Raw genomic sequence first — 60,948 nt, 5'->3', positions numbered from 1 at the left:
AATTGACCGAGCTGTCCAATCCGAGTGGATTATGTTCAAGGCATGGCTTCCTTGGCCAAACTTCTTTATGAGGTCGAGGCATGGACTTGGCTTTCAATCCGTGATGTCTGCGCTTCTTTCATGTTGATGTATTTTTCATCTTTTGCAAGTGTCAATCGAAATTTGCGGGAGATTGTTTTACCAATGAGTTGAAAAGATCACGTGGTTGTAAAACTTGAATAAAAGTATTCACAAGTAAATTAGGGGTGTCAGAGGAAACTTCCATCGCCTTAACATTGAATCTGTGAGTGTATGCCCGCAAGATTTATTGTTCCAATTGCTTCATGCTATATAAGCTCAAAGTGGTTAAGGGTTGCCTTTTACTGCTTGCAAATCAACGAGAGAACATCCAAATAAAGTCCTGGAAAGTGCGGATGCTGCCGAACTCGATCGTATTGAACCAAAGCTGAGCCAGTCCTCCTAGATTATTAACGAAAACTCTGCACTTTATGGGATCAGCATATTGATGTAACAAAGAAGCATTCTCGAACCAAGAAAGATACTCTTCCAGATCTCTCTTCCCAATGTGTTTCCCGGTGTTAGGATATATGAAATATTGAGGGAGCTCAGTGGCTAGGAATTCGGGTGAGAAAAGAACAGCTCAGGGTGGAGGGGATAGTGTCACCCGAACTGTCCTCAGTTTCTCCATCTTTTCCCGCAACCTTCAAACCTCCTCGACATGGCCATTTGGTCCTTGTGGAGGTGGAAATGGTGGATTATTTGCATCTCTTTGGGCTATCACTTGTTCCACCGCAGTAGTAACCATGAAAGTTGGTCCTCGGGGAATCCGACCAACCTTTTGTGGCTGAAATTGTTGTTTCTCTGCATTGGGACGTACTTTGGCATAGTGCCCAATCTGACCATAGATATAACAAGACCCCTTAACTCCTATACATTGTGCACTGAAATGTATTCCATCACATCGGTCACAGTACACAACATTGGATAACCCAACTGCACCTCCTCCTGTAGTACTGCCTGAACTGGAGGAGCTAGTTTATATTTCTTTTTAAATTGCTTGTCTTTTCCTTTGAATCTTTGTTGTTTGGGTTGCTGGTATGACTGTAGAGGCTGGTAAGGAGGTAAACCCGCTAGCATCGGCATGTTACTTGAAGATCCCTGAGAAACAGAAACTGGAACTGGTTGTGGTTCTCCCTAAGCAGACTTACCTCTATTTTCTCCGCCTTCTCCACGACCTGAACATAGGTGTTGGAAGATCCAGCCATCAGAATAGTATGAATATTTCTTCGCAGTCCATGTAGAAAAATTGAAATTTTGGACTTATCATTTTTCGCAACATGTGGTACATATGGTAAAAGAACAGAAAACTGAGATGCATATTCAACCATTGATTTATTGCCCTGCACCAGCTGGTTAAACTCATCTTCCTTGGCAGAATAATATGATGGTGATGCACATTCCTGTGCAAAATAAGCACGGAATTCTTCCCAAGTAATTATTTCACCATATTCCTTGAATGCTTCTGTGACGAACCGTGTTTTAAAATACTACTACTTTAACATTTGTGGAAAAATTTAAAAATTTCTTATTAAATAATTTTTTATAAATATAACTCAAAAAATAAAATAACTGTCACTACTCATACAAAAATAACGTTAATATTAAACTTCAACATTTGAAAACCACAACCATAAAAATCCAAGTTTAAAAACATCCATCATAATTTGAAAAATCCAACGTACTATAAAAGGTTCAGCATACTAGTCGCCAAAACCGGTGCAATAAAATCAGAGTAAATAATTTTTAAAATGTGCATAAATAAATCTCGTAAGTTACAAGGTCCTTGGGTTTGCACTGCCACTGGCCCGAGCCTGCTCACTGGTCACCACCTCCCGTCTCCTCAACAACATCATCTGCATCGATCAAGTCTAGTGAGTCATCATGCATAAACCGTGAATAACAAGTAATACATAATAAAACTTCATGCAATTTAAACATAGCTCATACATAGCATAATATAAGTATAAATAAGTATAACGAGACTTTCCGCAAAAACATTTTTATAAAATCATATTTTTGTGCTCATCATAGTAAGCGTAATCGTAATCGTAAATCATTTTGTGTAGAGTTCTGTTCAATGCAAGTGACTCATAACATAAATCGTTTGATCAAACTAACCACAGTACTGGACCGGTAGGTATCACCACAGTCCTTGGACTGGATGTCCACATATTGAATCTTCTAGTATTCCTTCAAACCTGCAAACAATAAATACATAAACACTTAAACATAAGATTATATTTGCAATATGAATGAAATACGAAATTAAAAATCAAATAAATTGTATAAACATAGTTTTTCATATAACTTTACCTATATTTGATCATGGAATTCTAACTTTACCTTTACCTTTACCTTTTTACATGTTCTGATTACGGCGTTGTTGTGATGAGCTTTCTCGCTGGATGCGTTGCTTTTCTCAAGTTGAAGGCTAGTCCATCTTATTTCTGATTCTTGTAGTTTGGTCCCTTCCCTTTCTCCGTCTTTGACGCCTATTTGGGTTGCGGCACAATTCAAATGTCGACGCATCCCAATATTCCTCGTCAGAAATCGGGCGAAATCTTCCCTCGTAGGTGTCTATGTATTCACTCATCTGAAACCAACGTTGTACAAGTTGTGTACGAACTAATCCATACCATTTGGCAGTATATATTGCATGTGAACACAAAATTCCAAAAAATGATATTATCAAATAAAAAACAGAACGAGATGATTTTATACGACAGAGAACATAGAAATACATAAAAATCTACCAGCCCAGAAAACAATGAAATACGACCAATAAAAACAAAAACAAACTGATCGGTTAACATACGATACTTACTAAAACACAGAGAAAAACATACAATCATAATTGTAACATATTGAGTCTTCTAGTTTTTTCTTCAAACCTGCAAACAATAAATACATAAACATTTAAATATAAGATTATATTTGCAATATGAATGAAATACGAAATTAAAAATCAAATAAATTGTATAAACATAGTTTTTCATCTAACTTTACCTATATTTGATCATGGATTTCTAACTTTACCTTTACTTTTTTACATGTTCTGATTACGGTGTTGTGATGATGAGCTTTCTTGCTGGATGTGTTGCTTTTCTCGAGTTGAAGGCTGGTACATCTTATTTCTGATTCTTGTAGTTCGGTCCCTTCCCTTTTTCCGTCTTTGACGCCTATTTGGGTTGCGGCACAATTCAAATGTCGACGCATCCCAATATTCCTCGTCAGAAATCGGGCGAAATCTTCCCTCGTAGGTGTCTATGTATTCACTCATCTGAAACCAACGTTGTACAAGTTGTGTATGAACTAATCCATACCATTTGCCAGTATATATCGCATGTGAAAACTCCAAAAATTGATATTATCAAATAAAAAACAGAACGAGATGATTTTATACAACAGAGAACATAGAAATACATAAAATCTACCAGCCTGCAAAACAATGAAATACAATCAAATAAAAACCAAAACAAACTGATCGGTTAACATACGATACTTACTAAAATATAGAGAAAAACATACAATCATAATTGTAACATATTGAATCTTCTAGTATTCCTTCAAACATGCAAATAATAAATACGTAAACACTTAAATATAAGATTATATTTGCAATATGAATGAAATACGAAATTAAAAATCAAATAAATTGTATAAATATCGTTGTTCATATAACTTTACCTATAGTTGATCATGGATTTCTAACTTTACCTTTACCTTTTTACATGTTCTGATTACGGCGTTGTTGTGATGAGCTTTCTCCCTGGATGCATTGCCTTTCTCGAGTTGAAGGCTGGTCCATCTCATTTCTGATTCTTGTAGTTCGGTCCCTTCCCTTTCTCCATCTTTGACGCCTATTTGGGTTGTGGCACAATTCAAATGTCGGCGCATCCCAATATTCATCGTCAGAAATTGGGCGAAATCTTCCCTCGTAGGTATCTATGTATTCACTCATCTGAAACCAACGTTGTACAAGTTGTGTACGAACTAATCCATACCATTTAGCAGTACATATTTCATGTGAACACAGAATTCCAAAAACGGATATTATCAAATAAAAAACAGAACAAGATGATTTTACACAACAGAGAACATAGAAATACATAAAAATCTATCAGCCCGCAAAACAATGAAATACAATCAAATAAAAACCAAAACAAATTGATCGGTAAACACATGATACTTACTAAAATACAGAGAAAAACATACAATCATAATTGTAACATATTGAATCTCCTAGTATTCCTTCAAACGTTCAAACAATAAATACATAAACACTTAAATATAAGATTATATTTGCAATATGAATGAAATAAGAAATTAAAATCAAATAAATTGTATAAATATAGTTTTTCATATAACTTTACCTATAGTTGATCATAGATTTTTAAATTTACCTTTACCTTTACCTTTTTTCATGTTCTGATTACGACATTGTTGTGATGAGCTTTCTCGCTGGATGCATTGTCTTTCTCGAGTTGAAGGCTGATCCATCTCATTTCTGATTTTTGTAGTTCAGTCTCTTCCCTTTCTCCGTCTTTGACGCCTATTTGGGTTGTGGCACAATTTAAATGTCGGCGCATCCCAATATTCATCGTCAGAAATTGGGCGAAATCTTCCCTCGTAGGTGTCTATGTATTCACTCATCTGAAACCAACGTTGTACAAGTTGTGTACGAACTAATCCATACCATTTAGCAGTACATATTTCATGTGAACACAAAATTCCAAAAATAGTCCATTTTCCGCATAAGCATTCATTTAGACTAAGAGGTCACAACCTAAATGCGTTCACCCCGACCTTGTCGCCAACCCCCTCCCCCCTCGTAACAACAAATGCCGATTGGTCTCTGATCTCAGTAAGAGCAACACTGTGTTCACTAGATCTCACAGAAAATTTCTCATAAAGTCCAAATGCATAATCAGGCCAAGGATAATTGCCCTGAGTCATATGCTAACTTCGTGTGATACGATCGATGAAATACTACACGCAACGATTGAATGTCAACTGAATTAACGCTGATACAGGAAGTCGATGAGCACCATTCAGAACATAATTAAGACACTCAAACATGTTGGTTGTCATAACTCCATCTCGCCATCCCCCATCGTGAGCAAGATTCCACTTGTGTTTAGGAATTGTAGAGAGTTAAACAAAAGCTCTCGAGTCGAGATTTTTAATTTCATCCATGATGGCATCAAATTTGCGTATTTGATGTTGTGTGCCTGCTTTTCAACATAGATCCTTTAAATTCATATTTTTGAAATGTGTTTTGAAATTAGAACATATGTGTCTAAGCCAAAAACGATGTACTCCACGTGGATATCTAAAATCAGGTATCTCTTCAACAACATTAATGATGCCACGATGTCTATCGGAGATAAGACACACACATGTGGATCCTCGAACCACATGCTTGCACAGAAGTTTCAAAAACTATTTCAAGGACTCATATGTTTCCTCATCGATAATTGCAAATGCTAAAGGCAATATTTGGTTATTTGCATCTAAACCCACAGCTATAAGAATCTTGTGCTTATACTTCGTGTACAAATGAGTACCATCAAGACTAATTATTTTTCAACAATGTCGAAACCCATCTATACATGGTCGGAAGGCCCAAAACACGTAGTTTAACATCTTGAATGCATAATTATATGTCGGTAAATGGTTTCACTCTATACTTCACAAGGGCACCCATGTATCTTGGCAAAAGACGTACTGATCTCTCCCATGTACCATATACATTTTCCGTCGCTCGCTTTAAACTATGAAATGCCTTACCATATGAGATTTGATAACTTTATCGATCTTTAACAAGCTGGATGACATATTTAATATCACATGAAATATCACACCGAACAATACCATAAATGCTTTTGCAATCATATTTTTGTCAAGGTTATGGTGGTCTAACCCCACCTGGATAGACATACATGTATGTGGACCACTATATTTCGTCATCATGAAATAGCCCAATTTGGATTTTAAAGATGCACGAAGACCCCACCTATAGTTGACAATTGAATATTTATTCTTACAACGAACTTTGCACAAAGTCTTTGTACTCTCCACAATTTGGTATTCACATCGAGCAACTATAACTGAAAAATCCTTAACTGCTGCAATCAAATTCTTCTTGTCTTTAAAAACAATGTTCAGTGCAAAGTTCTCCTCTATCTGTGTGTAATAACTCATATTCGAAGTATATGGGATTCCAACAAAATCAGGGCATTTCTCATCATATATTGTATTAAATAATTGAAGCACAACATATGAGGATGGACCAACATGTGGGACAGATTGACCAATATCGGAAAATGTCGCATTCTCGTCATCACGCTCATATTCATCTGTTTCACTTGCAGTTGTATCAGGTTCAGTAACTATCTCGATTGTGCCAAGGTGAATATCTAATGACAACTCACGCGATCTTTGTTCTTCAGGCATGAAAGGTGTCAATACATGATTCGATCCACCAGTATGTGCATTCAGTGAACAATCGATACCTGCATGATTTGTGTCAACCGAGTACCATAATCTTGCACCAAAATCCCATCCTCGTGTGGAAATCGGCCAACAAACATTTCTTCTACGGTGCCCATAATATACTGATCACATTCCCCTGTTCAATACTCCGAATTAGAATATTTTCATTTACTGTTCCGAAAAAAACAGCAGTAAAATTATCAGCTTCATCATTAAATCCCATTGAATTGAACCCTTCAGTTATACATGGAATGTATGATTCAAGAACCTCAACATGTACATTATGCTCGATGGAATCCGTTTCAATGTACAATTCAATACACTGCATTTTGTTACTAGAATCCAGCATAAACTGTAAATTTTTGTCATCAATGATGTCAAGATGCACTTCTACACAGCGTGACTTGTTCATGTAAGAATATTTTGTTGACAATTTTAAGTTAAATTTTGAAATCTTAATATTTGTCCGCCGGTACACTATTTCCTTCAATTCACGAAAATTAATATATCGTGATACTCGTGTTTCCCTCAACGCGGTGGTACTATATTTTACATTGTGATGTCCTATCATAACATTATCACTTACGAATAAAAGAACCAACACTGTATCCATTCCTAAATAAAAATTAAATAGATCACAAAAAATAAAATTTTGATAGCAAAATTTTTTAAATTACAATTGCATAACAAAATATGGAATAGAATAAATAATACATATTAAAATTTGTTTACATATACTTTGATTTTTATTCTGATTAATGATAATGATGATAATAATAATAATAATAATAATAATGATGATGATGATGATAAAATTGTCTAACGATGCTACTAATATCAATAATAATAATAATAATAATAATTATTATTATTATTATGGTGATAAATTTCATAAATTAATAATAATAATAATAATTATTATTATTATGGTGATAAATTTCATAAATTAATAATAACAAAAATAATTATGGTGATAAATTTCATACAGGGAAAACAAATTAATAGACTACGTATGTGAAATAAAATAATAATAATAATAATAATAATACTGATTTTTTTATATAGTTTTTGAATAATATAAAATAATAATAATAACAACTTGATTTTGAAATAAACAAAGAAATAAGTGATTATAATAATATATTGAAACGTAATTAACCATTTTAATTATAAATTTGATATGTAATATAATAATTAAATAATAATTTATATTCAAAAACTAAATTAACATAATTTATATTAATACTTATCTCAATCTTCAAAATCAAAATTTTATCTGCAAAAAAATAATCACAAATAAATAAATTGTCGATTTCAATCAAACTTGAAAGACAAACTTAATTTATAACATAACTACTTCATATGTTAAAGTGGAAACTGATATTAAGCTGCTCCAACAAGTAAATATATTCGAACACCGAAAGAAAATGTATCATTTCAATCAGCCAAAATAATTCGAAGAATGATAAAAGCAAACGAATGATATACTTCAAAAATCTTATTAGACCAACGAAGAATAATGATAGTAAATATTCTCTAGACGTTCACCAATTATATAAGCAAATATTCTATCAAAAACACGCTATTTAACAGGGCGTGGTAATTGGTTCGCGTAATTTGTGCTTATCGTGATACATCTCATCATTCTGTCACCAAAATTCTAATTATTAATTTTTAATAATTTACATTTAAAAAAATTTAAAAAAAAAAAATCAAGCCACGTCATCCTAGAAGGCGAGAGTTGTTGATTTTTTTATTAAAATTCAAGTCACGCCATCCTAAAAGGCGTGACTTTTATTTTTTTATATAAAAAAAAATTAACAACTCCCGCCGTCTAGGAGAACGTGAGTTGAATTTTTTTTTAAAAAAAAACTAGCAAGTCACACCGTCTTAAGCGCCGTGACTTTAATATTTTTCCCAAAAAAAAAAAAATTGTATCACGTCCTCTCCATAGATTATTAATTTCTATCCCCATGCGTTACTTATTTAAGTCCTTGTTTTATTCAGGTAAACAGTGAAAAAGCCCACTGAAAATGGGGGTAATGACCATGCTCCAGCTGTAGTTGCTACGATTCCGACCATAAAATTCAATCGGGAAGCATTCAGTTCAGTGGCAGATGCACAGTATGTCTAGTATGAATTTCAGATACAACAGTAATTGTTTTCTACTCCAGAAATTCAGTATCTTTATCCGATGCAGATGTACAATATGTTTCGCAAAATACGAAGAGAAAGAAGTATTGAGAATTATGCCGAAGTGGTCACACTTTTCACCTGTCTTGCATTGACATTTGGTTAAGAAAACAGCTTTCCTGTCCAATATTCCGTCTTTCAGTAGATGAATCTTTCGAAGCAAAACAGGGTCACACATATAGGATGTCTACTGCTGAATATTTTGACAGCTCCGAGATTACAATTGAGCATTCTCGACAATGGCTGCTACCAGCTATTGCTCATGCAGTACGCAACCGAAGCAACCAAAGGAATGCAGATTCTGTTTCCATTGACGTGGACTCGAGGGTCTATGGAGAAGCGACATTGAGGTCATAATATAGACATGCTTGAAATTTTGCTTCAATCTGATTGTTGCATCTGTAAGCTCCCAAGAAACCTATTGGGGAAAATGATAAGCATTTGTGTACTCTCCCTTGGATGCGAAGCATAATTTAGATATGTGTTTGAATTTTTTTTTGGTAAATCATGCTTCACATCTCACAGGATTAGGATTGCATTCAAAATTTCTTGTTAAGGTTTGCATGTCATAACAGTATTCCCTAGAGATTGATACGATTATTGTACGGACAATCTGCTTATGATATTTTATCTGATCTTTTATTATTATTTTAAAAAAAACAGATCATAGTTTGTCATTGAATAATTTATTTTATAAAAATTATATTGATCAGATGATTTATGTGACCTCAAAGAACAATCTCACGCATGAGTGGTAGGAGGATTTTTGTGCTGCATGTGATGGTGAAGCTCCCATGGTCGTGAAAAGGTGAAGTTTTACAAAAAGGGTTGAATCTTGAAAACGGGCAAGTGAGATTCTGATAATACTGATAATAATACCTTTCATATTTCTCTGCTAAATTAGCAAATTGAATATCAACGTTGAAGAATAGTAACATTTATATGTTTGATGGATAAGTACCATCTTGTTTAAAAACTGCATCCTCAAATTCTTGCCAATCCATGTGAGGAAATGTGTTTCCTGACACATCTATCAGGACATCCTCAAATTCTTCTTGCTGCTCCTCTGCCAACGAATTTTGCCCCAAATTTTCATTCTTGGTTGTTTCCCTTGATGGGAAATAAATTTCCTGATCCGGATTTTCATTCCAATGACTCTCCGCAGTCAACGGGCTCAGAAACAGCACCTCATTCTGCGAGTTTTTCGGCTGATCGAAAGACTTCTGCAGAGACACTGATGTTTCAGGATTCTGATCTTCAGTACACAACACAATAGACTTCTCATCACTTGTCAACCTGTATCCCACGAACCTGAAGGTAGGTTTAGAACTCGTAGCACTGTTATCATATGTGGATGAAGTACTTTTTATTGTACTCAGAAGCATGTTCTTCGTCTGATCTCTGTATATTTGGAAGTTGGGACTTAACGGACCATTCTGCAGCCAGTGATCTGTTAACCGTGAAGCTCTAAAATTTGTGTAACGGTTGATCGCACCAAAAAGATCTTTCTTCTGTGTGTCCTTGTTTTGCACGATGAAACTTCTTGTGGATTCTTCAGGATTGTTGAGCATGCTTGATCTCTCGATTTCATTCATGGTGCTCGTGCTAGGTACTGAATCGAGAGAGACTTCTTGAGCTCGTTTCAGGCCATTGCGAAATTTCTGCAGAAAGATTTAATTTCCTGTTTCAATGGATTTCACATGATCATTATTTATGATTTTTTATTGAGAGAGTTATTGGTGTTATACTGTCATTTATTAAAATAATTTGGGAATTTAAATGCTAATGCGATCATATCAGGTAAGCATTCAAAATAAAGATTTCATTGTAGTAGATTCTCATCTTGGAGAACCTGTAAATGACTGGCAACGTTTTCTCTTCGAAGCCCTGGTATCCCCATAACCTCTGCGATTCTCTTTGGAACTGCTCCTGCTTCGAATAATGTATAGAACAATTGTCACCAGAAACAATTCTCAAGAATTTTATGGCCAAGTTTTGGTGCAAAAATAAGAGATGAAACTCACTTTCATATCCTAGAATTTCAATGGCATCCAAGAATTTCTGATGCATCTCTTTTGTCCAAACAACTCTTTGTTTCTTTTCCATTAAAGTAGTTTCATCTGTGCTGCATTCATCAGCTGATAATGGAGTAGTGCTCTGTGATATTTTCTTGAACTTTTCTTCCTCTGATGCAAATTGCCAGAGGTTATTAATGTCATCACTGCTCAAGTTATTCAAAATGTATGCTGAGAAGTTGCTTGGTTGGGTTGTAAACTCCATCTTTGCCTTCTCAGGAGACATCACTGCAAATAACATGCGCATAACCGCTTAGTCGAGGTCGATTTCCGTTCTATACTGGAGTTAGACTCGATCAAGTTATCAAAACTTTGAGCTCAATTTTGAGATGGGCTCAGGTGAAACAAACTGAAATTTGACATGATAAAAACTAACCACTTTTATTAGATCTTTCTTCAAACTATTATTTCTAAGAAAAAACCAAAGGTACACTTAGAAAAAAGAATTCAAAATCATTATACTTCAGTATGTAAAAACAAAAGACCTTATATCAAAATTTTATTAATCCAAAGATTTGAAGAACAAAATGCATGCTTACATGTGACAGGAAGATGAAGCTTCTTCTTAATATGTTTCACAATCTCCATCCCATTTGATCCTAACCTTTGAGCATTTGTCAGGACGAGTTCTATCCTTCCCTTTGTCTCCCATATAGAATTCAAAACATCTAAACCACTTCCAGTAGCCAACACTGACACACACATCACAAAAAATATCAACTAAAAGCCTAAAACACAAGTTTAAAACTTCATCCATATCACAAATTATCAACAATTTTATTTTTGGTAGGAGTTGGGGTATGAATCTTAATAAGCGGGCAAAATCAAAATTTCAGAAATATCATATTAAAAAAAAATCATTTGAAAAATAATGACGGCCTCGACTGGAAAACTTGATCGGTTTTCGGTGTTTGACCTTCATAGCTGGTGTGTTGAAGCATATCGGACACAATTCTAGTGCAAGTGGGATCACCATCAGCAACAAGAAGGCAAATTCCTTTGTTCACCATGTATGACTTGAGATTCGTTGACACTTCAAATGTTTTGAGCACATAGGAATAAAATAATTTTCTTTATTGTTTTTAAAAAAAGAAGAAGAAGCAGTCTTCGGCTAGGGAAGTTTTGGCTTAGACCCAAAAATAGCATATGGTTAAAACAAGTCCATATGATAAGAGAGAGATGCAACAGAAAGACTGAGAGAGCATACAACCATGTTAGTCTTGGATTAAAAGATTATCAATATTCATACAATTATATATTAACTTATATATATATATATACACACGCACATGCACGCACTCATGCGCACATATATATACCATCATACATTTCTTACATCCCATATCAAAATAAATTAATTAATAAACTTATATATGTATACACATATACATATACATATATACATTCAACATATATCATTTCTTACATGCCATATCAAAATAAATTAATTAGCGTCTCATGTGTAATTAATAATGAATGAAGAGCAATCTTTACGCGTGACATGCGATAAAAAATGATGACAAAACCTGGACCGTTGGAAATCACAAGGGAGAAAAAAAAATTTCTAGTTCACCAGACTTGAATCCATAAAAAATTACATTTATTCGTAAATAATAAAGGTCATTTGTGTAAATAAGTAAATCCTTTTACCAATGCACGCCACTTAGATTGCTAACAATAAATAAAAAGATTCGAGCATAGAGGCAGGCATGTATAGAGAACCATTTACTCAAGAAAAGCTGACTAGCTAAAATCATAAAGGATTATTTACACTTTCAAGAGTATTGTCAAAACAAAATCCACAACCATACACGGCTCGCCCGTGGATTTACAGGTAACAACAAACATAATAAAGTGACTTAGCCGAACAAGAGACGGCGCCTGACAGACTTGGAATATCCTGAACCAGGCTCTTTCCGTTTGCCTTCAGTCAAACCATGACCATTCCCTGTGTTTTCCTCGTTCTTGTTTTGGCAAAGAATTTTGGAGGAACTATGGAACTCGGTGATGCTTAGCTGAACACTTCATGATGAGGGTGATTCTGAGTTTACCGGTTGCTGCTTCAGACCCTGACGTGCATTTCTTCTTTCGTGATTTCATTTCCTTCAGTTTCTGTCGCAATAGACTTAACGTCGTAAAACATAAAGAGTTACTCTACTTACCCTTGAGAGGGAGGAGATGGATACTAACCTTTTTTTTGAAAAATTTAGTGGCTTTTTCGGGAAATGCGTTATGAAAAAGCTAGATATCTTCATCCGTGGACGAAAAGCAACAGCCATCTTGAAGGCGAATATGAGGGACGTCTGTCTCTTCAAGAAAATCAATAGATTCATCAACTTCCCAACATTCCTCCTCTAGTTGTATATCCGGCTCTTCAAGAAAATCAATGGATTCATCAACTTCCCCAGATTCGTCCTCTTGTACCAATCCCATTGTTTTTGCTCAAATACATATGGATAATTTCATCAATAGGAAAATCTCTCTCTGAAGCAATCTTTCGGCAGACATTAAATCTCCAAGCCTCATTTTTCTTGTTTTCTTTTTCTTTCCTGCCCTGGCATCAAACACCAAACTCAAATTAAGATCAGAAGAGCAAAAGGTAAATGTATTATCAACAAATGAAGTGTTTAAGACTAATATAGCATTAGAAAAGGACGACAACGCATGAATAAAGGCCTAAAAAGTCACATGATGAACAGACACATTTGAATCCTACTGACCTTCTGCCAGCAACTCTTGCCAGCATTCGAACTGCAATATTCACAAGAAAATTTGAGATGAGCCTTTTGTTGCCCGGATGCCCACAGTGTGAACAATGAGGATAATTAGGCTTTGGTGAATTTTCATTAGAACTTCGTGCAAGTTCACCTCCAGATTCAATATTTCCCTGAATAACCAGTGGATCTCCTTTTGCTATTTTATTCAACCTGAGGAACATGAAAGAGATTTACAAACTTCATTTTGATTTTAACTTCCAATGACTAAAAAATACATACACGGATGTAAAAGATAGAATGCATGTGCACATGTAATTGAACATTAACCTATCCAATATTTCTTCTTCATTAAAACATTTGACAAAACGAAGAGCAGTATCAAGCCCAATTCCCTGGACACCACTTAAATATTGCTCACTTCCAACCAACAGAGAAACAGCGATCAAATGCTTCCTCTTAAGCCCAAGACCAGCTTCAATGTCAGCTACATGGTAGCATTCCAATGGCTCCTGCTCATTATTGGATACAAGTGTTGTGAAATTAAAATTAACACAAAAAGAACAGATACAATAACACCAACAGATTCAGATTTTAAATTACTTTTTAAATTTGTATTCACATGACTATTTTAAGCGCAATTGTGCAAATACAATCTACACAACCTTTAGAGGAAGTAAAAGATCCTTTCTAAATGACATTCAACTCTCCTTCACTTTAGGTCTGTAACAAGAATTTTAGTATGCTTCGTAAATATTTGAGGACAAAAATAAAATCAAGTTCATCTTGAAACAGATCGAATACTGGCTTTTGAGTTTGGGCTGGAACCGCTTGATAACTCATTGGGCCCCATAAAGAAAGGCATCGTTGTTGGCAGTAATACAAACATCAAGATGTCCTACACTATTTAACTGTGCACAGAGTGCTTCAGCTTCCCCTTTCACTTTTAAAACTGGCATTCCCAGGAGTTCCAGCAAATCCTATCAGAAAACATTTACAAACTCTGATAAGTCCCATTTTGTGAACGACTTCTGACATTAGAAGCAGTCAAGCATTAACTCGCTCCATGGATAAAGTGTGCATAATAAAATTCATGTTTTTTTCTCAAAGAAAACATCTTGGACTAAATTATAACTATAATTTATTTCGATTAAATAATAATCTGCTTGGTAATTTTGCGCATGTTGACAAGAAACTTGACAAGTGATGGACAAAATGGCATTTGCATCTATAAGTAGCATTGGGATGGAAGAATTTCAAACTTAGTCATTTCAAATCCATGATTTATATGGATCACATATGTTTGGATGCCTTTCAATTCCGTAAATTTTCAAATCCTTAAAAGATTTGAAGTTGTTGCAGTCAAAATGATTGATTCCAAATCCTTCATCTCAAATCCCAAGTTCAAATCATCTTGCAAAATGCAAAAATTTTCAATCCAATCACAACTTAAGTCACATTTGCAGTAAATTATAACTTTCACAATAAAATCCCACAACTTCACTCACAGCACATTCTTCCACGCATTTCCTAAATGCCCAGTTTCTTTCAACCGAGGCAGCCTCTTCCGCCTCGAGCTGGCTTGATAAATCCAAGCCCGATGCTCTGCAATACCGTGCTATTCTTGCACGGGACTTTAAAGGGGATGGAGTCCCATCAAGATCAAAAACCTGGAAGGCTCCAAACTGCAAATTAATCACATATATATATATCATAAATCAAACCCTAATTACCACCAAATCAATTTCAAACCCCCCCAGACAAACTTACACGCACAAGATTGACAAGGGTGCACACTGAAATCAAAACCGGTAAACTCCACTCAAGTAAGTAAATGCTCCTTCACATATGCCACTAGCCGTGATTAGTTAACATGGATCTTCACTACTTTCTGGGCCTTAAACAAAATGGACTCCTGCAAAGCTGGGCTCTTCAACCAGTTTCTATTTCGTAGAGCAAATTCTTTGCCTCGACTCTTTTTCTTTTCGAGCTAAAAGCTATTTGTAATAATGAAATCTCGAGTTTAATAGCTCTCGTTAAATTTAGAATCTTCGTATCAAATAGATCACAAGTCATTGACGAGTTCTTTAGTTTATTAAATTTTACTTTAAATCATGTTGAAGAATTTAAAAAAATAATAATATAAAGAATTTTGATTGACTCCAAAGCACGTTTTCTAAATGCTATCTTTTAAGAGATGTTTCTCGATCTCTTTCAGGATACAATGGAGAAAACAAGTTTATTCAAGACCCTTTGAATCTGATGATGCACTTCTATTTATAGATAACGTGGAGACAATTCTGAACGGACATGACTCTTAGCCAAACAACACTTCTTTTCTGAAGTGACACATGCATCCGTTCATGAACCAAAGCGTCAACTCGTGAATAGTCATGAGGTTTCTGAAGATTCTGGAAATATGAAAATAAATTTCTGAAAATATTCTAACAATTCCCCCCATTTTCAAAATTTTAGATAGTAAAATAAAAATACATAGGATAAAACTTTGAATTGGCTGCACCACCAAAGTAATTGCCTACGTACCCTTTCAGGATCAAGCCATTGTAGTTAAAACAATGCATCATTAATAATAAATAGCACATAAATGAAAGTAGCTTTTGACTTTGAACTTCCACTTTAGTAAACAACTCAAGGTTTAGTTAAGGTACTATGGTGAACGAGTCTTGAACCAAGGACCCTTATAAAACCAACCGGAGTCATCACACATACTATTATTCATTCAAAATATTTGTCTTATTTTGTTCCAACGCATTACTGGCCATGCGTAATATCCCGATTTCGTGAGTGCTCTAGAGATGGTCTATAAGATCTCATAGAAAACGGCCTGATTTCCACACTCATATAGGTAATTCCCTCAAAGTGATTCTGCGAGTCACTTACTCTCATAGTTGAATTTATTAAGGAACTATATCCAGCCTCTTACATGCAGAATTTCCACATTAGAGATTTTGAGATAGGGGTTTAAATGAATACTCTAATGTCTCTTCTAAGTTATTCTTTAACTTGTTAGTACCCTTTGAACATTGTCTGTATTTCAAAACATAAGTTGGGTTCCTGTTAAGTAACTATAATCACATAGACCTTAACCTCATTCCTTTTGATGTTTTTGTTATCAAATCTCTAGCAAGTCCTTTCGTCAAAGGATCTGCTAAATTTTTGTTCGACTCTACATAGTCAGTTGTAATAACTCCTTGCTTGAGTAAATTATGTATAGACTGATGTCTAAGACTGAGATGTCGCTGCTTACCATTGTAAGTCTTGTTTGCTACCTTATACAAAGTAGCTTTGCTGTCACAATAAATCATCACAGCTGGAGATGGCTTATCCCAAATGGGAACATCTATCTATAGATTTCTCAACCAGTCAGCCTCTTTGCTTGCATCAGCTAAAGCAATAAATTCTGCCAACATGGTTGAATCTGATATACATGATTGTTTCTTAGAACACCATGATATAGTCGCACTTACAATGTAAAAATCCAACCAGTAGTAGATTTTGAATTTGATTCAATGTTATTCCAACTTGCATCACTGTAACCTTCAAGTACAGTTGGATATCCTTGATAATGCAATCTGTAGTTAATAGTTCCCTTCAGATATTTAAGAATTCTTGAAATTGCATCCCAATGTTCTTTACCTGGATTACTAGTAAAACGACATAACAGACCAACTGCATATGCTATATCCGGTCTTGTGCAATGCATGGCATACATAAGACTTCCAATCACACTGGCATATTGCATTTGATCATAACATCGACCAGTATTCTTCATCAACTTAATACTAGGATCTATAGGGGTAGAAACTGCATTATCTTCTAAATGACCATATCTTTTAAGTATTTCTTTGATATAGTGAGATTGAGACAATAATACATTTCATCTTTTCTCATTAGCTTGATTCCTAAAATCACATTAGCTTCTCCCAAATCCTTGATATCAAAATTAGATTCTAGATATTGTTTCGTTTCATTTACGCATTCCATATTAGAACCAAATATGAGCATATCATCAACGTATAAGCAAACCAAAATGCACATGTTATTCGTATATTTTGAATAAATACATTTATCTGCATGGGTGCTTGTTTTAGTCCATACAACGACTTTACTAATTTACAGACTTTCTTTTCTTGCCTAGGTAAAACAAAACCGTCTGGTTGCTCCATATATATCTCTTCTTCTAAATCACCATTTAGGAAAGCCGTTTTTATGTCCATTTGATGAACAACTAATTTGTGAATTGAAGCAAGAGATAATAACACACAGATGGATGATATCCTGGACACGGGAGCATATGTGTCAAAGTAGTCTATACCATGGCGTTGTTTGAAACCTTTAGCTACTAATCTAGCTCGTATTTATTTATAGAGCCGTCTGTATTAAGTTTTCATTTGAAAATCCATTTGCATCCAATTGGTTTGGAACCACGAGGTAGATCAACCAATTTCCATGTTTGATTTATCATAATGGATCTCATTTCATCATTAACTGCTTCTTTCCAAAAAACAGCATCTCTTGAAGTCATAGCTTCTGAAAAAGTTACAGGCTCACTATCATCATTCTGAGAAAACTTAGTTTGGTGTGTAATGTTATTTACATCACCTTCCACTAAGTATGTTACAAAATCAGAACCAAATGATTTTTCTTTCCTTTGCCTTTTATTTTTTTCTAACAGCAGTACTATCCAAGGATTCTTCATGAGCTCTCTTGGATGAGTTATGAGTAGGGTTATTTTCAATTTGAGGTAAAGATGAAGACTTGTATAAATGTTCAAAAAATTCAGCATCTGCGGATTCAAATATGTCATTTGATTCTAGTTTTAGAAATCTATATGCAATACTATTTCTAGAGAATCCAATAAAGACACATTTATAGGTTTTATTTCCTAACTTAGTAATCTTAGGGTTTGGTTTTCTCACAGATGCAAGAAATCCCCATACCTTGAGTCGACTGAGATTTGGTTTTCGATTGAACCATGATTCATATGGAGTATTGCTAATTCTTTTCATAGGAATTCTGTTTAAAATATAGCAGGCACTTAGAAGTGCCTCACCCCACCAATAATCAGGTAATCCGGAACTGATCAACATACAATTTACCATTTCAATTAAAGTCCTATTTTTTCTTTCAGCAACACCATTCGATTTGGGCGAATATGGTGGTGTGAACTCGTGAATTATACCATTTCTTTCACAAAATTTTGCAAGCTCTGTAACTTGATATTCACCTCCTCTATCGGAACGTAGGACTTTAATTTTACGATTCAATTGATTCTCAACTTCTGCTTTATATATTAGAAATTTGCTCAGAACTTCATCTTTGCTTTTAAGTAAGTAAACATAAGCATATTCCGAATAATCATCTATAAAGGTGACAAAATACGTGTTTCCACCACGAGATACTTTACTATGTAAATCAGACACATCAGAATGTATAAGTCCTACTAATTCTGTTGTTCTTAATGAAACAGATTTATGTGGTTTGCAAGTGATTTTTCCTTGAACACAAATATCACACTTTTGAATATTATCCATTTTGCATTTCGATATTATTCCTAAGTTGTGCATGTTCTTAACAGATTTATAATTTACATGTCCTAATCTAGCATGCCACAAAGATAAAGAATCAACAATATAAGCAGAATTATCTTTTAATATATTCATCTTAAACATGCCATTACAAGAGTAGCCCTTTCCTACAAACACATTATTCTTGGATATTACAAGGCTGTCAGACTCAATGACCAACTTAAATCCTCCTTTGTTAAGACGATCTCCAGAAATCAGATTCTTTGTCATTTCGGGCACATGATACACTTCATTCAATGTCAGTGGTTTGCCTGATGTGAACTTTAGAAGTACTGTTCCAATTCCAGTAACTTTGGCACGAACATTGTTCCCCATTTTCACCTCTCTTCCATCAGTGCATTCTTTGTAAGTTTTGAAAATTGACATATCATAACTTACATGAACAGTGGCCCCTGTGTCCAACCACCATCCTTCTTCAAAACCAATTGAGTTGGCTTCCTCTACTACAGCGGTGAAATTCGAATCATCATTTCCAGCAATCATATTAATCTGTTTTCCTCTGAAGTTATCATCCTTGATGAGCTTTCTGCAATCTTTGGCAAAATGATCAGGTTTCTGACAATAGTAACAATTGCCTTTCTGTTTTTTCTGAGGAGGAAATCCATTGGACATCAGATTCTTCCTCTTTTTCCAGTTTTTATGGTTCGTAGATGTTTCTCCTTGAACCATATTAGCTTTTCCAGCCTCCTGATCAAAATTCTCTCGCTTACGAGAGTCCTCCTCAATACGCAGATGACGCATGAGGGATTCCAAAGTATGTTTACTTTCATCATGTTTCAGTTTCTTTTTATAGCCATTCCAGGAATAAGGCAATTTTGTAATTATGGCTCCAACTTGAAAAGGCTCAAGCAGAGTAATCTCAGCATTCTTAAGATTGCTAACAATTAACTGTAAATCATGAACTTGATCAAGAACAGGTTTACTTTCAGACATCTTGAAATCGAAATAGTTACCTATCAGGAACTTCTGATTACTTGCCTCTTCGATACGGTATTTGTTTTCCAGTGCCAACCACAACTCCTTCGCTGTTTCAATTGTTCTGTGCGTGCTGCCAACGCATGAAATTATAACCATTGAAGCGGTCGAGACGAACTAGATCCTGATTCATCACTTGAATGGACTGTGCCACAAAATCATTCAGAATTAAATCCTTGAATGAAGACATCTCTTAAAACTGTTGAAGAATTTTAAAAAAAAAATAATATAAAGGATTTTGATTGACTCCAAGGCACGTTTTCTAAACGCTATCTTTTAAGAGATGTTTCTCGATCTCTTTCAGGATACAATGGAGAAAACAAGTTTATTCAAGACCCTTTGAATCTGATGATGCACTTTTATTTATAGATAACGTGGAGACAATTCTGAACGGACATGACTCTTAGCCAAACAACACTTCTTTTCTGAAGTGACACATGCATCTGTTCATGAACCAAAGCGTCCACTCGTGAATAGTCATGAGGTTTCTGAAGATTCTGGAAATATGAAAATAAATTTCTGAAAATATTATAACTGATCAGTGTTCTAAAAATGATGTCAATAGCCGGAAGGTTGGATCTTGCTTTTGAAGATTGGGTCGGACCTTCGGAATTTGGAAGTACAAACATGAATGTTAGAAGACAGCCGGTAGGTTGTTCCGACGTAGCCCCTCTGACGGTCAAGTCAGAGAATAGAAAACATAGGGAATATTGTGTATGTCTAGAATGAGTACTGAATGTATAATGAATAAACAATTACCGGAATTTGTGACTGGGATTCTTCAATGACTAAACCGACAGAGTCTTGATTCTGTAGGACTCTGGATTCTCAGAATCTTTGATAAGATTGAATTAAATCTCTACGAGATTTGTCTCTACAAGCTACGCACTAATATATATGAGTGGGAGCTCCTTGAGGCATGAGCCCGTCTACTACCCGGATTTCTATTGGAGCTCGGCTCGGGTGGTCGATTGAGACCTTCTCGATCGATGCGATAATGTATTCTGGGAGGTAGGCTCGGGCCATGATGGGAGTCGGCCAAGGAGCTCGTCCACTTCTTGCTAATCTATGAGATAATGATTATATAAGAGCTCGGCTGAGATGAACTCTTGGATGACCTTCAACTGAATCTAGATAAACGGGCTTTGGCCATGAAGACGACTTTCGTAATTCCCTAAATATTGGACCTGAATTCTCATGGGCTCTCGAGAGTGGGCCGAGTCTATCTCCTGATGTATCAAAGAAGAACAAAAAAAATGGATTTAAGCTAGAAGAAAAATATTTGATTCGAGCAAAAGAAAAAGAGGTTAAATCAAAGGTGACCATATTAAGCATGAGTAAGCAGGATTATACGTGAACTTTTAAAATAAAATTTTAAGTTGGAATAATTTTTAATTTTTAGTTTTAAGTTAACTTTAAATTTTTTTTTTTGGTGAAAATTATTTAAAATTTTCAATATTAAATATTTGATAATATATATTTTTTTAAAAAAACATTATACATATACCTAAAGGTTCTTTAATGGTTACTTTTAAAGGTAAAATATTTATAAGATTTATAAATTTATTCTTAAATTTTGTATGTTTATGTGTTCCTTATTGTTTTACTTGATATAACTAAATTATAATAAAAATTAAAAATGTATTTCATGTCTGATCTTGTATTAAATTCATAAAATTTGACTTTTTCTTCGCACTTGTTAGAATCTTGATTTCAATAAAGTTGTAAAAAGTAAATAAAATAAAATAAAAGGTTTATGTTATATATATATATATAACAATACATGTACTTTTTATCCAACGTATGGTTGTATAAATCCTACTCCACAATCCTTGCCGAGTGGTCTATGGTTTTGCCAAAATGCTATTTATATGAATTTTTTGTGAGACAGGTCTCCGACTCGATTCAACTTATGAAAAATATTATTTTTTATGTCATAAATATTATGTTTTTCTCGCATATATAAACTAAGTCGATCCGTGAGACCGTAAGCAACATGAAGAAGAATAAGCTCTTGATGCCTTTGTATTCGTCTAAAGTATTCACTAAAAAAAACAAACCCTTTAAATCAAAATTCCAAAATCAACGAAGAGTAGTAGTATATATTTGTAAAGTGGGAAATTTTAGCGATAAATTTTTAGCAATATGGATTTCATGTGATTTGAAGGAATTTGGCGATTAAAATGCCTTCAAATCTTATATTATACGTTCAAAGCACCCATTAATGTGAGGCCGTCTTCCATATTTTTAACCAATTTTTCTGACGATAATGTACCAATCATAACTCCAAAGAAAAAAAACATTAAAATAACACAAAAATTTCAGTGAGATTGTCTCACGTTAGAACCGTACCTTTTATGAGGTCAATCAAGTGTTGTCTCAGGAACCGGCCCAATAAAAGGCCTTTTATATACATAAATATATATATATATATATATATATATATATGAATGTATATGTTATTTGTTCTTTAACTCACTCAAAATCTCAACCCCGATTTTTGTTCTCATTCAACAAATAAAGTTTACAGTCCCCTAGTTCTATTAAGCTTGAAGGTAAGTAATTTTCTTCATGATTTATGATTTATTTCTATTTCAAATCGTCTTTATAAATACACATTTATATTTATATTTGTAGATTAATCTATCAAAGGATACTCACTGAAAATGAAATTTACTTGCGATATGGGTACTATAATGTGTTTAGAGATCATATTAATTAAATATATAACTAAAGCACACATCACATTATTTAAATTCTTTAATGAGTTATAATTGAATTATGAGTTTTATATAAATTTAATGCGCGACTTGTGTAATTAATAAGTGAATAGTCTAAGGAAATAAAATAAATTGTGAATAGAGTTTGAATGTGTGGACTGTTGAAAGATGAAATTAATTGTTTTTTGGGATTTCTTTGTCATTTTATTTTGTTGTTGTTTCGATTCAAAGAATTCTTTGATTTTGTAGTTTCTACTATCATAGAGACTAAAAGTGTAGTTTATACAAGAATTATCTTCGATCAACAATATCGCAAGATATACTAAATGAGCCAACTATGTTGTCGATTGAGAAAGAAATGGTCTGACAATTGGATTACATAGATTTGATAAATATTTTCGCCTCTAAAAAACTAGACGAGTATTATTTATGTAGTTATTTTAAATATTTATTGAGTTGTTATTGATGTAATATTGATTTTGATATATTTATGTATTTATTAGTATATTTGTTATTTGCAAATTGAATTTTATATTTATTACTGCAACAAGAGGTTATGAGATAAATCTCCGACTTAACTTAACTCACGAGAAATATTTACTTTTTATGTCAAAAGTATTATTTTTCATGATATATATGAATCAGATCGATCCGTCTCATGGATATACGTTCATGATATCGTCTCACAGAGATATACGTTTCAAAATCTTTAAATGATGTGATGCATAACTAAAAAAAGATACGAAACATATTTTTTTTTGGAAAAATGTTTCAAAGTAGGTTTGCATCATCTCATTACTCTACATGTTGCTTTGACTTTTTTTGTTCCGGAAAGTTGTTCGTATAATTGGATCTTAAAAAGTAGACTTCGTCTTAAACTTTATGTATTTTGACTCTTTTTTTATGCATGCAATAAATGAAGACAAAATATCAATTTCCGTCATGTATGTATTGATTTGTCATTTTAGTCTTACATGTTTCATTAAGTCAATTATATTCTTGTAAATGTATTTTTTTAATTTTTAATATCAATTTTAGATTTTTCGTCAAAATCAAGTAACTATATGATTAATATCATTATTAAAATTATAATTACGTTGTCCAACACACATACATATTTCAAGATTATTTTTTAACAACATATATATAAAAATTTAATATTAATATTGGTCATTTAATAACATTGTTTTTGAAATATTAACTAAAATTGTAAAAAAAAAGTACTATAATTAATATAATGAAATATATGTGATTAAAAATATCATATGTCAATACATACATAAATAAAATTGGCATTTTACAGGTCTTCTTGCCTAACTCTTGCTTCCCAAGTGGGGTTTTTTTTAAAAATATTATAAATTAATAAAATCATTTTAAAAATATTGCAAAATGAAAAGTGTTAAAACTAGTACAATCCGGGACTTACTGTCCCGGATTCATATTTTTAATTATTTTTTTTCTGAATCCGTGCTTTCGCGACGGTGTTGGATTAAACCGTCGTCAATAGCGACAATTTAACTAAACATCGTCGCCAATAGCAACGGTTTAACAAAACATCGTTGCTATTAGCGACGGTTTAAACAAAAACCGTCACTAAGACAAGGATTCAAATGTTCCGTGACAGTCTGCTACGGATTCTATATCGTGACCCTTTCTCGTCATGCTCTTCATTTTATCACCCAAGCCGAGCAACTTAGGAGCAAAATTATTTTTTTCGAGCACCGAGCATCGAACATTTGTTCCATCACCGATCTTCAGACTTTTCCATTTAATTATTAGCATAACTCTTCTGCATTTTTCAGAATATTAAGAGGTAATAATATTTTTTTTGTTTAGTATATTTTATATTGTTTGTTCATTATACCAGTTTTAAGTAATAACAATATTTATAATATTAATTCCGTCAAAAAAAAATAGTTATAATATTAATTGTATTATTGGAATTGTAATACTGTAATTTAGGATTTTTGGAATAATAATAACTATACTTAATTTAATTAAAATAATTATATTTACGTGATATAATATTATATCTACAATAATTACAAAATTTAATTAATATACTTAATTTAATTACAATAATTATATTTACTTGATATAATATTATATCTACAATAATTTAAATAATCTTTTACTATTTATTAAAGTTGAGCATACTAGAGTAATTAAATTGTGTCTTGGTCTGTTTTTTAAACTACTTAAAATACCCTTCACCCCCACTTCATCACTCCACGTTCTTAAACGCATCACTTGGATTTTCCCATGTTCAATTTCCCACCCAGATTGTTCAATCTCAGTCTAATATTTTTTTCTTCTCTTCTGTGAAAGATCCTTCTCTTCCGTGAAAATTAAAGCTTCTCAAAACTTGACCGATCTTCAATCCCACTTCAAACCCATCAACTTTTTGAAGGTTTCATTTTTATCTCTTTCTCTACTCTGTAATATTTTTACACCTTATATTTGTTTTCCAATTTTTTTATTCATCGTTTGAATTGGGTAAATTGTTCCTCTTCAGTGCCCATCGACTCTGAGGACTTAGATTCTATCAATGAGTTTATGAAATCTCGGGTACTTTTAATGTTTTGCATTTGTTTAATTTATGCATTCTTTTGACTAGCTTTATTGGGAGAGAAAATGCTTATATTATTCGATTATTTGAAGTCATCAGCTAAAAGGGCTTGCCTAATTTTCGTGCGAATTTTATGCTTTTGAATGCTGATAGTAGCATACAAAGATTAATTGTTTGACTAATTTTCTGTGTAAACTACTTTGCATTTACAATTTGTATTGATAAGATGAGAAATGCAGAAACCATTTACTTGCATTTTGATTTTTCCTTCCCTCTGGGTTCAGTTCCACCGTATTACTAACTATTGTGGTGCGAATGACTGTGGCTTGGAGGAGAAATGTGCAGAAAGGATGAAAACAAGACTACGTTGAATTTGCCGTAGATTTTGTGACTTCCATCTTGCTTGAAGTTGGTTTAGTTAGCTCATGATTTTTTCTGAGTGTTTTATTCGCAAAGAGGGAATGAAAAATCGGTGCGGTGCTCTATATGTATATTAGGGCTTAAGGAGTCCGGAAAAGCTCTTGATTGAGGCGAAGAGAATTGTGGACATCAGAACAGCGATTTTGGACTCCAATCTGGCGAGCTTTGCTAAAAATGTAAACGTAAGTGATGATGTTTCTAAAAAGGGTAAGGGCATGCCTCGAGATAGAAGGCAAGGTCTTGGCCTTGCTCGAAAACGAGCACCATTTTCTTTGAAGACAAGTCTCAGGTAAAGACTGTAGTTTATGAGTTTTAATAACATAAGTTCTGAGAGACTCATTTGATTCATATGTGATTGACTAAATGGTAATTTTTCTACATTAACAGTCAGCCTGTAAGCCTGTAACCATCTCTGGACATCGATAAGCTCCAAGACCCAGATGAATTTTTTGATGCATACGAGAGGCTGGAAGGTAATTTTTTAAATGCTATTTCTCTAATTATTCCCATGTGCCATGCATTTGTTTGGAAATCATGATATCATTATAAATCATTTCAGAGGCAAAAAAAGAAATACAAAAACAGTTGGGTAACAGTATGGACAATGTAAACGAGTTCAAACCATCAGCAAAGCCACGCCTTCGTCGATAAGGAATCTTGGGGTATGCGTAGATTTTGTTACTCATCTTGATTGAGATGTGTTTCATCGTTGATTGAATATCTTAAGGAGACTTTTGACTTCAAAGTTTACAACTGCATGACTGGCAAATGATTCTGTGACAGGAAGTCATATCACTACAGGCACCGCTACCCATCAGTGTCTTTTGAAAATGATATGTTATACTCCCAAGAAGTAGATGAGCAGCATGTGCCAAGTGTACCTAGAGACGAACCAGCAGAAAAGTTAATCACCCTCAATTCTAATCTAAATTTTGATTCAGATGAAATTGAATCAGTTGGTCAGGAAATTTTGTTGTAATAGTCTATTTTTTCATCACCAATTAGTTCCATTCTGGTATTCAAATTCTGGAATTGAACATCATCAAACCTTGGGTTTTTTGATACATGCAAATGCAATAAGCAAATTATTTGTGATAATATATGCAATTGCAATAAGCGAATTGAACATGGTGCTCTAAAGTTTGTACTCATTTCTCATTTATACTTTGACATTGATGCAAAGTTGAGACTTTTAGGTATGACTTCTTAGGTTAATTTACAGTTTTTCATAATTATCATTTTTTCATATCTTTTTCATCATATTTAGTGTATCAAAAAGGTCCTATTTTATTTATTTTTGTCTTTGGCTGTGTTGATGACAACCTTTAGTTTTTTAAAAAACTCATTTCTCATTTATAGTCTGACAATGATGCAAAGTTGAGACTTTTAAGTATGGCTTCTTAGGTTAATTTACAATTTTTCATATCTTTTTCATCAATTTTTCATATTTTTTTCATCATATTCAATGGATCAAAATAGTCCTATTTTATTTATTTTTGTCTTTGGCTGTGTTGATGACAACCTTTAATTTTTTTTTTTAAATTCAGTTTTCACATGTTAATGACAACCTTTAGTTTTAAAAAAATTTCATTACAACGCTTTATAATTGTTTGTTATTGTTTTATGTTAATATTTGAGTTCTGGTGAGACTTTTTATTATCAAATACTCCAATTTATAATGCTTGGAAACATTACAAACGATCAAATAAAAGAAGTTTATCAATTCTACTTTATTTGCCATGTATTTAGCAAAATACTTGCAATTATTTACATTTTTTTCTGTCATATCAATTTTTTATAGCACGTTTTAATATATTGTTCTATTTATTTTGTATGTTTATGTTGTACCATGATATGATTTGATAAAATGAATATTTTTTTATTACGTTAGACCAGAGTTGGTTTAGCTTATGCATAAAATGCTTAAAGATAATTACAACTGTAATTGTTTTTTGTTCTATTTATTAGCTGAATGTGGAAGACAAATTTTAGGTTTTTATATTCAATAAATTTTTGTTTGATGATATTCTCATATTGTTTGGATAATCTTTTGACTATTTGTTTACTTCTTTTACATTGAAGTTTATCATTATTTCACATGAGATGATATTACTGCTTCAAAATATTTATTTAAGTTTTGGGGTCATTTGCCTTTCATGGATCAAGTACAAAATATTTTGGTGTCATAATGTTGTAATATCATGAATGTTTAATATATTAGCCTCATATATTCATGACACATACAACGTGTGTGCCTCGGTGGCTAGTTATATTTAATTTACGTGATATAATATTATATCTACAATAATTACAAAATTTAATTAATATACTTAATTTAATTACAATAATTATATTTACTTGATATAATATTATATCTACAATAATTAAAATAATTATATTTAATTTACGTGATATAATATTATATCTACAATAATTACAATATGTAATAACTATACTTAATTTAATTACAATAATTATATTTACTTGATATAATGTTATATCTACAATAATTACAATAGTTATATTTAATTTACGTGATATAATATTATATATACAATAATTACAATATTTAATAATTATACATAATTTAATTACAATAATTATATTTACTTGATATAATATTATATCTACAATAATTACAATAATTACAAGTTCTGTAATATTATCTCTTTTATCTCTCCCAAATTCTTCTTTGTCTCATCCAAGTTATATTCTATCCCTTACAACTTCTTTATGCGAAAATTTTTGTCTTGTATTGAATCCGTACCATAGCGATGGTTTCTGGTTAATCCATCGCTACCAGCAATCGTTTTTGTTTAAATCGTTGCCATTAGCGACGGTGTATGTTTTAACCGTCGCTATTGGCGACGGTTTAACCACAAACCGTTGCTAAGGCTTTTCTTTTTTTTAAAAAAAATAATTAAAATATGAATCGGGAACAGCAAGTCACGGATTGTACTAGTTTTACAAAACTTTTAATTTTGCAATATTTTAAAAATGATTTTATTAAATTATAATGTTTTTTAAAAAAACCTTCCCAAGTGGTGTGTTCAAGGGTTGAAATCAAGAGGCCTTTAAAAAAAGGCCTGATGGGCTTGTACTTGATGGATTAATATGTGTACCTAACTATCTCCTCTGTCCCCATTTTTTAAAAAGGCATAATGGGCTATTCCCCCTATCTCGATTTTAAAAAAAATAAAAACATATAAAGAGTAAGAAGATATTAAAGCAAACGAATATTTACCATTTTATTAAAAAAAATATAAAATAGAGTAGATCTCTTGTGAGACGGTCTCACGAATCTTTATCTGTGAGACGGGTCAATCCCTACCGATATTCACAATAAAAAGTAAACTTTTAGCATAAAAACTAATATTTTTTCATGGATGAACCAAATAAGAGATTTGTCTCACAAAATATAACCCGTAACTCCGTCTCACACAAGTTTTTGCCTATAAAATATCCTTTAATTACCTATGTGGAAATATTATTTTTTTATTATTTCTTTTTATTAAAATAACATATAGAGAGTAAGAAGATATTACAATTTAAGCAAAATTTCCACTCTTTTTTGTTTATTATTAATAATTTAAGCAAACACATAACATTACTACTAAAAAAAATAATTATTTCTTTTCGTATCATTTACTAGATTAATTAAGATTCTCGGAATGACAAATAAACTATAGTAAAAATAATCACTGATCAACTATTAAAATCTGACAATGGATTTAAAATCCAATTCAAATTCCATATCCTATTTTTTTAATTTATTGACTAAACTTACTGTCAGTTTTTTTAATCTATCCCAAATCTCATCCTGAAAAGTACCATGACCCGCCTTTTTTCCGACTCGTGTTGTCAGGATTTTTCCCATCCCAATCAATGTCAGGAGAAGAATCGAGAAAATTATTAATGTTCGTTGAGAAGTTTAGTACATACTTATTGGCTTTTGGCATAATAAATACAGGGAAACAAGGTTAGTGGCTCATAGATAAACACTGATTGAAAAACAAATGTTATTCATTATTCAATATACCATCATTTTATTCGATTTGTTTTTAATCCTTCACTTGAATCAAACATGAAGAAAGGTCACAATTTTCCTGCAGAGATATCAAACCCTTTTCCCCTTCTACGGTGCCTGTGCCGGTGGTCGTGCACACCTGTTGAGGCACTCACGAGGACAACTAGATCCAGGAAGGGTTCCATCACCGTTGCACATGCGCATACACCTGGTAAAGCAATCAACAGGAAAATGGTGATCTGCATTTGCCACACAAATAAAGAGAACCATCGCCATCACAACACACACAAGTAGCCCCAACCCTCTTCCCTTCATCATCTTTTGTTTGGCTCGAGAAAATTATATTTAGATGTTTTCTTTTATGTGCCGGTGTGTGTATCAAAGTAGGGGTGCGTCGTATTTATAGTTGTTGGAAATTTGAAGTCTTGGAATATTCAGTGCATATAATATTTGATATATTTTGCCTCTTTTTAACTTTATATTAAATTCATTGGAATTGTGTATTGATTATGTAATTCACTCGAGATTTATGCCTTCTTTATCAGGTTCATTGGTTTTTACTAAATATTACGGATACAGTGAATTATATGATGCAATTTTGACGGGGGGATACTTTTGGAGGAATTGTGCAAACACACACTAATGAGAAATTGATATATGATAAAACGTTTGTCGCGTTATTAAATTAAAATTTTTAACTAATGATAATAGGGTAATTATTATAATATTTTTTGAATTCTCATGGGCTCTCGAGAGTGGGCCGAGTCTATCTCTTGAGGTATCAAAAAAGAACAAAAATTGGATTTAAGCTTGAAGAAAAATATTGATTAGAGCAAAAGTGTAGAAAAAGATGTTAATTCAAAGTTGACCATATTAAGCAGGATTATACGACTCGGCAAAAAAAAAGCAGGATTATACGTGAACTTTTAAAAAATTTTAAGTGGAATAATTTTTAGTTTTAAGTTAACTTTAATTTGTTTTTTGGTGAAAATTATTTAAAATTTTCAATTTTGTTATGAATAGTAGAGAATATAGAGAAGAGAAAATGATTTAGGGTACTTTATTCATCATTTGAGACCTCTATTTATAGAGTAGATTTACAGAATTTGAATAGGTAATAATATCAATAATCATCTACAATATCTTTTCTATAATTCTCCCCCTTAGATGATTATCGACTCAACAAATTACTTCTAAGAGATGTGGGAGTTCAAATGCTGCCTCGTTAAAACCTTGTCAGTAAAACCCAATGCAAAAACCTGAACGAAGGAAAAAAGAGTACAACAATAGATACTCCCCCTAATCTCAATCATCTGAGATCCTTCAACTGATGAATCCCTCTCTTCTGCACCAATTTCTTGAATGTTGGAGTTGGCAATGCCTTTGTAAATAAGTCAGCTACATTGTCGCTTGAGCGAATTTGATGGATGTCAATATCACCATTTTCTTGAAGCTCATGTGTGTAGAAAAACTTTGGCGAAATATGCTTTGTTCTATCACCTTTGATATAGCCTCCTTTTAACTGCGCAATGCAAGCAGTATTATCTTCGAATATTACTGTTGGGCTATCTTTGGCTGTTGGGAAACCAACTGATTCTTGAATATGTTGTGTCATAGATCTCAACCACACACACTCCCGACTTGCTTCATGCATTGCAATGATCTCAGAGTGATTTGAAGATGTCGCTGTTAAGGATTGCTTCACCGACTTCCATGATATAGCAGTGTCTCCTCGTGTAAACACATAACCTGTCTGGGATTTAGCTTTATGTGGATCATAAAGATATCATGCATCTGCATATCCAACTAAAGAAGACTTTGATTTTGTCGAATAAAATAATCCCATATCAGTTGTACCCCGAAGGTAACGAAATATGTGTTTTACAGCATTCCAATGTTTTCGGGTTGGACATGAGTTATATCTCGCTAAAAGATTAACAGAGAATGATATATCTGGGCGAGTACAATTTGCGAGATATGACAGTGCACCAATGGCACTTAGATATGGTACTTCTGGACCAACGATTTTTTCTTCATTTTCAGGTGGTCGAAAAGGATCTTTGTTAGTATCAAGTGATCGAACAAACATTGGTGATGCTAATGGGTGTGACTTGTCCATGTAAAAGCGCTTTAATATTTTTTCTGTATATGATGATTGATGAACAAATATTCCCTCTTGCGAATGTTCAATTTGCAATCCGAGGCAAAATTTTGTCTTTCCTAAATTTTTCATCTCAAACTCATTTTCAAGTAATTGGCAGTTTTAGTAAGCTCTTCTGGAGTGCCAATAAGATTTAGATCATCAACATATACTGCCACAATGCAAAACCCTCATCTGTTCTTTTTATAAAAGCGCATGGACAAATATCATTATTTGTGTATCCTTCTTTTAACAAATATTCACTAAGATGATTGTACCACATGCGACCAGATTGCTTTAATCCATATAAGGATTTATGCAGTTTTATTGATAACATAGCCTTGGGCGCTTCACCATTTTCTTTCGATAGTTTGAATCCTTCAGGCACTTTTATATATATATCACTATCAAGTGAACCATAAAGATAAGCAGTTACCACATCCATAAGTCGCATATCAAGAGTTTCTGATACTGTTAAACTGATTAGGAATCGAAAAGTAGTGGCATCTATAACAGGTGAATATGTTTCCTCATAGTCAATTCCAGGTCTCTGCGAAAAACCTTGGGCTACGAGTCGGGCCTTGTATCTTACAATTTCACCATTTTCATTCCTCTTTTGTACAAAAACCCATCTGTATCCTACTGGGATTACATTCTCAGGTGTTCGTACTAGAGGTCCAAACACTTTATGTTTTTCTAGTGAGTCTAATTCAGTTTGTATGACCTTTTTCCACTTTGGCCAATCATCCCTTTGTTGACAATCCTTAATGGATTGTGGTTCTGGGTCTTCATTATGTATGATGTCAAGGGCGACATTTAGGGCAAAGACATTGTCAACAATTGTGTTATTTCGATCCCACAATTTTCGAGATGATATATAATTTATTGAAATCTCATTATTTTCTTGAGAATTTGATTCTTCAGAAATAATATTATCCAAGTTTGGTTCATTGATTTCTCTTACTATATCATCCAAGATTTCTTCTTCGGGAGCTTTTGAATTTTCTTTCTCTTGTACCTTTTCTTTTTCGAGGCACAGTATCCTTGAAACCGATTGGTCGACCACGCTTCTGGCGTATTTTAGATTCATTTGCAAGTTGAATAATAGTTGGTCCTACGGGGACATCAATTTTTACAGGGGTATTCTCTGCATGTATATGTGACTTTGTCACATTCTTTGTATTAACAAAAGCATCAGGCAATTGAATTGCAATTCTTTGCACGTGAATGATTCTTTCAACTTCTTGCTCACATTGATTATTTTGAGGATCATAATGAGATAGTGTTTTCTCATTCCAACAAATCTTTTGTTGTTCTTCGGGACACAACTTTATTTCCCCTAGATTTGGAAATTCCAATTCATCGAAGTGGCAATCTGCAAATCTCGTAGTAAAAAATCTTCTGTTAAAGGTTCCAAATATCTAATAATAGACGGTGAATCATATCCCACATAAATCCCAAGTCTACGTTGTGGGCCCAATTTGGTTAGTTGTGTAGGTGGGAGAGGGACTTGTACTGCACAACCAAATACTCGAAGATGAGAAACATCAGGCTCTCGACCATAAGCAAGTTGTAAGGGTGGGTATTGGTGATAATTAGTTGGTCTTATACGAATCAATGATGCAGCATGTAATATGGCATGGCCCCACACAGATGATGGAAGTTTGGTTCTCATCAGTAATGGTCTAGCAATTGCAAACGCTTAATAAATGATTCTGCTAAGCCATTTTGTGTATGAACATGGGCAACCGAATGCTCAACTGAAATCCCTATTGACATACAATAGTCATTAAATGTCTGCGATTTAAATTCAGCAGCATTATCAAGACGAATTGTCTTGATTGAGTGATCTTGGAATTGAGCTCGTATTTTAATAATTTGCTCAAGTAATCTAGCAAAAGCTATATTTCGAGTTGAAAGCAAACTAACATGTGACCATCTAGTAGATGCATTAATCAATGTCATGAAGTATCGAAATGGTCCACATGGTGGGTGTATAGGCCCACAAATATCCTCATGAATTCTTTCCAAGAAAGTTGGGATTTCAACATCAATCTTTGTAGGGGAAGGTCTTATAATTAGTTTGCCTTGTGAACAAGCTACACATGGATAATCATTGTGTAAAAGAATCTTCTGGTTTTTTAGAGGGTTGTCCATGTTAGTTAATTATTATTCTGCGCATCATTGTTGCCCAGGGTGACCAAGTCGATCATGCCATAATTTGAAGCTCTGTTGGTCAACAAACTTCTGGTTTGTGACAATGTTTGCTTCGACTTTTATTGTTGTAAAATACATTCCAGAAGGGAGTGCACATAATTTTTCTTTTATCTGCTTCTGGCCAGATATAATAGATGTTATGCAAAGATATTCGAAATTATTTTCATTTAATGTTTCGATATAGTATCCATTTCGACGGATATCTTTTAAGCTAAGCAAATTTCTACTGGATTTGCTAGCATATAGGGCATTTTCAATATATAGGCTTGTATTATTTGGTAAAATAATTTTTGTCTTTCCATAACCTTCAATAATTTTTGATGCACCCGATATTGTTGTAACATTATTTTCAGCTAATGTTAACTTCAAAAAATACCTTTTATTTTGAACAATGGTATGTGTTGTACCACTATCCACTAAGCATTCATCCTAACATTTCATTGTTAATCTAAAATACAAATATAATTCAGTAAGCTAAATATGATAAATAATGTGTAAGACTTTCAAAGGAAATATTTTATTGAATAATGAAAACATTTATTGAATAAAAAAATAAACTTCCATGACAAATCCTAAACATGAACTGAACATCAAAATAAAAACGAAACCACTATAACCTAATAAACTGATATAGATGAATTTTACTTGTTTTTCATATCGTGTGATGTCCCGTTGTGATGCATTTATCATTTTGATTTCATGCATTTGTGTTATTTCAGCATAATTTATGTTTTCTTGTTGCTCATGAGTTTAGTTGGTGAAAATGCAGGTGAGTCGTGAATAAACTGAAAATTAAAGGAGAAAATTCGAAAGCCATCCGCCCGGGCGCACATTCATGCCCGCCCGGGCGCATCCAAGGCGTGAGAAAAAGAATTTTTGCGAGAGTCGTCCGCCCGGACGGAAACTTACGTCGGCCCGGGCGCGTCAAAGAAAAATAAAAATTCAAGATTTGCGAAGGTCATCCGCCCGGGCGGAAACTTATGTCCGCCCGGGCGCGCTTGTAATTTTGGAAAAAATAATTGGGCGATTTCTTCCCTAAATTCTGAATGTGGAGGATATGGTAGGGAGGAAAGGCACGAAAAAGGGATTATTCAGACTTCATTGGAGCAGCCGCCACAAGCTTGAAGAGGGTTTTTGCACTTGGATTGAAGATTCGAAGATTTACAGGCATCGCTCTTCGTGCTTTTCGTCGCGCATAGTATTTCTAATCTAGTTTTTATCATTCAAACATTGTTTTGTTTATTTTAAATATGAATTCGAGTAGCTAACTTTATTATTTGTTGGGATTTAAGGGGATCATACCCCGAACTTTGATTTGAATTAATTCACATTTCGATTGTTGCGTTATTCTTGATTATACTATTGTTTTATCGTGTTGTTAAAGAATAGCTAACTTTAACAATGTTTTTATATTGCGAGTGAGTTCGAGAGAATAACTTGTTATAGGAACGAGTAGTATAATCTGTAGATCTACAATTTACATAGATATATGAAATTGGATACGCGCTGATAGTCATAGTTCTAAGGGTCGAAAACTAGGGGATTTCATCGATCGATAAGCGATTCACTCTTGATAAATAATTAAAGACATTTAATTACTTCATTGAGTAGAATTAGTTTGGCATAACTCGAGAGAGTGTGTTCAATTGAATAGAAAATCCTGTCGGGAGCATATAATCATTATCGAACGAATTAATTAATTAACGAGGGGTGGGTGAACCAACATTCCCAACAAATTCATTTCTCATTGAATTTTAAATAAACCATTTTAGATATTATATTTCATTAATCAATTCTTGAATATCTTTACTTGCATATTTATTTGATCATAGTAGTAATAAAACAACCAACCAATTTTCATTGCTAAAGATTTAATAACTGAAAATAATAATTGTCAAACACAGTCTCCAGTGGAACGATACTCTTACTCATGTACATTATACTATTACTTGACGTCGTGCACTTTAATTTTTGAGCAGACAAAATCATATTTTTATTGAGGATTCCACAATTCAAGTTTTGCTCGATCATAAACCATAGAAATTCAAAGTAGGAACAAGACCAATGAAAGTAATTACTTATTATTTTCTAACACACCACCACCAATCAAATTATCTATATTTCCATCTGGATTAGCAAAGAAATCAGAGACGTCCAAGTGAGTTATATCAATTGGATCATCATTGTCCACAAAATTTATCTCCATTTTTCCATTTTCCTTGACTGATTTTTGGTATAGATCCACAAGATGTTTTGTCGTACGATAGGTACGAGACCAATGCTCTTCCATTCCACATCTATAATATTTTTCTTCATATACTTTGGAACTCTTCTCCTTTGCTTCTACATTATTGGAATTCCACTGCTGGTGGAATTTTATCTATAACACTCCCCCTTAGATGATTATCGACTCAACAAATTATTTCTAAGAGATGTTGGGGCTCAAATGTTGCTTCGTTAAAACCTTGTCAGTAAAACCCAATGCAAAAACCTGAACAAAGGAAAAAAGAGTACAACAATAGATACTCCCCCTAATCTCAATCATCTGAGATCCTTCAACTGATGAATCCCTCTCTTCTGCACCAATTTCTTGAATGTTGGAGTTGGCAATGCCTTTGTAAATAAGTCAGCTACATTGTCGCTTGAGCGAATTTGATGGATGTCAATATCACCATTTTCTTGAAGCTCATGTGTGTAGAAAAACTTAATATGCTTTGTTCTATCACCTTTGATATAGCCTCCTTTTAACTGCGCAATGCAAGCAGTATTATCTTCGAATATTACTGTTGGGCTATCTTTGGCTGTTGGGAAACCACATGATTCTTGAATATGTTGTGTCATAGATCTCAACCACACACACTCCCGACTTGCTTCATGCATTGCAATGATCTCAGAGTGATTTGAAAATGTCGCTGTTAAGGATTGCTTCACCGACTTCCATGATATAGAAGTGTCTCCTCGTGTAAACACATAACCTGTCTGGGATTTAGCTTTATGTGGATCAGAATGATATCCTGTGTAATGCCTGGAATTATTATCACTGTAATTTGAGATTAATCAATCGACACCAATCTGATCAATCTGGATTTAACTCAAAATCAACGACATAACGGAACAATCTGAATATCCCCGTCAATACAATCACAACAGATATTAATTACAATCAATAACCAATAACCAATACAATCTATAATCAATCAATAATCCAAATCTGTCCGATATCAATCAATATAATCTGAAAAATCATAACAATTCCATAATCAATCTGTTTCTCAATCTGATTTCGATTCTACGATGTCTAACATGTCAAGAACATCATATATGAATCTTATCTGATTCTGGCAATACCATAATTTCAAATGATATCATAAATGAATAAAACTTACGTCTTGTAGTAACTGTCGACGAGATTGAGCACAATTTGTGGTCAGACACTGCATGAGAATGGAAGCCCAATATGGCAAAAAAATGAAGAGAAAAATTAACTTCGGGGGGGAGTGAAAATGGGTTTTAAACTTTTTTGATGGCTCTGTCTACCGCTATAACACAAAGGAAAAACTTGAAATTGAATTTACCTGTGTATTTAGTAGGAATATTGAAAAAATACATGTTTCCGAGTTTGGCATGAAGATCAATAACCATCTTCTCTTCATATTCTGAAAGAAGCCCCCTTTTCAAGTCGGGCCTAAGATAATTCGTCCATCTCAATCTGCAACTCTTCCCACACCTCTTCAACACTTTTTCAATTACATTATTATTCCCTTAATTGTAGATAAATCAAGTCCCAAGATTTCCTTCTCTGGCCAAAGATTTTCTTCAGGCGTTACATCATGTTCCCTCTAATTATTTTATTAATGGAATCAGTGGCCACCCTTTTCCTTTTTCCCTTATTATTAAAAAAATTGATTAGATTTCTTTTCCTAACTTTAGGTAATGGGATGGCCCATTTTGTTCACTAACCCTATTTGCTTTGATTATTACTGTCACAAACAAACAATAATTCAAACCCTGCTCTACTTGATTATGGAATTGTTATGATTTTTTAGATTATATTGATTGATATCGGACAGATTTGGATTATTGATTGATTATAGATTGTATTGGTTATTGGTTATTGATTGTAATTAATATCTGTTGTGATTGTATTGACGGGGATATTCAGATTGTTCTGTTATGTCGTTGATTTTGAGTTAAATCCAGATTGATCAGATTGGTGTCGATTGATTAATCTCAAATTACAGTGATAATAATTCCAGGCATTGCACAGGATATCATTCTGATCCACATAAAGCTAAATCCCAGACAGGTTATGTGTTTACACGAGGAGACACTTCTATATCATGGAAGTCGGTGAAGCAATCCTTAACAGCGACATCTTCAAATCACTCTGAGATCATTGCAATGCATGAAGCAAGTCGGGAGTGTGTGTGGTTGAGATCTATGACACAACATATTCAAGAATCATGTGGTTTCCCAACAGCCAAAGATAGCCCAACAGTAATATTCGAAGATAATACTGCTTGCATTGCGCAGTTAAAAAGGAGGCTACATCAAAGGTGATAGAACAAAACATATTTCACCAAAGTTTTCTACACACATGAGCTTCAAGACAAGGGTGATATTGACATCCATCAAATTCGCTCAAGCGACAATGTAGCTGACTTATTTACAAAGGCATTGCCAACTTCAACATTCAAGAAATTGGTGCAGAAGACAGGGATGCATCAGTTAAAGGATCTCAGATGATTGAGATCAGAGGGAGTATCTATTGTTGTACTCTTTTTCCTTCGTTCAGGTTCTTCCCATTGGGTTTTACTGACAAGGTTTTAACGAGGCAACATTTGAGCCCCAACATCTCTTAGAAATAATTTGTTGAGTCGATAATCATCTAAGGGGAAGTGTTATAGATAAAATATTATAGACGATTATTAAGATATATATATATATATATCACTATCAAGTGAACCATAAAGATAAGCAGTTACCACATCCATAAGTCGTATATCAAGAGTTTCTGATACTGCTAAACTGATTAGGAATCGAAAAGTAGTGGCATCCATAACAGGTGAATATGTTTCCTCATAGTCAATTCCAGGTCTCTGCGAGAAACCTTGGGCTACGAGTCGGGCCTTGTATCTTACAATTTCACCATTTTAATTCCTCTTTTGTACAAAAACCCATCTGTATCCTACTAGGATTACATTGTCAGGTGTTCGTACTAGAGGTCCAAACACTTTATGTTTTTCTAGTGAGTCTAATTCAGTTTGTATGACCTTTTTCCACTTTGGCCAATAATCCCTTTGTTTACAATCCTTAATAGATTGTGGTTCTGGGTCTTCATTATGTATGATGTCAAGGGCGACATTTAGGGCAAAGACATTGTCAACAATTGTGTTATTTCGATCCCACAATTTTCGAGATGATATATAATTTATTGAAATCTCATTATTTTTTTGAGAATTTGATTCTTCAGAAATAATATTATCCAAGTTTGGTTCATTGATTTCTCTTACTATATCATCCAAGATTTCTTCTTCGGGAGCTTTTGAATTTTCTTTCTCTTGTACTTTTCTTTTTCGAGGTACAGTATCCTTGAAACCGATTGGTCGACCACGCTTTTGACGTATTTTAGATTCATTTGCAGGTTGAATAATAGTTGGTCCTACGGGGACATCAATTTTTACAGGGGTATTCTCTGCATGTATATGTGACTTTGTCACATTCTTTGTATTAACAAAAGCATCAGGCAATTGATTTGCAATTCTTTGCACGTGAATGATTCTTTCAACTTCTTGCTCACATTGATTATTTTGAGGATCATAATGAGATAGTGTTTTCTCATTCCAACAAATCTTTTGTTGTTCTTCGGGACACAACTTTATTTCCCCTAGATTTGGAAATTCCAATTCATCGAAGTGGCAATCTGCAAATCTCGCAATAAACAAATCTCCTGTTAAAGGTTCCAAATATCTAATAATAGACGGTTAATCATATCCCACATAAATCCCAAGTCTACGTTGTGGGCCCAATTTGGTTCGTTGTGTAGGTGGGAGAGGGACTTGTACTTCACAACCAAATACTCGAAGGTGAGAAACATCAGGCTCTCGACCATAAGCAAGTTGTAAGGGTGAGTATTGGTGATAATTAGTTGGTCTTATACGAATCAATAATGCAGCATGTAATATGGCATGGCCCCACACAGATGATGGAAGTTTGGTTCTCATCAGTAATGGTCTAGCAATTGCAAACGTTTAATAAATGACTCTGCTAAGCCATTTTGTGTATGAACATGGGCAACCGAATGCTCAACTGAAATCCCTATTGACATACAATAGTCATTAAATGTCTGCGATTTAAATTCAGCAACATTATCAAGACGAATTGTCTTGATTGAGTGATCTGGGAATTGAGCTCGTATTGTAATAATTTGCTCAAGTAATCTAGAAAAAGCTATATTTCGAGTTGAAAGCAAACTAACATGTGACCATCTAGTAGATGCATTAATCAATATCATGAAGTATCGAAATGGTCCACATGGTGGGTGCATAATATCCTCATGAATTCTTTCCAAGAAAGTTGGGATTTCAACATCAATCTTTGTAGGGGAAGGTCTTATAATTAGTTTGCCTTGTGAACAAGCTACACATGGATAATCATTGTGTAAAAGAATCTTCTGGTTTTTTAGAGGGTTTTCCATGTGAGTTAATTATTATTCTGCGCATCATTGTTGCCCAAGGGTGACCAAGTCGATCATGCCATAATTTGAAGCTCTGTTGGTCAACAAACTTCTGGTTTGTGACAATGTTTGCTTCGACTTTTATTGTTGTAAAATACATTCCAGAAGGGAGTGCACATAATTTTTCTTTTATCTACTTCTGGCCAGATATAATAGATGTTATGCAAAGATATTCGAAATTATTTTCATTTAATGTTTCGATATAGTATCCATTTCGACGGATATCTTTAAAGCTAAGCAAATTTCTACTGGACTTGCTCGCATATAGGGCATTTTCAATATATAGGCTTTTATTATTTGGTAAAATAATTTTTGCCTTTCCATAACCTTCAATAATTTTTGATGCACCCGATATTGTTGTAACATTATTTTCAGCTAATGTTAACTCCAAAAAATACCTTTTTATTTTGAACAATGGTATGTGTTGTACCACTATCCACTAAGCATTCATCCTAACATTTCATTGTTAATCTAAAATACAAATATAATTCAATAAGCTAAATATGATAAATAATGTGTAAGACTTTCAAAGGAAATATTTTATTGAATAATGAAAACATTTATTGAATAAAAAAATAAACTTCCATGACAAATCCTAAACATGAACTGAACATCAAAATAAAAACGAGACCACGATAACCTAATAAACTGATATAGGTGAATTTTACTTGTTTTTCATATCGTGTTATGTCTCGTTGTGTTGCATTTATCATTTAGATTTCATGCATTTGTGTTATTTCAGCATAATTTATGTTTTCTTGTTGCTCATGAGTTTAGTTGGTGAAAATGCAGGTGAGTCGTGAATAAACTGAACATTAAAGGAGAAAATTCGAAAGCCATCCGCCCGGGCGCACATTCATGCCCGCCCGGGCGCATCCAAGGCGTGAGAAAAAGAATTTTTGCGAGATTCGTCCGCCCGGGCGCGTCAAAGAAATAAAATTCAAGATTTGCGAAGGTCATACGCCCGGGCGGAAACTTATGTCCGCCCGGGCGCGCTTGTAATTTTGGAAAAAATAATTGGGCGATTTCTTCCCTAAATTCTGAAGGTGGAGGATATGGTAGGGAGGAAAGGCACTGAAAAAGGGATTATTTAGACTTCATTGGAGCAGCCACAAGCTTGAAGAGGGTTTTTGCGCTTGGATTGAAGATTCGAAGATTTACGGGCATCGCTCTTCGTGTTTTTCGTCACACATAGTATTTCTAATCTAGTTTTTATCATTCAAATATTCTTTTGTTTATTTTAAATATGAATTCGAGTAGCTAACTTTATTATTTGTTGGGATTTAAGGGGATCTTACCTCGAACTTTGATTTGAATTAATTCACATTTTGATTGTTGCGTTATTCTTGATTATACTATTATTTTATCGTGTTGTTAGAGCATAGCTAACTTTAACAATGTTTTTATATTGCGAGTGAGTTCGAGAGAATAACTTGTGATAGGAACGAGTAGTATAATCCGTGGATCTACAATTTACATAGATATATGAAATTGGATACACGCCGATAGTCATAGTCATAAGGGTCGAAAACTAGGGGATTTCATCAATCGATAAACGATTCACTCTTGATAAATAATTCAAGACATTTAATTACTTCATTGAGTAGAATTAGTTTGGCATAACTCGAGATAGTGTGTTCAATTGAATAGGAAATCATGTCGGGAGCATATAATCATTATCGAACGAATTAATTAATTAACGAGGGGTAGGTGAACCGACATTCCCTACAAATTCATTTCTCATTGAATTTTAAATCAACCATTTTAGATATTATATTTTATTACTCAATTCTTGAATATCTTTACTTGCATATTCATTTGATCATAGTAGTAATAAAACAACCAACCAATTTTCGTTGCTAAAGATTTAATAACTGAAAATAATAATTGTCAAACACAGTCTCCAGTGGAACGATACTCGTTCTCATGTACATTATACTATTACTTGATATCGTGCACTTCCGATTAATTTTTGAGCAGACAAAATCATATTTTTATTGAGGATTCCACAGTGCAAGTTTTGCTCGATCATAAACCATAGAAATTCAAAGTAGGAACAAGACCAATGAAAGTAATTACTTATTATTTTCTAACACACCACCACCAATCAAATTATCTATATTTCCATCTAGATTAGCAAAGAAATCAGAGACGTCCAAGTGAGTTATATCAATTGGATCATCATTATCCACAAAATTTATATCCATTTTTCCATTTTCCTTGACTGATTTTTGGTATAGATCCACAAGATGTTTTGTCGTACGACAGGTACGAGACCAATACCCTTCCATTCCACATCTATAACATTTTTCTTTATATACTTTGGAACTCTTCTACTTTGCTTCTACATTATTGGAATCCACTGCTTGTGGCTTGTTTATGTTTCTTTTCCATTTTGTTGCTGATAGTATCTTCTTTAGCCACGCCCACGCCCACGCCCACATTGACTTTCGTTGTTATGATTTTGAGTGGAATTAGCATTCGTTTCAGGAAATGCAATTTCATATTCTTCAGGAAATGTAGTTCCATTTGCTTCAGGAAATGGTGTGGATCCAGTTGGGCGCATTTGGTGATTTTTCATGAGCAGCTCATTGTTCTGTTCAGCAACTCGTAAGCATGAGATGAGTTCAGAGTACCTTTGAAATCCACGTTCACGATATTGCTGCTGCAGGAGCACGTTTTGTCACGTCTCGTGACCGGGGTTAGTCGACACCGGCGTTGTTTATCAATCACACAATCAAAAACAACCAGCCTCAGTAGCACAGTATAAACCGAAAACCAGTTTATTTCATAATTTCTCAAAACTTAAGTCTTTACAACTGAAATAACTAATGCGGAAGCGTCTTACATGAGATTAAAAGTACTAAAATTCAAAATCTAAATTCCTATTCTAGAAATTCTCGAAAATAACGAATATACACCAGCCCCAAAATTGTTCAGATTCTTCTTCTTCAACCTGTTCTTCGGATTTATCTGGGGAAGGGTGTAAGGGGGGTGAGTATTTTGGGAAACACTCAGTAAATGTGGGATATTGAAAACAACATGAAATTTATACCATATTTTCGAAACATACATAAAAATACCACATGCTTTTCATAATCGTAGCATCGTATCCGTAACATAATAACACTGCGATTTTTCCACCTTCTATGGTTTACTGATATCAGTCCCTAAGTTTTGATCCTCTAAGGGGGCGAGGCCGTAAAACAGTTATATCCCACTGTTAAGGGCCATATGTTGGAATTCCACCCATTTTCAGGGAATCCTCACAGTGCCAATCCAAAAACGTACCAACTTTCGTAAAAACGTATAGGCAAAACGACGGTACTCGACCGCATTTTTAAACCAAAAACCGAAAATTTAATATGCATAAAACCGAAATTTAAAACAGCCCACTTACCTTGAATTCTTGATGAAAAAAAACGTGAATAACTAGGATTGCTTGCATAGGAATTTCGAAATTCCTACTTCACTGGCTGGACGGCGGCAGCGCTTCGCTGTGCTCGAAAACTCCTAAGGGGACTAGGAGGAGATTCTCGAAAATTTGGTGTAATTTTATGTGTGAATTTTGAGCTCATAGGGTCCTCATATTTATAGGGGTTGGCTGCTATCGGGATCGAGTGATATCGCGTTGAAATCTGACTTAAATCTTTCATCTCGAATCGTGATATATCTATCCGTGATTTGTTCGAAATTTAAATCTTTTATCCCATACAAATTTCGAAATTTGCATATATATATATATACACTGATTAATTTCGAATTCTAGGGATTTTATTATCCTTTGCCTGATTTTTATCCCGGTATCTCAATATCAACTCAAATCTTAGACATTTATCTGCGAATGTTCGAAATTCCTTAATAAATCCTTAGATTGATAACCCAAAAATATCTTATATTCTGAATGATTTAAATATTAATATCCAAGATTACACCATCAAATAATTAATCTAATATTATTCTGATGAGATCACGATACTTCAAAATCCCGGGTTTTACATCCCTCCCTCCTTATGGGAAGTTTCGTCCTCGAAACTTGGGTTGACTTGGTCTATGAAGAGGTATGGGTATTGGTTTCTCATCCTTTCTTCTAGCTCCCACGTTGCTTCTCTTTCGGTGTGGTTATTCGAAAGGTTCAGCTAGTGATTCGGCTTAAGTCTTAGTTTCTTAGCAAATCTCTTAGATACCAAAGAATGCGTAGCACCACAGTCAAATAACGCATAATCATGCACTTTTTGAATTAGGATGGTACCTGAAACGACTTCATTGGCGTTGTCCGGCCTCTTCTTGAGTCATAGCAAAGACCCTAGCAGTTAGGCTTGCCTTCCTTTGGCTTGTTGGGGTTAGCTCCTGTATTTGGTCCAGTTCCCTTGTTGGGCCCGGCTGCCTGGTTGGCGGCAGTAGGACATTCGGCAATTCGGTGTCCCGCTTTCCCACATCCGAAGCATACTCCCATGTTTCTTCGGCATTCCCCCAGGTGTCGTAAGTGACAAGTTGGGCAAGGCTTAATATCCTGGTAACTTGAGGTAGGCGAAGGCCCTTTGGATGGTTCACCGGACTGGTTAGGCTTCTTTAAAGTCTGATCGCTGCGTGAGGACTGACTATTCATGGGCCTTTTGTTCTTGAATTCCTTCTCTCTGTGCTGGATGTCAGTTTCAGCTCGGATAGCTGCACCCATAAGATCTGAAAAATTCGCGGGTTGGTAGACTGCTAGTGCTGATTGGATCCTGCTGTTCAATCCCCTTTTAAAACGGTGCAATTTCAAAACTTCGTCTGCCATGATTGCCGGAGCATAAGATCCAAGGGCGTTGAACTGGGAGGTGTATTCCACTGACTGACATATCCGGAGTTTGAGTGAGGTTTTCAAATTCACTCAGTTTCTGCAGTCTGACCTCGGCTGGATAATACTGTTTCAGAAAAGCTTCTCGAAATCGCTGCCAAGTGATTGGTCCTGCAGCTATCATGGCTGGCGAGATTGCTTCCCACCATTTTCCTGCTTTATCTTCCAGAAACGGCACCGTCACGTCCACTTTCAGTGCCTCGGGAACTTCCAATAGGCGATGTTGAGTCTCTACACTTTTTAGCCAACTCTGGCTAACTTCAGGGTCAGCAGCTCCACTGAAGGTTGGACATCTGTTCTTGCGGAGTGATTCATAGTGGAACTTGATTCCATTTGGTGGTGGAGGTGGTGGTAGCTGATTGACGTTCTGATTTCCCAATCCTTGGAGTATTGTCGCCACAATAGTGGCTATGGCCATAAGATCAGCTTGGCTTAAGTTGACTGCAGGCGGGGATCCATTCCCTTGCTTGTTCTTCTGTCCGCCTTCACGGTTGGCATTAGCGTAGCGCGGGTTGCGGTTCTGTCTTGGGGGTCTACCGGCCATTTCCTACAATTGCAAGTTCTAAGAATTTGTACGAGTAGGATTTATGCAATAGATTGCGTAGAAGTAAATTGAAATCAATGAACCAAATAGAACAATTTTTTTTTTATTGATTTCTAAAAGAAATAACATGACGAATCTAAAGGAAATAAAAGTCGTACTGAATAAAATAGCAACAGCGGAAAAAGTAAAATAAAAAGGGAAATGCTCAGAATATCATCAATAGGACGAAATATAGAGTCAAGTATATGAAAATAATTAAAAATTCGAAAATTCCCAAAAATAGAAAGTTTTGAGATAGGCATGGATTCGAAGAGTATATCGAGAGGATTTCAGATCAGTTGACGGAACCGAATTCGGAGTTTCCTACGAAAAAATCGAAGGACACAAGCTGGCGGTTTAACTCGTTGACTCGGCCGAGTTGACTCGCCGGAGTATGGTCGGAGCGAATTCAGTGTGTCGGCGAAGGGGTAAGGATTACGGAACCGGTGGTGGCACGGCCAGAATCGGTCGGAAACTACTTAATTTGGCCGGAATTCACAAAAACTCGGTTAACTCACTTGAATTTGGGCGTTTCCGATTGGTTGATCCGATCCGAAAATTGATCGTTGGGAAAAGTTACCCATGGATTGTAGATTGTTTGGGTAAAAGGGATTCATAATCGGAGTAGGATTGGTAGGGTAATTGGACAAAATAATTTTCGGGCTAGGGTTCATACGTCAAATCTGTAGATCTGAAATTCGCGTTGCATCCTAACGCCAAATCTGAAATTGTTTGAGGGCTTTTGTTCGTCTCATCGAGGCGGTCTAGATCTGGTCTTCGATCAAAGAAACACTACCGGAAGTGGCCGGAATCGGCGAAAAATGCGGCGGCGCTCGTAGGGGCTGTTTGGCCGAATTTTTTTTTTTTTTTCGAAATTCGATTTTTTTTTTTTATGAAACTCGATTTTTCCCACTCGGATTATGAACCTGGCGGCTCTGATACCACTAAAATGTCACGCCCCGTGACCGGGGTTAGTCAACACCGGCGTTGTTTATCAATCACACAATCAAAAACAACCAGCCTCGTAGTACAGTATAAACCGAAAACCAGTTTATTTCATAATTTCTCAAAACTTAAGTCTTTACAACTGAAATAACTAATGCGGAAGCGTTTTACATGAGATTAAAAGTACTAAAATTCAAAATCTAAATTCCTATTCTAGAAATTCTCGAAAATAACGAATATTCACCAGCCCCAAAATTGTTCAGATTCTTCTTCTTCAACCTGTTCTTCGGATTTATCTGGGGAAGGGTGTAAGGGGGGTGAGTATTTTGGGAAACACTCAGTAAATGTGGGATATTGAAAACAACATAAAATTTATACCATATTTCGAAACATACATAAAAATACCACATGCTTTTCATAATCGTAGCATCGTATCCGTAACATAATAACACTGTGATTTTTCCACCTTCTATGGTTTACTGATATCAGTCCCTAAGTTTTGATCCTCTAAGGGGGCGAGGCCGTAAAACAGTTCTATCCCACTGTTAAGGGCCATATGTTGGAATTCCACCCATTTTCAGGGAATCCTCACAGTGCCAATCCAAAAACGTACCAACTTTCGTAAAAACGTATAGGCAAAACGACGGTACTCGACCGCATTTTTAAACCAAAAACCGAAAATTTAATATGCATAAAACCGAAATTTAAAACAGCCCAGCTTACCTTGAATTCTTGATGAAAAAAACGTGAATAACTAGGATTGCTTGCACAGGAATTTCGGAAATTCCTACTTCACTGGCTGGACGGCGGCAGCGCTTCGCTGTGCTCGAAAACTCCTAAGGGGACTAGGAGGAGATTCTCGAAAATTTGGTGTAATTTTAGGTGTGATTTTTGAGCTCATAGGGTCCTCATATTTATAGGGGTTGGCTGCTATCGGGATCGAGTGATATCGCGTTGAAATCTGACTTAAATCTTTCATCTTGAATCGTGATATATCTATTCGTGATTTGTTCGAAATTTAAATCTTTTATCCCATACAAATTTCGAAATTTGCATATATATATATATATATATATATATATATATATACACTGATTAATTTCGAATTCTAGGGATTTTATTATCCTTTGCCTGATTTTTATCTCGGTATCTCAATATCAACTCAAATCTTAGACATTTATCTGCGAATGTTCGAAATTCCTTAATAAATCCTTAGATTGATAACCCAAAAATATCTTATATTCTGAATGATTTAAATATTAATATCCAAGATTACATCATCAAATAATTAATCTAATATTATTCTGATGAGATCACGATACTTCAAAATCCCGGGTTTTACACGTTTGATGCATGAAAAGTGGAGAATGTTTTTTCTAGCATGTCTTGATCAGTGACTTTCTCTCCACAAAGTATCAATGTGGAACTAGTCTTGAATAATGCAGAGTTATAGTCACTTACGGACTTAAAATCTTGTAACCGTAGGTGCATCCATTCATATCGGGCTCTTGGGAGAACTACAGTTCGTTGATGGTCAAATCTTTCTTTTAGATTTTTCCAAAGCTCTCGTGGCTCTTTCACAGTGAGATATTCAACTTTCAACCCATCATTGAGGTGATGACGGAGAAAAATAAGTGCCTTTGCACGGTCCTGCTGGGACATTTCATTTTCTTCTTTTATTGTATCTCCTAAATTCATAGAGACAATGTGGATCTCGGCATCCAAAATCTATGATAAATAATTTTTTCCAGTCAAGTCAAGTGCTTCAAATTCAAGTTTGGTGATGTTCGCCATTGCAACTTAAAAAATATATATAATTAGAATTATGACATAAATAGAGTAAGATTGCATTACTATTATTAAAAATAAATATTATAACAAATTATGCACATGTTATCACTTTTACTATGCAGTTTTGAAATTTTATTATTCTATTTGTTAAACTAACATCGATGCACATAAATAATGAGTTATTTTATCTAACCATTATCTAGTCTTCATTTGTGCATAAAATATAAATATATATAAATATATATAAATATATATATATATATATATATATATATATATATATAATATCACAGAATTCTCCCCAACTTTGTAAACAAGCCATATATTTCTTGAAAAGGAAAAAAATCCAACACTTTGGACTTAAAAAAATAAAAATTAAATTATAACAAAATTTATGTCTTAAAAAAAATTTACTCCGACACCTAGAATTTCTCACATTGCTGGTTGTGAAGAAATTTTTGGTTTTGTTTTGTTTTTTGTCCAATTAATATCAATAATAGTGTTGTGATTGGCTCAAAATTTATCATAAAACTATTAAATACTAGTATTCACACAATATTTTAGCGACTAGTTGAATCATCAAAATTCAAATAATATAAATCTTAAACAAGCAATCCAAGATATGATAAATAAAAAAAACTTGAATAAAAAAAACAATACATTTATAATCAATATTATTCAAGAATATTTTCGAAACATATGATATTTATCTAAATTCTTCGGGAATATGATAACGTTATATTTTATATCAATATTATTCATATATATTGATAGATCTTATGATTTTTGATCAAGATTCTTAGAATATTGATAAATCTTATTCATCTATATTTTATTCAAAGATCTATCAATATTTTCAACATAAAGTTGTGTTGTGCTACTTCAGGAGCATCAATATAAAATTAAAAGTTGTGTTTCTTCAGGAACATCAATATAAATCTATAATTTGTGCTACTTCGGGAGCATCAATATTAAATCTAAATATTGCGCTTCTTCAAGAGCATTCATACAAGAATAAGAATAAATTATTTGTAAATTTTACCTTGAAGAGTACTCGTGCTGATAACGTGTTATGAATAATAGAGAATATAGAGAAGAGAGAATGACTTAGGGTACTTTATTCATCATTTGAAACCTCTATTTATAGAGTAGATTTACAGAATTTGAATAGGTAATAATATCAATAATCATCTACAATATCTTTTCTATAATAAATATTAAATATTTGATAATATATATTAAAAAAAAACATTATACATATACCTAAAGGTTCTTTAATGGTTACTTTTAAATGTAAGATACTTATAAGATTTATAAATTTATTCTTAAATTTTGTATTTTTATGTGTTCCTTATTGTTTTACTTGATATAACTAAATTATAATAAAAACTAAAAATGTTTTTCATGTCTGATCTTGTATTAAATTCGTAAAATTTGATTTTTTCTTCGTATTTGTTAGAATCTTGATTTGAAAAAAAAATTATAAAGAATAAAATAAAATAAAAGGTTTATGTTGCACATATATAGCTTGTGGGAACAATACATGTACTTTTTATCCGACGTATGGTTGTATAAATTCTACTCCACAATCCTTGCCTAGTGGTCTATGGTTTTGCCAAAATGCTCTTTATATGAATTCTTTTTGAGACGGGTCTCCGACTCGATTCAACTCATGAAAAATGTTAGTTTTTTATATCATAAATATTATGTTTTTCTCGCATATATAAACTGAGTCGATCCGTGAAACCGTAAGCAACATGAAGAAGAATAAGCTCTTGATGCCTTTGTATCCTTCTAATGTATTCACTAAAAAAAAAAAAAACAAACCCTTTAAATCAAAATTCCAAAATCAACGAAGAGTAGTATATATTTGTAAAGTCGGAAATTTTAGCGATAAATTTTTAGCAACATGGATTCATGTGATTTGAAGGAATTTGGCGATTAAAATGCCTTCAAATCTTATATTATACGTTCAAAACACCCATCGACTCATGATACATATGGAAGCAATTAATTAATCTGTAATGTGAGGTCATCTTCCATATTTTTAACCAATTTTTCTGACGATAGTGTACCAATCATAATTCCAAAGAAAAAAGACATTAAAATAATACAAAAATTTTAGTGAGAGAGTCTCACGTGTCAATATTATGAGATAAATCTCCGACCTAACTCAACTCATGAAAAAATATTTACTTTTTATGACAAAAGTATTATTTTCATGATATGTATGAATCGGATCGACTCGTCTCGTCTCATGGATATACATTCATGATATCGTCTCACAAAAGATTTATATTTCAAAATCTTTAAAATGATGTGATGCATAACTAAAAAAAGATACGGAACATATATTTTTTTTTAGAAAAATGTTTCGAAATAGGTTTGCATCATCTCATTACTCATACATGTTACATTGACTTTTTTTGTTCCTTAAAGTAGTTTGTATAAATTGAATCTTAAAAAGTAGATTTCGTCCTAAACTTAATATTTTTATGTATTTTGACTCTCTTTTTTACGCATACAATAAATGAAAACAAAATATCAATTTCTGTAACGTATGTATTGATTTGTGACTTTTTTAGTGTTATATGTTTCGTTAAATCAATTATAGTCTTATAACTATATTTTTTTATGCATCAATTTTAGTTTTTTCGTCTAAATCAAGTAACTATATGATTAATAACATTATTAAAATATATATTTACGTTGTCAAACACACGTACACATTTCAAGAATATTTTTTAACCACGTACATATAAAAATTTAATAAAATTATTTTTGAAATAATGACTAAAATTGATTAAAAAAAAGTGCTCTAATTAATATAACGAAACATGTATAATTAAAAATATCACAAATCAATACATACAGAAATAAAATTGGCATTTTACAGGTCTTCTTGCCTAACTCTTGCTTCCCAAGTGGTGTGTTCCAGGAATCAGGTGGCCTTTAAAAAAGGCATGATGGGCTTGTACTTGATGGAGTAATATGTGTACCTAACTATCTCCTCTGTCTCCATTTTTTTGAAAAAGCATAATGGGCTATTTCCCCAATCTCGATTTTTTTTTCTTTTTTGTAAAACGAAACACATATGTGTAGTTTGATTCGTGATATATGACAAATATATGGAAACAAGTAATATTTTTTAATAATAAAATAAAAAAATGATAGTTAATACAATGTTTTATTTGATTGATTAAATTTGAGATAATGTGATATTACCGTTTTGTCTTTTTTGAAATATTCATAAAATATTTTAATATTATTTATTAAGAGTAATATTATAATTTCAATTCAATAATTTGATTTATGTAAGATAAATGGTTGATGATTTGATTGATGTAAGATAAATGATTAGTAAATGAATAAATAATCGATGTATCAAACATGTTATTAGATTGGATAAATAATATAACGAATCAAACGGTACCATTGAAAATAAGAATATATTAAAGCAAACTGAATATTTACCATTTCATTAAAATACATATAAAATATCATTTATTACCTCTGTGGAAATTAATTTTTTAATTATTTCTTTTTATTAAAATAACATATAGAGAGTAATTAAGAAGATATTACAAGATCAGGGGCGTTACAGGGGAAAATATCATTTATTACCTCTGTAAAAATTTAAAAAAAAAAACATAAAACATCATATAAAAAATAAATTATCAAATACAACAATGTGTTTTTAAAATTGAAGCAAAAAGTTCCTCTCTTTTTTGTTTGGAGTAGGTCTCTTTGAGATGGTCTCACGAATCTTTATCTGTGAGACATGTCAACCCTACCGATATTTACAATAAAAAGTAATGTTCTTAGGCTACGTTTGGTTGGAGGATAAAATTATGAAATGATTAAGAGAGAAATGATAAAAAGAATGGTTGAAGTAGATAATGATAAAATAATATTATGTTTGATATGATTGTTAGAAATGAGATAATTAATAATCTTTTGATGAATGGAAAAATTGTCCCTTCCACTTTTGCGGACAGTGGTGATCGGACGGAGGCGCGGCGGCCGGCAAGAGGAGGTGGTCGGATGCGGCGGCGACGGCGGTCGGCCGGAGGTCGGAGGGGGTGGTCGGCAGCGGTGGCAGCTGTCGGCTGGAGGTCGGAGGGGGTGGTCGGGCGGTGGGAAGAGGCATCGGCCGGTGATCGGCGGTGGTCGGTGGTGAGCGGTCGGTGGAGAGAAGTGGTGGTGAGTTTGGATTTAGGAGAAGGGTAAAATTGGAAAAAATAGGATGGATTAAGAGTATGATAAATAATCCTAAGAGTTGAAGAGTAATTATTTTATCCCAGTTAATATAACCTAATCATTCGTAGGAGGGATTGACTTAGTTAAATAAAAATCCTATTAAACATGGGATAAGGTGGGTTAAAAATTCATAAACCCACCTTATCCCCCAACCAAACACCCCCTTAGCATAAAAAATAATATTTTTTCATGGATGACTCAAATAAGATATATGTCTCACAAAATACGACTTCTGAATCCGTCTCACACAAGTTTTTGCCCTTTTAGTTTATTATTAATAATCTAAGCGTACCTAATGTTACTACTAAATAAAAATTTAATTATTTATTTTCGTATCATTTACTTAATTAATTAAGTCTCTCGGAATGACAAATAAACTATAGTACGAACAATCACTGATCGATCCACTGATACTAGTTCTTTTTTTTTGTTATTAAATGATAGTTTTAACAAAACGAAGAATAATAATAAATAATTATAAATATTTTTTTGAATTTTTTACTGAGTTAATTTAAAATAAATAAAATTTTAATTTGTTGATGTTTCAGTTTTTAGAATAAAATCTGGAAAGCGGCCATATGGGTTGTTTCGATTCGATTTTATGCAATTTGTTTCAATTTTAAAAATATAAAATCTGATATCTAAACTATTTTTATTCTGTTTTCTACTAAAATGATTTTGTTATTTCGATTTGGTTTATTCGGTTTTCGACAATTATTAAAATTTTTAATAAATATATTTTAATATATATATAATATTTTAGTTATTTTTTAATAGAACTTTTATAAAGTCTAAATGTATTAAATGTCATTTCATAAAATATATAATCTGTAAAAATATAAATAAAATTATTACTCTAATTAGATTTCGTTTTTCCGTAAGTTTGGTTTTGATATATATAATCTAAAATTGAATTATATAAACTTCAGTTTAATGTTTATATCTACATTTTAAAAAATAAGTTTTCGGTTTGATTTGATTTTTTGTTTCTACTATTTGTATATACAATTTTTCGATTTAAAGCAAAGTTTGAACACCCTTATGAAATGCAAAACAAAAAAAAAATTGTGTTTTTTGCTTAAATTTAAAAAACACAGTTTTACATGATCTTTTATTTTCCTATACGAGGTTTTATACTCTTTTTGGTTTTCACAGTGGTGACAAATAATACTTTCTCGTGTAAATTGCACCGAATTGAGTTGACTCAAAAACTTTACAAGTCAGAATCAATGTATACTTGATTTGTGTTTCAAATTATTGAATTCGAGTCGGACTCAAACAAACTCAAACTTTTTCCGAGCAAACTCAATCGCAAATAATTATTTCGTAGTTCATTAATATTGTATATTAATAAAATATATTAATTTATTAAATTACATATTTGGGACCGCTTCCAAAACAACGAGCTCAAATTTAGGTTTTAATTTTTTTTTTAATATTGGGCTCGTTTGCTTGCAAAATCTTTCGTTGTCCCCATAGACGTGATGCATTGACCCACGATATTCCACCCGATTAGCCTTCGATTTCTCCCACCTCTCTCCCCCCCCACGAGCCGAGCCGCTTGTTTTTGTCGTTTTTCTTTCTTCAAAGTTCAATCCATATATACAATACACAAATGAGACAAGAAATACGGCACACCGGGGCTTAAAATAGTATAAGAAGCATCCATATTTGTGTAAATTCTTGTGTGTTGACATAGTGAAGCCGATACGCTATCATTAAACTCGCCTGTCCATTTTTTCTTACGCCTCCCCTTCCTACGAGCCCGGAAGTCAACATGCAACAACCATCGAAATCATCTCCCATAAAAACTCACTCTTGAAGCAAATTAGAGGAGAGATTCTTTTGACACAGGAAAGTTTTTGTTTTTTTTTGTTTTTTTGTTAGTGGAGATCAAGGGAGATGAAGAACGAGGAGCAATCGCGTTCTTTGTTCGGGATTTCACTCACGGACCGGCCGAGATGGCAGCAGTTCATCATCTGTTCTTCTGGGTTTTTCTTCGGGTATCTTGTTAATGGAGTCTGTGAGGTTTGTTCAAATTACGTACCCTTTTCTTTCTATATATGGATAAAAAGATTGACACTTTATTTATTTTAAACATCTAAAATCACTTCTTCTTTTGCTTTTTGAAGCAAGATGAAGTTTGAAATGGTTTTCATTTGACTGTGACTGGATTGCTTAGCCCACTGGTAGTGACACTTCTTCTTTTTCTTTGAAAGGAAAAATCAATTTGTGCCCATGGTTATAGTCCATCCGGGTATTAAGGTCGCGGAACTATGTGTGAGTTCGAGACATAACTGTAACAATACTCTGACCAGCTAAAAAAATCAATTTGTGTGAAGTGAAAATTTATGAATTTGTATATGTTGTATGCACATATGTTATATTGTATAATACAAGTTCATGAAATGGTAAGCTTTTCTACTCTTTCATTAATGAAGTAATCGACCCGTTGAATTTCCAGCTCTCCTCTCCCTGCCAGTTGTTCTCGGGCTGATTGATTATGACAAGAGAGATTGAAAAGTTATTTATGTATATCTGTGTCTGTGTAGAATATATATAAAGGGTAAGCTTTTATTTATTAAGTCGACCAGTTGAATTTTCTCATATTCTTGTATGTGACATGTGTTCTAATTTTGTGTTATTTGATTATAAAAAGTGATTAAAAATAAGCTATTCTGATACAATAATTGAGTTTTTTTTCTTAATTGGTTTTGAGTGAAAATGGTGTTTTTGTTTGCTAGTTTGAATTCTTGGTCACCCGTGTCATTTTCATGCTATATTTATATGCATTTTGAACATTTCACTCAACTGTCACTTTATGGAAAAAATATGATTTTGAGGACATATTTGCGATTTAATTTTACATCCATTAACCTGCTGTCATTTTGATTCTTACCTTATAATAAATATATGTGTCATGTCTATCTCACATATTAAAAAAGATAGATTTTGTGTAATTTTCATAGCTGAATGTAGTCAAATCATCCCCAGTTAGAGATTTTTCGTTTGCCTCCGCCGAGATGATCTAGATGCTTTGACTTCAACTATGGAAATACTTTACATAGCATGGACTCATTGTAATCTTTGTTTCACACTATGCTACACCAAGATAAGATCTCTACATGTATGTATTAGCCTTTAGATAGGGTGAGAACACATGTTTTCCCCACCTCTGAACGGATGGGTCTCGACTCATCCACACGGTGGGACTACATTGAGAGATCTTCGTCTTGTGTAGCATAGTCCAAACTCTTGTGTTTTTCGTCATCTATCATGTATAGATACAAACTACAGCAAGTTTTAAAAAATTGGAGTATTATATATGGCTGTTGAAGTATATATAGATACATACTCTTAAATAATTGCAAGCTATTCATTCCATGTTACCAAATGATTCAAATGTAATATTTACATTTAGTATGCATGAATTTTCATTTTCTATAATTTTTTATTTATTGTTTTCGACAAAAATAAGGCAACAAAATATCTCTGCCATGTCAGAGACTGTTAAGAGATTATTTTTGGCTATTATGAATATGGTTAAATATGTTGGTTTGTCATGTCCAGTACGACGTTCACATTTTCTCTGTCGATACTTGTATCGAAATTCCATAGAGATATCCGAGGTATATCAACCAATAGTCTGCCCTGTCCAGAAAGTATGTGACTGTGTAAGACCAGATAGGAGTATCTATGCACCATAAATTAGCACATGTGATCCCTTTCAATCAGACAAGCTTGTTTAGATGGTTGGTCATAAGAGAACACAATGGTCTCACTTAGACTAACAAATGGAGGCTTCACTAAAGGTGAAATGCTCGTGTCATCTTTTGTTGTTCGATGGCTCATATCGAAAGTTAAAAAAAAAAAAACTATTATGAGCACATCTTCTTGTAGCTGAAAGTGATCACACTTTCAGAGCACACCTAGTGATGGGGCAAACATGTTTTGTGACCTTGTGATCGTGGACCTGACTTCATGTGTTTCTAAAATTAGTAAGATTTGTTTGAAACACGTGAAGACACTCATGGAGTAGGATTTGTGCCTCTGCAATTTGGCACTTGTGCTTTGTGAATCACATCAGACTAGATCATGTAATATTTGGTAATGGACTGTTGGGATTTCAAAAATTATTTCATTTCTTGAAATCTCGATGAAGGTATGTATGGTTTGTTATTTACAACATCCTCAGCCTTTTCCTAAGTTACAAATATTGACTTGGTTTTCATCCATTTTTCAGGAATATGTATACAATAGACTTCAATTCAGGTCAGATTTGGTTCTCTTGAATGTGTTGAAATTTTTGTCCGATCTTGAAGTTTATCGACAAGGCTGACCAATAGAGGGCTAGTGGGGGACACTTTCCATGTTAAAAAATATTTTTCTAAAAATATAAAATAAGTCTCTCTCTTCATCTAAATTCCTGGGTCTGCCACTGTTTTTTGGAAATGTTGTTCTGATGAGTTCTGTCATTTGTTTGAATGCAGTTACGGATGGTACTTCACTTTTGTTCAAGGATGGGTATATATCCTGCTGATATATTTACAAGGATTCACAACCAAGCAAATGGTGAATCCCTGGAAGACTTATATTAAGCTATCAGCTGTGCTAATGGGTTCGAGTGGACTCATCAAAAGTTCTCTGGCTTTTCTCAATTATCCAGCACAACTCATGTTCAAATCGACCAAGGTAAAAAGAAGGGGTTGTTGGTCCCACGTACGGCAATTTGAGATAATAAATATGAAAATAAAGAATAAATTGGATATCAAGATTTACGTGAAAAACTCCTAAAAATTACTAGGGTAAAAAATACGAGCAAGATGAAAAGAATTCCACTATAATTTTTTATGGTGTGCAACCTACTCACTGTGTTTCCAAAGAGAACACACACTCTCTTAATACAGGAGAACAAAACACCTCATAAATATTATAAAACTAAGCACTCAAATGCTATAAGATAAGAGAAAACTCGATGAAGGGATTATTTCAAAATGAGGGGATGGAGCTATATTTATAGTCTTTTTTCTGTGTGAAAACGCGTTTATAACGCTTTTTTCCCCTCTGAATTTTCCTCGTCAACTTTTCTAACTGTTGCCTAATAAACGTGCTCAAAATGTTTGTTAAATCTTTACAAAAACTTTTCTGATGTGGTAGATCAGTCTAGGCTGCAATCACATAGTATACTCAGAATTTTTAAGAAATTTTAAACCAAGGCGGGATTATTTTGTGATTGTCAAGTGTATTAAATTGTTGTAGACATAATGGTGGTCAGGTAAGAGATAACAAAGTTCAATGTAAGCAATTTTATGCTGTGGAAAATAAAAATACAAGCAGTTTTAAGACCATCAGGTGGAAAATAAGACGGGCGAAGGTCAAATTTCAGGTGGAAAATAAGACGGACGAAGGCACGCTGAATTCAGAAACTACTATATTTCAGGAGGAAAATAAGACGGACGAAGGTCAAATTTCTTGTGAAGCAGTACCAGAGCACGAAAAACAAGAACATGTTGAGTATTAGGTTTCCAATGTGAGGCAGTCAACTCGAGATAAAAACCACCAGTTGGCTTTCATATTATGTCACTGAAAGCAATATTGCATATTGTCTATTATCAGAGGATGGTGATCCATCGAGTTTCCACGAGGCTACTCAAAGCTCGGATCTATCCTTGTGTATGATAGCAATGCAAGAAGATTTGAAGGCATTAGGCAAGAATAAAACTTGGTATCTTGTTACACTACCACGATGAAGGAAAGTCATTGGTAACAGATGTGTGTATAAGATCAAGCGTGATGACAATAACCAAGTGGAACGATATCGTGCTATATTGGTGGTAAAACGATATGCTCAGAAAGAAGAAATTGACTTCAATGAGATATCTTCTCATGTGGTTTGGCTTACAACGATCAGAGTAGTGTTGGCATTGTGTGCGGTGTTTGACCTACATCTAGAAAAGCTAAATGTGAAAACTGCATTTCTTCATGGAGATCTTGAAGAAGAAATCTATATGCTTCAGCCAGAAGGTTTTGCAGAAAAAGGCAAGGAGAACGTGGTTTGCAGGTTGATCAAATTTCTGTATGATCTCAAACAGGCGCCGATGTGTTGGTACAAGAGATTTGATTCCTATATCATGAGCCTTGGATACAACAGACTGAGTGTTGACCATGTACGTATTTCAAGAGGTCAGGTGATGATTATATCATTTTACTGTTGTATGTGAACAACATGTTGGTAGCAAGCCCCAACAAAGATCAGGTCCAAGGATTGAAGGTACAGTTGGCTAGGGAATTTGATATGAAGGACTTGGGACCAGCAAACAAGATTCTAGGGATGTAAGTTCAGCGAGACAGAAGTAATAAAAAGATTTGGCTTTCCCAGAAAAATTATTTGAAGAAAGTCTTGCAACGCTTCAACATGCAAGATAGTAAGCCAATTTCGATCCCTTTTAACTTACCCTCGAACTTTTGGCATGTTTGTACAAATACCATCTTGCTTTTCTTCTTTTATTTTGTCACTTTCCCTCTAACTTTTGGCATGTGTGTACAAATACCATCTTGCTTTTCTTCTTAGATTTTGTCTGTCATAATATAGGAGAAAATATGGCGTTTTTTATGATATAACTGTTGGTGTAACCTCTCTGATTGCAGCTGGAGGCATTCTATTTCAATAATTTTTGTTTCCTATGAATTTTTCTGATTACGGCTTCCTTTTATATGTGGTTTCAACTTTTAGCCTAGTGTTTCCATTTTTACGCTTTGGTGAAATCGTCACCGGTGGTCCTCAATTTACATTGACCTCGGATGCTCTCAAGAAGGTCTTGACTGGACAGGCATCAAAGGAAGTATTACAGAGCATTTTCCACGTAGTATGCAACCTATCTGATATTCAAATCTCTCTCTAGATTTTGTCTCTTTTGCTATTATGAAAGCAGGTAGTTCAACATGTTAGCTTAGTTATGAGTTAGTATATAAGATTTTTGGGGAGCATCCCATTTTGTTCGCGTCTTGATTTGAATGATTGTTCATGCTTGTGAATAAGGATAGTCAAAATGGTTTATGATAAAGCTCGAGTTAGCTCATTCATAGTTTCTTATAGTTATAAAATATGGATATGGAGATACAAGCAAATAATCAGGAATATTGAAATTTGTCAAAACGTTCTCTCTTTTTATTGATAATTGGACAAATTTATGCATGTAAAACATCAAACTGTGGTACCATGGTCTTCTGCGTCTGTTATTGTATAAATGAATGAACTAGCAGGTGTGTTTAGATTGAAGTAAGGTTACAACAAATGCAATTAGTCATAACGTGACAAACTGTGATTGGGCTCTGATTCCTAGGAGATTTATGCTTGTATTGTGCTCTTTATCTTTAAGATTATCCTATCATTTGGTAATTTTGTTGAAAAATGCAGCTGTTGGGATGGCTTGTTGCTGCACCATTTATCTTTGGGGCCCTCTACGTATTATTTGTGCCTTGTTTCACAGTCTTGGTACCTAAGTTCAACTCTGTTCCTTCAAGCCCAAAAAAGCCGCTCAACTCTCCCTCTGAAGTCAGGCTAAAAGTCAGGGATGTA

At 33.7% G+C, this 60,948-nt stretch overlaps 3 protein-coding genes and 2 long non-coding RNA genes across 16 annotated transcripts in view; 3 read left to right on the top strand and 2 right to left on the bottom strand.

The window, feature by feature from the left end:
- Nucleotides 1-8,770: 8,770 nt before the first annotated feature.
- On the bottom strand, nucleotides 8,771-12,115 carry LOC142532062 (putative two-component response regulator ARR21). Of its 2 annotated transcripts, XR_012816467.1 has the most exons (6): nucleotides 11,740-12,115; nucleotides 11,363-11,515; nucleotides 10,773-11,051; nucleotides 10,601-10,677; nucleotides 8,970-10,409; nucleotides 8,813-8,862 (listed from the first exon to the last, which is right to left on the bottom strand). XR_012816467.1 is itself a non-coding variant. In XM_075638377.1 (5 exons), the coding sequence occupies exons 1-5, from the start codon at nucleotides 11,831-11,833 to the stop codon at nucleotides 9,687-9,689; spliced, it is 1,326 nt and encodes a 441-aa protein (XP_075494492.1). In that variant the 5' UTR covers nucleotides 11,834-12,115; the 3' UTR covers nucleotides 8,771-9,686. The 2 variants fall into 2 exon arrangements, 1 of the variants encoding a protein (XP_075494492.1); XM_075638377.1 differs by having other exon boundaries at nucleotides 8,771-10,409.
- LOC142532063 (uncharacterized) lies at nucleotides 10,122-10,493 on the top strand. The gene is made up of 2 exons (XR_012816468.1): nucleotides 10,122-10,226; nucleotides 10,307-10,493. It is a non-coding gene; the product is annotated as an uncharacterized LOC142532063 (long non-coding RNA).
- A 424-nt stretch (nucleotides 12,116-12,539) lies between the features above and the next one.
- On the bottom strand, nucleotides 12,540-15,517 carry LOC142531384 (flap endonuclease GEN-like 1). Of its 9 annotated transcripts, none has more exons than XM_075637487.1 (6): nucleotides 15,308-15,517; nucleotides 15,034-15,222; nucleotides 14,203-14,517; nucleotides 13,820-14,049; nucleotides 13,014-13,750; nucleotides 12,540-12,935 (listed from the first exon to the last, which is right to left on the bottom strand). In XM_075637487.1, the coding sequence occupies exons 3-5, from the start codon at nucleotides 14,236-14,238 to the stop codon at nucleotides 13,468-13,470; spliced, it is 549 nt and encodes a 182-aa protein (XP_075493602.1). In that variant the 5' UTR covers nucleotides 14,239-14,517; nucleotides 15,034-15,222; nucleotides 15,308-15,517; the 3' UTR covers nucleotides 12,540-12,935; nucleotides 13,014-13,467. The 9 variants fall into 9 exon arrangements, with proteins under 9 accessions (XP_075493602.1, XP_075493601.1, XP_075493599.1 ...); XM_075637486.1 differs by having other exon boundaries at nucleotides 15,037-15,222; XM_075637484.1 differs by having other exon boundaries at nucleotides 15,046-15,222.
- Nucleotides 15,518-25,122: 9,605 nt separating this feature from the next.
- LOC142531275 (uncharacterized) lies at nucleotides 25,123-27,261 on the top strand. Of its 2 annotated transcripts, none has more exons than XR_012816244.1 (6): nucleotides 25,123-25,251; nucleotides 25,357-25,409; nucleotides 25,908-26,119; nucleotides 26,218-26,303; nucleotides 26,390-26,492; nucleotides 26,614-27,261. It is a non-coding gene; the product is annotated as an uncharacterized LOC142531275 (long non-coding RNA). The 2 variants fall into 2 exon arrangements; XR_012816245.1 differs by having other exon boundaries at nucleotides 25,357-25,818; nucleotides 26,390-26,498.
- A 27,606-nt stretch (nucleotides 27,262-54,867) lies between these two features.
- LOC142531829 (UDP-galactose/UDP-glucose transporter 2-like) overlaps nucleotides 54,868-60,948 on the top strand; it is a 6,260-nt gene continuing 179 nt past the window's right edge. Inside the window, exons 1-5 of one of the 2 annotated variants that reach the window (XM_075638104.1) lie at nucleotides 54,868-55,233; nucleotides 55,268-55,397; nucleotides 57,613-57,641; nucleotides 57,860-58,061; nucleotides 60,787-60,948. The exon at nucleotides 60,787-60,948 is cut by the window's right edge and continues 179 nt beyond it. In XM_075638104.1, coding sequence (XP_075494219.1) covers nucleotides 55,272-55,397; nucleotides 57,613-57,641; nucleotides 57,860-58,061; nucleotides 60,787-60,948 — 519 coding nt within the window. In that variant the 5' untranslated portion in view covers nucleotides 54,868-55,233; nucleotides 55,268-55,271. Of the gene's footprint in view, nucleotides 55,398-57,612; nucleotides 57,642-57,859; nucleotides 58,062-60,786 lie in introns of both variants that reach the window. The other variant, XM_075638103.1, reaches the window with a different exon arrangement.

Source organism: Primulina tabacum, chromosome 17 (genome assembly GCF_025594145.1).
Source record: "Primulina tabacum isolate GXHZ01 chromosome 17, ASM2559414v2, whole genome shotgun sequence".
NCBI classification, from domain to species: domain Eukaryota; kingdom Viridiplantae; phylum Streptophyta; class Magnoliopsida; order Lamiales; family Gesneriaceae; genus Primulina; species Primulina tabacum.
The sequence above is the reverse complement of the archived record's forward strand: the minus strand, read 5'-3'. Positions and strand labels throughout refer to the sequence as shown.

What these genes read in the sequence shown, in the direction of transcription:
- LOC142532062 (XM_075638377.1), bottom strand. Translation starts at nt 11,833, where the DNA reads ATGGTGAACAAAGGAATTTGCCTTCTTGTTGCTGATGGTGATCCCACT. An exon ending in TCAACACACCAGCTATGAAG is followed by an intron (nt 11,516 to 11,739) that starts GTCAAACACCGA and finishes TGTGTGTGTCAG; the next exon opens with TGTTGGCTACTGGAAGTGGT. An exon ending in GCTTCATCTTCCTGTCACAT is followed by an intron (nt 11,052 to 11,362) that starts GTAAGCATGCAT and finishes TGTTATTTGCAG; the next exon opens with TGATGTCTCCTGAGAAGGCA.
- LOC142531384 (XM_075637487.1), bottom strand. Translation starts at nt 14,238, where the DNA reads ATGTCATTTAGAAAGGATCTTTTACTTCCTCTAAAG. An exon ending in ATCTTTTACTTCCTCTAAAG is followed by an intron (nt 14,050 to 14,202) that starts GTTGTGTAGATT and finishes AATAATGAGCAG; the next exon opens with GAGCCATTGGAATGCTACCA. An exon ending in ATTCTATCTTTTACATCCGT is followed by an intron (nt 13,751 to 13,819) that starts GTATGTATTTTT and finishes CATGTTCCTCAG; the next exon opens with GTTGAATAAAATAGCAAAAG.